The sequence below is a fragment of the Moschus berezovskii genome, chromosome 1 (genome assembly GCF_049115385.1).
Source record: "Moschus berezovskii isolate FMDL1 chromosome 1, NW_MosBer_1.0, whole genome shotgun sequence".
NCBI classification, from domain to species: Eukaryota; Metazoa; Chordata; class Mammalia; order Artiodactyla; family Moschidae; genus Moschus; species Moschus berezovskii.
In genome coordinates, this window is record NC_142460.1 from 151,490,085 (window position 1) to 151,562,173 (window position 72,089).

General features: G+C 43.2%; 1 pseudogene; it reads right to left on the minus strand.

The window, feature by feature from the left end:
• Positions 1 to 19,307: 19,307 nt before the first annotated feature.
• LOC148778873 (CDGSH iron-sulfur domain-containing protein 1 pseudogene) lies at positions 19,308 to 31,350 on the minus strand (annotated as a pseudogene).
• Between the last annotated feature and the right edge of the window lie 40,739 nt (positions 31,351 to 72,089).

Consider the following 72,089-nt stretch of genomic DNA (forward strand, 5'->3'; position numbering starts at 1 on the left):
TTAAAAAAAAATTTTTTAAATGTCGGAAAAAAAAATTGGATGGCTAAAGATGAATCGACCTAAACATAAAAAAAAAAAAAAGTTCTGTTTTTTAGATCCAAATGCATATGACAATTTGGTACAAAAGTGGCATTTCAAATTAGTGGAGGAAAATGAATTATTTGATAAAACATATTGTGATTACTGGGTTATCCCATTTGCAACAAACAAAACTTGGACTTCTAAGCTCACTCCTTAGATCAAGATAAATTCCAGATGGATCAGAGATTTAAATACAAAAATGTAAACCAAGTTAAAAGAATGAGAAGACAAACCACATACTGAGAGAAAATATTTGCAAAACACATATAATAATAAAGCCATGAAAAGACATGGAGGAGGAACCTTAAACAAATAATTACTAAGAGTAATAAAAGCTAATCTAAAAAGGATCTGTACTGTATTATTCCAAGTACAAGACATTCTGGAATAGGCAAAACTATGGAGACAGTAAAAAGATCAGTGTTTGCCAGGGGTTGAAGGAAGGAGAGATGAATAAGCAAAGCACAGAGGGTTTTTAGGGCAATCGAGCTATTCTGCATGATATTATAGTGGTGGATACAGGTCATCACACATTTGTCAAAACACATAGAATGTACACCACCACAGGTGAAACCTAAGGTAAACTATGAACTTCGGGTGACAAAGATGTGTCAGTGTAGCTTCATCACAGTTAACAAATGTCTCCCTTTGCTTGGGGATGTTGATATTAAGGAGACTGTACATGTGTGGAGTCAGGGAGTGAGTGGAAATTCTATACTTTCAATTCAATTTTATTGTGAACCTAAAACTGCTCTAAAAAATAAAGACTATTAAAAAATGAAGCTAATAGAAACAAAACAAAAAAGTGGAGTCAAGCATATTATGCATAATAACCAAAAACTGTAAAATATCCAGTGAGTGAAATACTACTCAACAATAAAAAAGAAAGAAGGTACACACAATAACATGGGTAAATCACACAGACATTGGGAGAGAAGCCAGATACAATTCCAATATTACATTTCTGAGTAGGCAAGACTAATCTAGAAAGAGGGAAAGCAGATGCCTGGTTGCTGGGGTGGGGGCTGGAGGTGGGATTGACTGCAAAGGGGATGGAAACACAATGGAGGGAATTCAGTGACTGGAACTCAATCAATGAGGTGATGGAAGTGCTCTTAACTGTATTGTTGGTTACTTGGCTGTATGTATTAGCCAAAACTCGATTGAACTGTATACTTGAAATGGGTGCATCTTTCTGTATATAAATTATACCTCAGTATAAGTGATTTAAAAAACGAAACCCTGAAAATGTTGAAATATATGAGAGACTTCCAGAAAGAGAAAGAAAAATACCATATGATTTCACTTATACATGGAATCTAAAATATGGCACAAATAAACCTATCTACAAAACAGAAATAGACTTACATAGAGAACAGACTTGTGGTTGCCAAGGGGAGGTGGGGAGGTTGGAGTTTACAGATGTAAGCTATTATATATAGATAAACAGCAAGGGCCTACTATATAGCACAGGGAACTATACCCAATCTCCTGGGATAAATCATAAGGATAAATCATTTAAAAAAGCATATATATATAATGTGTATTATATTATATATGTATAACTGAGTCACTCTGCTGTATAGCAGAGATTGGCACAAAATTATAAATCAATTACTGTTGTTTTTGTTTAGTCACTAAGTTTTGTCCGACTCTGCAACCCCATGGATTGTAGCCTGCCAGGCTTCTCTGTCCATGGAGTTTTCCAGGCAATAATACTGAAACAGGTTGTCATTTCCTACTCTAGGGCATATTCCCTATCCAGGGATTGAACCCATGTCTCTTATTCTCTTCATTGGCAGGTGGATGCTTTATCACTGCACCACCTGGGACGGCCAATGTTGTTTCCAAACTGAGCCTGGTAAGGGATATAAGGGCATACATCTTTCGAAAACCATGGCTGGTGATTGGAGTTGTGTTAGGTTAATTGTGAAGGGCTTGGCTTCCTGGAGGAAATGACATATATATATATATATATATATATATATATATACATATACATATTTTAAAATTATTGAAATATACTTGGTTTGCAATGTTGTGTTAGTTTCAGGTATACAGCAAAGTGAATCAGTTATACATATACATACCTTCATTCTTTTTCAGATTTTTTTCCCCATATAGGCTGAATCGCTGATCCTGTGCGTGACACCGATTGTCTTGTGGTATCTCACTGTGTACACCGTTTGTGAACCGATGGTAGACAAGGTGCAAGCAGGGAAGCAGGAAGAAAACTCGAGGAGCTGTAGGAACTGCAGACTAGTTTATTCTCTCCTGGATGGGACAGCAGCCATAGCAGCAGACATGCTGTATTCTTTCCACTTGTGGTTGACCCAGCGGACACAGCTGTGACCCAGCAGAAAAGCTGCCGCTTTTTAGGTGAATCCCTGGGTTGGAAAGATCCCCTGGAGAAGGAAATGGCAACCCACTCCAGTACTCTTGCCTGGAAAATCCCATGGACGGAGGGGTCCATGGGATCGCAGAGAGTTGGACACGACTGAGTGACTTCACTTTTACTTTGCACTTTTTCATGTAACAAAGGGCTTCCCTGTTGGCTCGGAAGGTAAAGAACCCGCCTGCAGTGTGGGAGACCTGGATTGGGAAGATCCCCTGGAGGAGGGCATGGCAATCCACTCCAGTACTCTTGTCTGGAGAGTCCTCATGGACTGAGGAGCCAGGCTCCATGGGGTTGCAAAGAGTCGGACAAGACTGAGTGATCAAGCACATATAACAAAAGTAGTCCATATCCAAATGAGTACCTCATGATTCACATGTGCAATGCTTGAAATGATCTCAGCTGTTACATAGTCATTATTTACAAAACATGAACACCTGAACATGCCATCTTGGCTAATTTGCTCTCTCCCCACATAGGGCGTTACAGAGTATTGAGTAGAGTTCCCTGTGGAAAATGATTTATAATAACAGGGCTTGTCCCATCTGGGAAGTTCCTACTTGAAACTGAGCTACGACCATAATGTCACCATCAAACTGGTCTCAGACTACTAGTGGGCTACTGATGTTGCAACTGCCGCTGCTGGTGATAAATGATCTCACATGCTTGCATTTAGCATATTTATGCAGATCAAGATTGGGTAGGGGGGCACTGGGATCTAGGAAGATTTTTATTCCCAGGGTAGTCTTTTCCCCTACTCCTGTATCTTGATCAAGATGTAGGAAAAATCCCTTTCTTATGTGTTTGGACTATTTTCACAAATGAAATCTTAAAAAGGAAACAAATGGAAAACTTCTCCTGGGCACTATTCCCCTCCTCTACTGCCTTGCATCTAAGTTTTGTTTAGAAACCTGGTTTCTGATTAACCAAAGTCTGGTCCCAGATTAGACTGGCTGACCCTGCTGATCTCACACTTGGCCCCAGGCTCCTTTTCCTGATGGCAGCTTTGTTTGAAGCCTAAATAAAGATAGCCTGGCCTCTAGGCCAAGGTCAACTGGTTGGCATAAAATCCAAGCCTGGTTGGATACTATGTGTTGCCCAGAGCTGGCTTCCTGGTCTCAGGCCTTGGGTTTCAAGTCACCCCCTCGGCCCACTCTGGTATTTCCACTCTAAGGCATGCTGCATGGTTGCCTTCATCCCAGCACTGGCCCCTGGCTTCTCTAAGAGGAAGTCCCTTTTCTGTGTGTCCCAAAGATCCTCCCCTTGTTCTTCAAGCCATTCACCATTGACTTTGAAGTTGCTTGTTTTACTTCTCCAGGAGCTATGGATCTGAAACTGTGTAGCTCATTGAAACCATGCAATTCAGATTGGGGCTTGAACCCATAGTCTTTTTATTGAGATCATATACCTGGTCTCAGGACTTAATGAAGCTCAGGTTCTTGATGTCTCGATGCAGAAAGAATTAAGTGAGAGACAAGTGGTAAGCAAGAAGTGGATTTATTCAGAGAAGCACACTCCACAGGCAGAGTGTGGGACATTTCAGAAGGCAAGAGGCCCTGAAATATGGCATGGTTAGTATTTATGGGCTGGGTAATTTCATAGGCTAGTGAGTGGTAGGATTATTTCAACTATTTCAGGGAACGGATGGGGATTTCCAGGAGTTGGGCCATTGCTCACGTTTTAGCCTTTTATGGCTAGCTTGGAACTATCCTGGCACTGATGGGTGTGTCATTTAACACGCTAATATATTACCAATGAACATATAATGAGGTTCGTGGTCTACTGGAAGTTGAATCTTTTGCATCTTGGAGCTACTTAGTTCTAACCAGTCTTTTGTTATGTCCTATAGCTATGTCATTATTTTAAAGTTGTTCCCTGCCTTCTTCCCTCCTGTTTCGGATCTGAGCTCCCAGAAATCCTTCTCAACCTTTCTGGGTACCTGCTATGTACTTAGCTACCACACTGAGCTAGATGCTGAGGTCAGCCCTGCCCTAAAGTTTCTCACAGTTTAGTGGGGGTAGTCAGACAAGTAAACAGGCTGTAACAAATCATGGCTGTGATAAAGGGAAGTGCAGGGTGGGGAGGAACAGTGAGATCCTAGAAGACAACATGATTTACCCAGCTGAGGAGATCAGAGGAGATTCCTGCGGGAGGTGATGTTTGAGCCCAGATCTGAAAGGTGGACAGAAAGCCTTGTCAGGAAGATGCCCCGGGCAGAAGGTATAGCCTGTGTGGAGGCATGAAACAGGGGAGCGAGCTTTGGAATGTGGAGGTGATGCTGAAAACTTGGCCTCTGTGCACTGGTACTGAATTGAATTTTGGAGACAGAGCTCTGGGTGAAGCAGAAAAGAGTAGCTTTATTGCTATGCCTCGCAAAGGGGGATGTAGCTGGCTCCTGCCCGTGAAAATTGTGTGTCCCAACCAAGGAGGATTTGGTGAGGAACTTTATAGCAATACTTCAAGGGTGCGGATGCTGATAAGATTAGGGTTTGTGCAGGGCCTGCTCTTCTTTAATCTGGTCTCAGGTAGTCTTTTTTTTTTTTTTGTCCTCACAGCTTGTGGGATCCCAGTTCCCTGACTAGGGTTCGAATTCATGCCTCCTGCAGTGGAAGCACTGTGTCCTAATCATTGGACTACCAGGGAATTCCCTGGTTTCAGGTTGGTTTGTTTGCTTTTGGCTGCAAGGCTTTCAGGACCTTAGTTCCCTGACCAGGGATTGAACCCAGGCTGTTTTCAGTGAGAGCATGGAGGCCCAACTACTGGACCACCAGGGAATCCCCCTTAGGTAATCTTTTGATGAGCTTCTTTGGTTCCTTTAGTCTGGCCTTAGGTGGTCTTCTCTGGAATTAAGAAGACTGACAGCTTTCATTTGTTGGGTGTTTTAATTCTATTTTAATTCAGACTTCCCTGGTGGCTCAGATGGTAAACATCTTGCTTACAATGCGGGAGACCTGGGTTCAATCCCTGGGTCAGGAAGATTCTCTGGAGAAGGAAATGGCAACCCACTCCAGTATTCTTGCCTGGAGAATCCCATGGATGGAGGAGCCTGGTGGACTATAGTCCACAGGGTCACAAAGAGTCAGACACGACTGAGCGACTTCACTCACTCACTCACTCACCCTTTGGGACCCAGCAGAGGTCCTGGAGCCTCGAGTCTGTTCCCTACAAACAAGAAACGGGAGACACTGAAAGGCTTCTGTGTCTAGAAGCCCCATAGGTTCCTGCTTGGTTTCAGAGGCAGGAGCTTGTTTTTTCTCTGTGGGGCTATATTTGTCAGGAGCCTCTCTTCCATCCATTTGCAAGGCCCATTTTACCCTGGATTAGCTATCTAAGATGTAATAAAAAATTTAGTTTGAAACAGCAAATGTTTATTATCACATACAGTTTCTGAGGTCAGGAATTGGTAGCAGCTTGAGCTCAGTGGTTCTGACTCAGGATCTCTCACGCAGTCGCAGTGAAGCTATCCCAGACCAGAGTCATCTGAAGATTTGACTCAGGTTGGAGAATCTGCTTCCAAGATCATTCACATGCTTGGTGTCAAACTTTAGTTTCTCACTATGTGGTCTCTCCATAGGGATGCTTATAACATGGGCAATACAGTGGTGAGCTTCAGTAAGAAAGCAGTAGAGAAAGAAGTCACAGTCTTTTGTAATCTAATCTCAGAAGACACATCCTGTCACTTTTATCACATGCTTTTGATCACACAGAACAACCTTGGTGTAATATGGGAGGGGACTGTACAAGAGTGTGCATTTAGGAGATAGGATAAATGGGGCCATCTTGGAGGCTGGGTATCACGTATCCTATGGTTAAACTGGATTGCATCATCTGTGATCTTAAGTGTAGTAGCATGTAAACTTAATTTCTCAGACATCCATGTGACTTCATTGAGGCCCCTCATTTTCACTTGGAGTCTCTTAGAAAACTAGACATTTCCTTGCCTCTTCCTACTTGGGGTGCGGAAGCTTTCCTTTTAGCCTCTCATTTTTGTTTCTAGTTTGTAGAAATCCCTACTTCTTGCTCCACTCTTTAGGGGGTTTAGGACACGCTGAGTCAGATGCATGACCAGATCTTCTCTGACTACTTTTTGAGAGTCTAGGGGATGGCTTGCATTCAGAGGATGGCTCTTATTGAATCTGATTGCTTTGATTTTACTATTTCAAAATATCAAAACACAACTTTCCTCAAGAGAAAAGGAAGGTTGCTGTTGCCCACATCTTGGAGAAGTGGTGTATGTAGTGTAGTGAAAAGAACAGAGGATTAGATTGCAGACAAGCCTGATTCCCTCACTGGTCAAGGTCCTTAACCTCTCTGGCCCTGTTTTCTCACCTGTAAAATGGCTTACTCTGAAGATCAACTGAGATAATTCATACAAAGCGTTTGTTGGCAGTAGATTGTAAAACTTGGCACTATATTTTTTCTATTAATGGTACTGGTTTTAGTACTATCACTACCATCTTCTCTCAAGGTCCAACTCAAATTTTTATCTCTACTTCAAATCTATCAGTTCAGTTCAGTTCAGTTGCTTAGTCGTGTCCGACTCTTTGCGACCCCATGAATCACAGCACGCCAGGCCTCCCTGTCCATCACCAACTACCGGAGTTCACTCAAACTCATGTCCATCGAGTCGGTGATGCCATCCAGCCATCTCATCCTCTGTTGTCTTCTTCTCCTTCTGCTCCCAATCCCTCCCAGCATCAGGGTCTTTTCCATTGAGTCAACTCTTCGCATGAGGTGGCCAAAGTATTGGAGTTTCAGCTTTAGCATCAGTCCTTCCAGTGAACACCCAGAACTGGTCTCCTTTAGGATGGACTGGTTGGATCTCCTTGCAGTCCAAGGGACTCAAATCTATCACCATAATCAAACCAGTGTTGCCTTCTCTGTTCTCTAAACTCAGATAACATCTGAGTCAACACTTCATAATGCTTAATTACCTATCATTTGACATTACTTTCTATTTATTTTGTGTCAGTCCTGTCTTCACAGATTGTCTTTTCTTAATTACTTGACATTTGTTCAAGATACTGAGTGTTCAAAGGAAGCTGGCTACAGAGTGAATTCCCTGCTTTGAGTTCAGAAGATTTTCAGATGGTGAAGAAAAGAGGAGGAAGGAGTAGCTAAGTATAGATGCTATCAGAAATTTCTGCATGTGAAGTGTTGTATTTTATTTCACTTGCTATGATTTTGTTGGGTTTCCAAATTAACTGCTAAAACTCTCAGTGCAGCTAGCCACTAGCAGGGTAGCTATCAAACCAGTTTGTATTCATTTCTTTAAAACAGTGTGAAATAATTTGACTTCTACAAAGGAAAACAGGTTCTCATCCTTTAAAACTTAGCTTAGATAAACCAGCGTAATATTAATCTGAAAACATAAACATGGCTCCCTGCAAGACAGAAGTGCTACTATTAAACAAAGCAAAATAAAACCCAAAACTAGATTTCTTTGTCACAGTTGACAACATGTTTATCAACATAGAGCCTGTTTTTCAATAAGGGAAGAATGGTTCCATTAAGGCATCAGCTTTATGGAAATCTAGCGGCTGGCTTCAAGTGCTATTTTAGGGCCTTTGTGACATGTATAAATGTCTGTGTTGACAGCTCTAGCTTCCTGTTACCAAATGTGAATCAGATCTGTCCTCATTTAAAGAAGGAACTTACTACATAAAGTTGAATTACAGGGCTTGTTCATTAGGGTGCCCATTCCTTGTATAGAAGCAGCTCTTGTGGATGGGAAGGATCTCCAACACACTGTGCATTGTTAGAAATTTCCACAGAAAAATAACATTGCAGCACTGCTCAGGTCATAACCTGAGCTGTGAGTCATTCTGTGGGTATCTGATGAAGCCAAAGAAGGGACTGTTCCCCAGAAAAATTCATAGTCATAAATAAAAAATACACAAGGTTTCCACTAATTGCTTCTAAGAATCAATGGAGCCTAGATTAAGAAAATCTAGGTCAAGTTGACCAGGGAGTTTGGGGTTTTTGGAAGAAGCTGAAAAGTCGGTGGTGACCTGGAGAGTATGGCCATGTCTTGCTGGCTCTCTAGAAGCCAGCAGGGAGTGCTTAGGCAGTGGTGTTTAAATGAATGAATGGATGGATGGCTGGCTGGAAGCATGGCGAATACTTATATATCTTTAAAATCATCACAGAGTCAAGTCAGTGAGTTTAGGGAAGAGAAGCAGCGTCGGTGATGACCTCATAGAATATCTTCTGTCCTTTCTCATGTTCACTTGGGATGGCAGGTTGATGAGCACAGTCAGAGGAGTTGTGCTTGCCTCTGACCTCTGACCTTATTTGGAGAGGGGAGAATCCAGACGTAGCCAGAAGGCACTCTCAGCATCCCTTTGCAGGTCCAGGTTCTCCCCACGGAATCCCCACCTCCTAAGGAGTTCAGTCTCCCAGGAGGGCCCACTTTGCAAGTCTCCCCTTTCCACATAGCACTTGGGGCCTGTCTGTACCTTCTTTTCCTTCCTGGAAGGCGCCCACATCCTTGGTGCTGTGATCTTAGGAGGTGATATGGTAAATGAATTCACAGCAGTCAATGTACAACAATCTAGCTCTGTTACTCAAAGTGGGTGACTCTCTAGGTGTGCTAATGTGACTACTGGGGACAGGCCAGTGGGGAAGGCATTTGTGAGTGGCCTAGTCCTACCCAGGGTGGTGACAGCGTTCCCTGCCGATGAGCATCATGTGAGACCTTGGAGCACAGGTCCCCGTTTGGGTCCTGGCTCCTCTAGTCACCAGTGGTGAGATCTTAGCCAAGTCATGCTAATATCCTCGAACTTTAGTTTTCTCTTCTCTATAGTGGGAATACCAGACCACCTGACCTACCTCTTGAGAAACCTGTATGCAGGTTAGGAAGCAGCAGTTAGAACTGGACATGGAACAATGGATTGGTTCCAAATAGGAAAAGAAGTACGTCTAGGTTTTATATTGTCACTCTGCTTATTTAACTTATTTTCAGAGTACATCACGAGGAACGCTGGGCTGGAAGAAGCACAAGCTGGAATCAAGATTGCTGGGAGAAATATCAATAACCTCTGATATGCAGATGACACTACCCTTACGGCAGAAAGTAAAGAGTAACTAAAAAGACTCTTGATGAAAGTGAAAGAGGAGAGTGAAAAGGTTGGCTTGAAGCTCAACATTCAGAAAACAAAGATCATGGCATCTGGTCTCATCACTTCATGGGAAATTGATGGAAAAACAGTGGAAACAGTGTCACACTTTACTTTTTGGGCTCCAAAATCACTGCAGATGCTGATGGCAGTCATGAAATTAAAAGACGCTTACTCCTTGGAAGGAAAGTTATGACCAACCTAGACAGCATATTAAAAAGCAGAGACATTACTTTGAAAACCAAGGTCCGTCTAGTCAAGGCTATGGTTTTTCCCGTGGTCATGTGTGGATGTGAGAGTTGGACTGTGAAGAAAGCTGATCGCCGAAGAATTGATGCTTTTGAACTGTGGTGTTAGAGAAGACTCTTAAGAGTCCCTTGGACTGCAAGGAGATCCAACCAGTCCATTCTAAAGGAGATGAGTCCTGGGTGTTCATTGGAAGGACTGATGCTAAAAGCTGAAGCTCCAAAACGTTGGCCACCTCATGCGACGAGTTGACTCACTGGAAAAGACTCTGATGCTGGGAGGGATTGGGGGCAGGAGGAGAAGGGGATGACAGAGAATGAAATGGCTGGATGGCATCATCGACTCGATGGACATGAGTTTGAGTGAACTCTGGGAATTGAACAGGGAGGCCTGGCGTGCTGTGATTCATGGGGTCGCAAAGAGTCGGACACGACTGAGTGACTGAACTGAACTGAACTGAACAGTGGGACAATAACTCTTCTAGCCCTCACAGGGTGGTTGGGAAGAACAGATGAGTGTATAAATGTAAAAGACACCATTGGGCACTTGGTAAATATTTTAATGAATGTCATATAGAAACTAGCCTTATTGGGGAGTAATGAGTAGAGTTTGGGGTGTTGTGGAAATGAATCCAAATAATCCCATTGAGATTTTGTTTCTAGCGGTCAATTTGGAGAGAAATTTCAGGAGGGATTGAGCTCTGTGGGATGCTCCTACCCCCAAGTCCTGCCTCCATTGCTCTCAGTGGGTCCCAGGAAACACTGAAGGCCCCTCCAATTACTTATTTATTTGTGGCTGCACTGGGTCTTTGCTGCCACACCCAGACCCTCTCTAGTTGCAGTGAGTAGAGGCTTCTCTCTAGTTACGGTGTGTGGGCTTCTCATTGTGGTAGCTTCTCTTATTGCAGGGCTGCAGTTCTAGAGCGTAGGCTCAATGGTTGTGGCGCACAGGCTTAGTTGCCCTGTGGCCTGTGGGGTCTTCCTGGATCGGGGATCAAACCCATGCCCCCTGCATTGGCAGGTGCATTCTTAACCTGGACCACCTTCTTGAAGGCCTCTCCAGGCCTTCTTGATGAGTCTTTCAGGCCTGGACACCACACAAGTAGGAGCCCCCATGGGAACTTGACTTGAGTTTTGTTCTCTTTCTTGTCTGGGAAGTTGGCAGGGAAAGCAGAGACTCAGTGTGTCTTGGACTTCTGTGAAGATTTGTGAATAAACAATTTGTGTCAATGTCAGGCCACATTTGGTCAGCCCCTTAGGATGTCCAGCACAGAGTCTTGTCACCAAGAGGCCCTCCGAAAGGGGTAGTGTGAGGGAGGCCATTGCTGACTCACCTGCAAGATTAGGGATGTGTCTCATGCATTCCTGGTAGCTTCCTTAAGCTCTTGTAGAGATGCATTTTCTGAGGTCAGAGCACAGGGGAAGAAGCCAGGTGGAGTTCAGTATCAGAGTGGGCTGTTGAGGTGGAAATGCTCTGTAGGCAGCTGATGATGCTGCTGGGGGAGAGAGAGGTCTGGGAGCCACTGGCCAGGAGGTGGCAGGTGAAGCTGTGGGAGCTGATAAGCTCTTTGGGCAGGCGTGCTGAGTGACAGGGGGGACTCCTACATCTCGTGATGTACCAAAGGCAGGGTGGTGGGGACCTTTGGCCTGGGTGCAAGAATTAAGTGGAACATTGTCTGTAGATAATTTTAAAAAGTGATAAAAACTGATTGTGTGTGTGTGCTAAGTTGCTTCAGTTGTGTATGACTCTTTGTAACCCTATGGACTGTATAGCCTGCCAAGCCCCTCTGTCCATGGGGTTCTCCAGGCAAGAATACTGGAGTGGATTGTCGTGCCTCCTCCAAGGATCTTTCCAACCCAGGGATTGAACCCACATCTCTTATGTTTCCTGCAATGGCAGGCAGGTTCCTTACCACTAGCGCCACCTGGGAAGGCCAAAACTAATTAACAGCTTTTTATTATTGTGTGTGCAAGTGATTCTAAGCAACGTCATTGATAAAATTCCTTTTTCAGCTGGGGCAGATGGCTCCTAGCACCCCATACTTGGTATGTCACCACTGTGCTCTTTCATTTATTCATTCCCAAAGGGCACACCACTCTCCATGTATGCTCTGACCAAGAACTGGGCTGGTATTTGCCTGAGATGCTTGAATAGAATTACAACATGGTGATGTCTGGAAAAACGAAGGCAAGAACTTCCAGAGATGAGAGAGATTCCAGCATTGAGATCCAATCGTGGCTGAAGATTTTCCTAAGATGTTCATTTACAGGGTCTTCCTGGTGGTCCAGCGATTGAGAATCTGCCTTCCAATGCAGTGGACATAGGTTAGATCCCTGGTCAGGTAACTAAGATCCCACATGTCTTGTGGCGACTAAGTCTGAGCTCCTCAACTAGACAAGCCTGAGAGCCACAACTAGTGAGCCTGCACTCTGTAGAGCCCATATGCTCTAGAGTCCGCACTTGGCAACTGGAGAAGACTGTGCACCTCAACAGAGAGCCCACATGCCATAGTGAAGACCTGGTGCAGCCAAAAAAAAAGTTCATTTACAGAAGCCAACAAATTCACGTGTGTGCCTAGTTTGAATTGGTTTTTTGTCACCTGCAACAGAAAGAATTTCAACTATATAAATATCATCTTAGTGACACGACTGAAGCGACTTAGCGTGCGTGTACACATATTAGTGACTATAAGCACAGGAAACTCCAAAAGCATTTGCTACATAAGGTGTTCTGATAGTCGCCTAGTGACTGAGGTAGAGGCTGTGGTTTCTAGGTTTTTCCTGGCTTTAGTGACCTCTCTCATCACCAAGCAAACAAACACAGTTGGCAGGTCATAGAGACACCTTAAGTACACACCAGAATCCAGTAGAAAGCTGCTTGGACCTCACCCAAGGCAATTATTTACAGAAGTTCCCAAAGCATATAATTATAGGGCTACAGTGCAAGGCCCTGCACCATGAGGGCAACTCCTGAGTGTAACTTAGGTGCTAGACAAAGAAATCACTGAACTTGCTGAAGCTGCATTTAGGGTTAAAAAACAATCAAACAATAAAATAAATACTCCACTGCATAAGCTTAAAATGAAGAGACCTGAACCAATAACATTTCACATGAGAAAGCTTTGAAGATAAAATTGTTGAAAGAGGCAGAAGAAGCTGTCTTTGGGTTTTGAATTTATCCCTCTTCCAATGTGATCCAATGGTTGATACTGGCCAGAAAAAAGAAAAAGAAGCTGATGTTATATTCCCAAGCAGCCGTTTCTCCTTGGTAGGAAGATGGTTCCAGCACCTTCAGGTTTGTAGGGTCATTATAGCTCATCATGATGCTTCCTTGATGCTAAAGCTGAAGCACCAATACTTGGGCCACTTGATGTGAAGAGCTGACTCATTGGAAAAGATCTGATGCTGGGAAAGATTGAAGGCAAGAGGAAAAGAGGGTGACAGAGGATGAGATGGTTAGATAGCATCACGAACTCAGTGGATATGAGTTTAAGCAAACTTCAGGAGATGGTGAAGGACAGGGAAGCCTGGCGTGCTGCAGTCCATGGAGTTGCAAAGAGTTGGACATGACTGTGCATGACTTAGCAACTGAACGACAACAAAATAGCTCATTATCTCTTAAAGCAAGAGATCTTTTGTTTTGCCTAGCAATTCCCTAAAATGGTTGTGAATACACCTGCTTGGATTACAAGCCTATCCTTGAATTAATCACTGTTCGAGGGGATGGGGGGGAGAGAACTGACTTGTTTGGGTTCTTTGCTCACGCCTGTGGAGTGGGAGGGGACGTCCTCCCTGACTGACAGCCCCACATACCCCCAGGGATTAGTAAAGGGCAGTTCCACAAAACCTGGAGTTGCGGCTGATGGAAGGTAACATTGTCCACAGGAATCCTGTGAGTTTCAAAACCTCATTTCCTTTCCCACTGCTGCTCCCTTCTTTCCAATCACTTTGTTTAAAAATTTATGAGTTGGGTAGAGTCTGTCATCAACCAGTTTTCCCCTCCATAGTTTTCTAGTCTGGAAGCCTGCAAACTACATTTCCCAGAATCTCTTTTCTGCTTGCTTCTGTTAGGATCTTCTAATAGGAGCCACTGGCCAGAGACTGAAAGGTGAAAGAAAGGGAGAAGCCGTCCCCCAATTCCACCCCGAATTCTGGTGGGCCTCTGGGCACAGTTAGGGGCAGGAGCTGTGGAGCAAGGGTAGGCTCTGGGCATGCCAAACAGAGCAAACAAACTTGTGCTGTTCCTGGGCTCTGGGTGATGACATCATTTTCTCTTTATTTTTTTCATCAGTTTAGTTGCTTGGTCATGTCCGACTCTTTGCAACCCCATGGATGGCAGCACTCCAGGCCTCCCTGTCCATCGCCAACTCCTGGAGCTTGCTCAAACTCATGTCCATCGAGTTGGTGATGCCATCCAACCATCTCCTCCTCTGTCGTCCCCGTCTCCTCCTGCCTTCAATCTTTAAAAAAATCAGGGGTCTTTTCTATTGAATCAGTTCTTCGCATCAAGTGGCCGAATTATTGGAGCTTCAGCTTCAGCATCAGTCCTTCCAATGAGTATTCAGGACTGATTTCCTGTAGGATTGACTGGTTTGACTGGTTTATCATTACTTTCTATTTAAGAAATGTTTTTTGTTCTTGCCACCTGGCTTGTAGGATCAACTAGGGATTGAACCTGGGCCACAGCAGTGAAAGCATTGAATGCTAACCCTTAGACAACAGGTGAACTCCCTTATCATTGCATTTTTTAAAAGGGTACAGTGTAGTGACATTAAGTACATTGATATTGTTGTGCAGTCTTTACCACTATCTATCTCTGGAACTTTTCTGTCATCCCAAACGGAACCTCTATATCTACTCCCCATTTTCCTCTTCACCCAGCCTCTAACAACCACCATTCTGTTTCCTGTCTCTCTGAGTTTGACTCCTCTGGGTACTTCATTTAAGTAGAATCATATAATATTTTGAGACTGTCCTTATTTACCACAGAATAGTGTCTTCAAGTGGAGAAGGCAATGGCAAGCCACTCCAGTACTATTGCCTAGAAAAATCCCATGGAGGAGGAGCCTGGTGGGCTGCAGTCCGTGGGGTTGCTGGGGGTCGGACACGACTGAGCGACTTCACTTTCACTTTTCACTTTCACACATTGGAGAAGGAAATGGCAACCCACTCCAGTGTTCTTGCCTGGAGAATCCCAGGGACAGGGGAGCCTGGTGGGCTTCCGTCTATGGGGTCACACAGAGTCGGACACGACTGAAGTGACTTAGCAGCAGCAGCAGTGTCTTCAAGGGTCATCTATTTGGTAACCTGTGTCAGAACTGCCTTCCTTTTTAAGGCTCAGTAATATTGTGTTGTATATATGTGTGTGTGCTTAGTTGCTTGGTTGCTCACCAATGACCTTATTTAAACATAATTACCTTTTAAAAGGTCCTCTCTCCAAATACAATCCCTTTCTGAGGTACTGGGTGTTAGGACTTCAATACAAGAATTTGGGGCGGGGACAGAATTAACCCCATGACAGGTTACTTCCACTATTTGACTATTCTGAATAATATTGCCATGAACATGTACAGATATTTATTCAAATCTCTGCTTTCAGTTCTTTTGAGTATACACCAAGAAATGGAGTTGCTAGTGTGTATGCATGCAGGCTAAGTTGCTTCAGTCATATCTGACTCTTTTGTGACCCCATGGACTGTAGCCCACCAGGCTTCTCTGTCCATGGGATTCTGCAGGCAGGAATACTGGAGTGGGTTGCCATGACCTCCTCCAGGGGATCTCTCCCAAACCAGGAATGGAACCCACATCTCTTGTGTCTCCTGCAGTGGCGGGTGGGTTCTTTACCACCAGTGCCACCTGAGAAGCCCATATGTTAATTCTCTGATTAGTTTTTGAGGAACTGTCAAATCATTTTCACCGCATCTTCACCATGATACATTCCCACCAGGAATGCCCCGGGTTCTAACTTTTCTACATTCTTGCCAACACTTGCTATTTTCTGTTATTTTATTTTTTATAGTAGCCATTCTTTTGGATGTGAAGTAGGAGCTCATTGTAGTTTTGATTTTGCATTTCCCTGATGATTACTGATTTGAACATCTTTTCATGCCCTTACTGGCCATTTGTAAATTTTCTTTGGAGAGACTGTCTCTCAAATCCTTTGCCCACCTTTAGATATTTTCATTTTTAAGAGAAACCATCCACACACTATACTGTAGCAACAATAAATGAATTTCAAACAAAATGGGGAAATCTATTTAATAATAATACTTAGATATGAGATGACCACATTATGGGGCAAAATATTGGCATAATTTTGCAGAGTCAGCTATAGCAGGATGGTAAAGCAGGTGGACTTCAGAGCCAGCCTTGCCTAGGGTTTGATCCCTGGTTTCTCCATTTATTAGCTATGCAATCTCAGCAACTTTTTAATCCCTTGTGTCTTGTTTCCCTACTTAAGAAATGGCAATAATAATACTGCCCATTTCATAGGGTTGTTACAAGGATTAAATCAGTGCAGTGCCAGGTACAAAGCAAACAAACACTTCATATACATTAGCTATCAGCATTATTATTCTCTGGATCCCAACTTTCTGTGCTGCCTCCACAGTTGGGCATCATCTGGTGTCCCCTCCCCATACTGCTGGTATTTCTCATTACCCAGTTATCCACCAATCAAATAGATCTATGCAGCAAATTTTTTGTTGTTTAGTCACTAATTTGTGTCTGACTCTTTTTTGATGCCATGGACTGTAGCCCACCAGGCTCCTCTGTCCATGGGGATTTGTCCAGGATTCCAGGTAAGAATCCTGGAGTGGGTTGCCAATTCCCTCTCCAAGGGATCTTCCCAAGCCAGGGATCTAATCCACGTTGCGTAGCAGATACTACATGCTTTTTACACGTTAACTTTAGTTTTTCAATTACTTTCAACTGTAGTCTGGTGACAGCTTCCCAGGTGGCCTGAGGAGTAAAGAACCCACCTGCCAATGCAGGAGACATAGAGATGCAGGTTTAATCCCTGGATCGGGAAGACCCCCTGAAGGAGGGCATGGAAACTCACTCCAGTATTCTTGCCTGGATAATCCCCATGGACAGAGGAGCCTGGCAGGCTACGGTCCATAGGGTCACAAAGAGTCAGACATGACTGAGCAACTTATCACTGCACAGCACAGCTTGTGATCTAGTGATAGTCTAGTGAGCCTGAGTTCTGGCTTGGTGGTCAGCTGGGAATCGGGGTTCAGATTACATATCTCTTCTGAAGTGACCTTGGGCAAGTCACTTCACATATCTGGGCTTCAGTTTATTTATTTGGGAAATAATGATGAGAGTCATTCCTATTTCACAGGGTCACTGAGTGATTAAATAAAGTAAGGCCTGTAAAGTACTTAGTATATACAGTACTTACACATAGAAAATACTTAAAAGATATTTATTACTATTATGTTATATTCCTTTTAGTTGAGGAAACTGAGTCTTGGCGAGCTGAAGTTCTTGCCCAAAGTCATAAACCTGCGTATGTGAATTTTGTGCAGTTCATACAGTACTTGGCACATAGAAAATACTTTAAAGATATTCATTATTATTATGTTATATTCCTTTCAGTTGAGGAAACTGAGTTTTGGAGAGCTGAAGTTCTTGCCCAAAGTTATAAACCTGTATATGTGAATTTTGTGCAGTTCCTGCTGTATGATAAGAGTATAGACATAATTTTATGTTTTAAAAAATTTACATTAAAGCATAAGTTATTTTCATATTGCTATGGAGATATGAAGACATGACAACAGTGGGCTTCTCACATGGCGCTAGTGGTAAAATAACACGCCTGCCAATTCAAGAGAAGTAAGAAACGTGGGTTGGATTTCTGGACTGGGAAGATCCCCTGGAGAAGGAAATGGCAACTCACTCCAGTATTCTTGCCTGGAGAATCCCATGGACAGAGGAGCCTGGTGGGCTATTGTCCTTGGGGTCGTAAAAGAGTTGGATACAACTTAGCAACTAAACAACAACACCACCCATGAATAACCTTGATATAGGTAAATAATCACCAGGGTGAAAGGAGTGAATAAGTTGGGGCTAGATGATAATCCTGTTTGGAAACATGTGACTAAGTAACTCCAGTTACTGGATGGGGTATATTGTTCTTGTCTATTCAAAGAGGTGCTTACATCATCTGGTTAAGGAGTGTGTATGTTATCTATAAATGACCAGTTCAGTCTCTGGGTATATGCTGCTGCTGCTGCTAAGTCGCTTCAGTCGTGTCTGACTCTGTGTGACTCCATAGACGGCAGCCCACCAGGCTCCCCCGTCCCTGGGATTCTCCAGGCAAGAACCCTGGAGTGGGTTGCCATTTCCTTCTCCAATGAATGAAAGTGAAAAGTGAAAGGGAAGTCCCTCAGTTGTGTCCAACTGTTAGAGACCCCATGGACTGCAGCACACCAGGCTCCTCCGTCCATGTGATTTTCCAGGCAAGAGTACTGGAGTAGGGTGCCATTGCTTTCTCCGCTGGGTATATGAGGGACCAGGGATCACCAGAAGGGTATCTAGGTCCTGCTGACCACTTGGCTCACCTCCCAAAGAGGCCTCTTGCTCTTAAAGGAACCTGGATCTGAGGGCTGGGTGTCTGAGTGGGGGTCATTCCTCAAGTTCTTAACTCAGGGTGTGGAGTCCAGGAGAACGGGGCTGACATACTTTCTCCTTGACTATTAGTCTTGGAACCTACAGAAAACCCTGAGAGCCTGTGTCTTTATCTGCACGAGGGGAAGGGTGACAAGGTAGACAGTAAATATTTAACAAATCTTCACATAGCTTCACATATACTAAATCACACCATTCTCAAACAACCCTATGATGTATTATCACTATTCTTATTTTATAGATGAGGAAACTGAGGTACAGACTGGTTAAATCAGTAACCTTTACTGATAACCTTTACTGGTTACAGTCAGTAAAGGAGGAGTCAGGTTTGAACCCAGGTCACTGGGCTTCAGACTTCAACGTCACACTCATTGGTGAATAATGTAGAAAGTTAACAAACAGCTTTAAGGGCTATTGTGAGAATTGGGGATAAAGCCACATGTGGTATGTGGCTTCTGGTCTTGCTATTCTATAGAAATTGTCCCTCTTGCTAAATTTGTCAGTGACCTCCATATTGCCAAACCCAATAAACGCTTTTATGTTTTCATTTCCCCTGACCTCTCAATAGCATTAAATCCAGTTGACCATTTCCTCATACTTCTTTTTGTTTTTTTTAAACTCACAGGGTATGAGGTCAGTTTTTCCATTGTTTAAACAAATATGCACCACAGTGATTCAACAAATAAGGCAAATGCCAGGAATATGAAAGTTGCAGTCTGCAATTACCATATCTAGAACTCAGGGAAGGTGAATTAGACAGAAGTGGTAGTCACTCTAATTAAACGAACAGGTGACATCATGACAAGTTTGTTTTTAGCATTGAAGCTATCAAAACTATCCCATTTTCTTAATGATCAGAGGTCCCACGTTGGTTCTAGTCTCTTCATTGTGATGATCCATCACAGAATGTGAACTTTTTGGCCTCTACCAATAGTATTAGGGGCTTACCTTGTGGTTCAGCTGGTAAAGAATCCACCTGCAATGTGGGGGACTTAAGAGATATGGGTTTCATTCCTGGGTGGGGAAGATCCCTCATGGCAACTCACTCCATGCCTGGAGAACCCAATGGACAGAGGAACCTGGTGGGCTACAGTCCGTAGGGTCACAAAGAGTCAGACACGACTATAGCAAGTTAGCACAGCACAATAGCTGTCGACAACTTAATCTCACAAATCCTTCATGTCAAAAGCAAACACAATCTTGGAGTTTTCTTTCTGATTGTGAGGGTTTACAATAGATTTGCTGCAACGATTTTTAACATGAAATCTTTTGTAAGATAACCAACTGCAGTCATCCCAGCAGTAATGGTAATGGCTGTGATCCATTCAACTTGTAAGCTGGAAGTCACATTCAAGGCAATGTCACTTGCAACGTGTGTACACACAGGACACTGGGCACAGTTGGCTTGAGCGGCCAGCTGCAGGCAAGATGTGAAAGGCGTCCTACAGGACCAACTCCAGGATGCTTACTCCTTTTTGAAACATTTACTTCTTCTGACTTTAGTGACAACTCACTCAAAACGGTTTGCTCCGACTCTACCAGCTGTTCCTTCCTAGTCCCTTTTTCTCTCTTTTCCTCTTTTTTTTTTTTTTAATTTGTTTATTTATTTGGCTGCACCAGGTCTTAACTGTGGCACGTGGATTCTTTAGTGGTAGAATGCAGGATCTGGTTCCCTGACCAGGGATCAAACCTGGGGCCCCTGCATTGGGAATGTGGAGTCTTAGCCATTGGACCATCAGGGAAGTCCCTCTCTTTTCCTCTTTTAACTGTAGAGACATGTTGGAGTGCCCTGGGCTGATGTCTCCTTAGTCCTCTTTTCTTTCCCTGGGAGATCTCACACAGTCCTGTGGCATGAGGCACCATCTATATCATATATTTGTTGATGACCCCGCTATCAGTCAAGGTTTGACCTGAGAACTGGAACCAACAGGAAAATATATCAAGAGATTTATTGAGAGGAATTTCTTGTGTGATTTTAAAGGCTTGCTAGGTAAGCCCCAGATATATAGGTCAGGCTGTCAGAAGAGCAGACTGGACCTCTTCCATTGCCCCCACCCTGGCTAGACTCCTTCATCTCCAGCCTGGACGACTGCCAATGCCACTTAACCAGTTTCTCTGCTTACATTCCTGCCTCACCCTCCTTGCTTACATTCTTGCCTTACACCGCCCACTTACAAGAAGTGATCCTTTCTCTTTCCTTCTCTTTTCTTTTTGTGCCAGTTTTATTGAGGCATGATTGATATCTGACATTGTTTAAGGCATACAGCATAATGATTTGACTTACATACATCATGAAAGGATTGTCACAGTAAATGCAGTGAATATCCATCATCTCATACAGATACAAAATTAAAGAACTAGAAATAAATATTCTTCCCTGTGATGAGATTGCTTAAGATTTCCTTTCTTAAGAGAGGAAACGTGTGTGTGCTCAGTTGCTTCAGTCATGTCTGACTCTTTGTGACCCTATGGACTGTAGCCCACCGGGCTCCTCTGTCCATGGGGATTCTCCAGGCCAGAATAATTCTATTTATCATGTTGGACATTATATCCCTATTACTTGTTTATCTTATAACTGGAAGTGTTTACCTTTTGACTGCCTTCATCCAATTCTCTCTCCTCCCACCCCAGCCTCCTGTAACCATAAATCTCACCTCTTTTTCTATGAGTTTGTCTGTCACAGTGACCCTTTTAAAGCATAAATCAAATTTACTCGATTCTCATATATGAAACTCATCAGTGACTTCTCACTGCTCTTAAATGAAAATGTAAACCTCTTCGCTTGGTAGAGTATATTGCAGAATTGGTCACAAATTTTTTCCATCACTATGCTATGTGACTTTGCCACTCCTCCCATAAAGAGGAGTAGTTCATTTTCCTACCCCTTGGATCTAGACTGGCTTTGTGACTTGGTTGGCCAATAAAATGCAGTGTAAGTAACATTGTTGGACTTTTAAGTCTAAGCCTCATAAGGCCTTGAAGCTTCTACTTTTGTTCTCTTGGAATGTTCCCCTGAGACTAACATGTAAAGAAGGCTGGTCTAGCCTCCTGGAGGATGAGATATCATATTGATAGAGAAGAGCTCTTCCATCTGAGGCCCCCTAGACTGATTAATCAATAGTCGGCACTAACCACCAGATGTGTATGGGAAACCATCATAGATCATCTAGTCTCAGATGAGCAGCCAAATGATGGCAGCCACATAAGTGAAACCAGGTGAGACCCTGCCCAAATGACTGCCTCCCACAACTGTGAGCAAATACATGGCTGTTGTTTTAAGCCACTGAGTTTTGGGTTGGTTTGTTACACAGCAGTAGATAACTGTTACACTTTACCTGCAAGGCGCTCCCTTGATCTCTGATATCTCCCTTGATCATTCTATTCCAGCTATACTGGTCTCAACCTGTTCCTGGAATATTTCAAACTCTTTTCTTTCTCCAGGTCTTTGCTTCCTTTGGCAATGGTGTGCCAGGTTCATTTTCATCTTTCAGTGTGCATTAAAACACCGTTCTTTAAATTCAAACACCATGGAGCAGTCTCCCATGACCACCCCTCTACTCAAAGTTGTCTCAGGGGCTTCCCTGGTGGTTCAGTGGCAAAGAATCCACTTGCCAATGCAGGGGACCGGCTTGATCCCCGGTCCGGGAAGATCCCACATGCCTTGGAACAACTAAGCCTGTGTACCACACTATTAAGCCAGCACTCTGGAGACCATGAGCTGTAAGAACTGAGACCATGTACTGCGACTACTGAAATTTGTGGGCCTGGACCTCACGCTCTAAAACAAGAGAAGCCACTGAAATGAGAAGCCTGTGCACCACAACTAGAGACGAGCCCCATCACTGCAGCTAGAGAAAGCCCACATGCAGCAATGCAGACCCAGTGTAGCCAGAAAGAAAGAGGGAAAGAGAGGAAGGAGGAGGAAAGAAAATAAAATTGACTCTACCGGATACTCCCATGTTAGAATTTCTTTCTTTACCACAATTTAAAATTATCTTGTTCCTTCATTTGTTGACTTATTTTGCTAGAAGATGAAAGTGAAAGTTGCTCAGTCATGTCCGACTCTGCGACCCCATGGACTATACAGTGCATGGAATTCTCCAGGCCAGAATACTGGAGTGGGTAGCCTTTCCCTTATCCAGTGGATTTTCCCAATCCAGGGATCCAACCCAGGTCTTCCACATTGCAGGTGGATTCTTTACCAGCTGAACCACAAGGGAAGTCCAAGAATACTGGTGTGGGTAGCCTATACTTTCTCCAGATCTTCCCAACCCAGGAGCCAAACTGGGGTCTTCTGCATTGCAGGCAGATTCTTTACAAACTGAGCTATCAGGGAAGCCCTACTGGAAGGTAAGCACCACAATTATCCACACAGTACTATCAGTTCAGTTCAGTTCAGTCGCTCAGTCGTGTCCGACTCTCCACGACCCCATGAATCACAGCACGCCAGGCCTCCCTGTCCATCACCAACTCCCAGAGTTCACTCAAACTCATGTCCTTCGAGTCGGTGATGCCATCCAGCCATCTCATTCTCCGTCGTCCCCTTCTCCTCCCACCCCCAACCTTTCCCAGCATCAGAGTCTTTTCCAGTGAGTCAACTTGTCACATGAGGTGGCCAAAGTATCGGAGTTTCAGCTTTAGCATCAGTCCTTCCAATGAATACCCAGGACTGATCTCCTTTATAATGGACTGGTTGGATCTCCTTGCAGTCCAAGGGACTCTCAAGAGTCTTCTCTAACACCACAGTTCAAAAGCATCAATTCTTCGGCGATCAGCTTTCTTCACAGTCCAACTCTCACATCCATACATGACCAGGGAAAAACCATAGCCTTGACTAGACGGACCTTGGTTGGCAAAGTAATGTCTCTGCTTTTTAATATACTATCTAGGTTGGTCATAACTTTCCTTCCAAAGAGTAAGCGTCTTTTAATTTCCTGGCTGCAATCAGCATCCGCAGTGATTTTGGAGCCCCCAAAAAATAAGGTCTGACACTGTTTCCACTGTTTTTCCATCTATTTCCCATGAAGTGATGGGACCAGATGCCATGATCTTTGTTTTCTGAATGTTGAGCTTCAAGCCAACCTTTTCACTCTCCTCTTTCACTTTCATCAAGAGGCCTTTTAGTTCCTCTTCACTTTCTGCCTTAAGGGTGGTGTCATCTGCATATCTGAGGTTATTGATATTTCTCCTGGCAATCTTGATTCCAGCTCGTGCTTCTTCCAGCCCAGCATTCCTCATGATGTACTCTGCATATAAGTTAAATAAGAAGGTGACAATATACAGCCTTGACGTACTCCTTTTCCTATTTGGAACAAGTCTTTTGTTCCATGTACAGTTCTGACTGTTGCTTCCTGACTGCATACAGGTTTCTCAAGAGGCAGATCAGGTGGTCTGGTATTCCCATCTCTTTCAGAATGTTCCACAGTTTATTGTGATCCACACAGTCAAAGGCTTTGGCATAGCCAATGAAGCAGAAATAGATGTTTTTCTGGAACTCTCTTGCTTTCTCCATGATCCAGTGGATGTTGGTAATTTGATCTCTGGTGCCTCTGCCTTTTCTAAAACCAGCTTGAACATCTGGGAGTTCACGGTTCACATATTGCTGAAGCCTGGCTTGGAGAATTTTGAGCATGACTTTACTAGCGTGTGAGATGAGTACAATTGTGCGGTAGTTTGAGCATTCTTTGGCATTGCCTTTCTTTGGGATTGGAATGAAGACTGACCTTTTTCAGTCCTGTGGCCACTGCTGAGTTTTCCAAATTTGCTGGCGTATTGAGTGCAGCACTTTCACAGCATCATCTTTCAAGACTTGAAATAGCTCAACTGGAATTCCATCACCTCCACTAGCTTTCTTCATAGTGATAGGCCACCGCTATCAATGGATCAAGTTGGTACAAAAGATAAACTTGTTCCACTTTGTAGGCAAAGAACACAGTTACTCAGTGAGGAAGGAAGGCAGAACTGTGGGGAACTCTGATGGGTAGCTGAGGGGCAGAATTTGGTGGGGGAGAAAGTCTTCAGGGAATCAGAATATATCTGAGTATATATTACAGAATATCTCTGCCAGAGATATGCTGCCTTTGAGTCACACTGTGGCAAATTTCAACTCTCCCAGGCTCCTGGCCCAGACCACTGATCAACCTGATTTCTCTTCTTCTTTTTAAAAACTTAAAAAAAATTTTTTTTTTTTCCTATTCTTTGGCTGTGCTGAGTGGCATGTGGGATCTTAGTTCCCCGACCAGGGATTGAACCCATGCTCCCAGCAGTGCAAGCTTGAAGTCAACCACTGGACCACCAAGAAAGTTCTCTGATTTCTCATCTTATCAATCCTACTTGCATTATGGGAGTTGCTATGTATAAATGATCTCAGTCTCAGGGATAGCTCAGGAGTTGGTGTTTTTATAGAACTGCTAACAATGGTTAGTGTTTTCATCCACAAACATTAAGTGCACTTTAACTAAACAGATTTTCTTCCTCCTGAACTCTTCATACAAATCTTGAGGTTCAGGCTTACTGCTAAAAAAGTGTTTTTACTCTTTGAAGTTGGGAGCAGGGGATATAAGAAGAGACATTGTGAGAAAGTTCAAGAAATACTGTTTTATTATCATTTTCTTAGGTAATAAAAGAAATCCTTAAATTCTAAGAAAAAAAATGTATTAATCAGAAAACAGGCCTCCTAGAAACAGCTGTGGAAAGCTGAAATAAAACGGGTGGAGAATGACAGCTTTACTCCAGATATGAATCTCAACACTTCTCAGCCCAGGAAATGCACAAAATTACTGCAGGGAAATAAGACATGACAGATCATTTATTTAATTGAGTTGAGAGAATCATATTTTCTTTACGCCTCTGAGGAAAATGTACTGTATTCTAGCACTCAGAAATGATGGTCAGAGAAGCCATAGGGTAGAAAACTGTTTGAATAAGAATGGGGTCCTCTGATTAATGGGCTGGTGGAAGTGAAGGAGCAGGGGGAGGAGTGGGGAATTTATGATTATTCTTTGTCCTTTGCCTCTCAGATCCATTCTCCTTCCTGTTCTGTGTCCTAGCAGCGGATTATCTCCAGCCTGTACCCTCTGGCATTGGGTTGGGTCCAGCCAATGAAAAGCACCAGCCAGGGACTGGAAGAAGGAAGAGAGAAGTCGGGGTATTCATACCTCCTCACTGTGGTTCCGTTCCTCTGAGGCAGTGGGTCTCAGAAAGTGGGCAGCATACCAGCAGCATCTTCATCACCCAGGACTTGTTAGAAATGCAGGTTCTTAGTCCAACTTCAAACTCCTGGGGGACAAAGCAATCCGTTTTTTTTTTTTTTAATTTTTATTTATTTGGCTGCACCCGGTCTTAGCTGGGGCCCTCAGGATCTTTTAGTTGTGTCATTAGAAGTCTAAGTTGCAGCATGTGAGATCTAATTCCCTGACCAGGGGTCGAACCCGGGTCTGCTGCATTGGGATCGCAGAGTCCTAGCCACTGAATCACCAGGGAAGTCTAATCTGTATTTAAACAAGCCCTCCGAAGTGGTTTTGATGCTCTGTAAAGTTCGGGTACCAGTGATGTACAGGTGCAGTTCCTGGTGGGCAGACCTTTCTCTGTAGTCCCAGCTTTTACTAGACTCCAGTAATTCTGTCCCTTTCTTTTGTCCTTCAGGTCTGAGGGTGGAAAGGGCTTCTCAGCATGGCTGGTACTTCAGTAGCTCATAACCTCTTGATGATTGCCTTATCTCTGCCTATTAGTGCGTTTGCAAATTCTCTTTGGTTAAAAGGTTTGAGTGCTCTGTCTGTCTCCTGCTGGGTGCATGACTGATTCTCAGAGGCACCAACTGTGGGCAGAGGCTGGCAAACACCTGTCTGTGGACAACAGAGCACAGTTACATCAGGACTGCAGAGCAGGGAAGCCATGGGAACGAGCCTCCACTGTGTGCCGAATGTTCATTCTTTTAGGCTCACAGACCTCCTGGAGGAAGGTATCGTCTGTGTTTCACTGACGGGCACCTGAGCCAGACCCCAGACTGCACTTCTGTCCTAGACTGGCTGATTCATCTTCCCGGTCAAGGAGACTCCTGCCCTCAAAGTCCTCCCGCAGGTCACACCTTCACCCCTCAAGCCATCGTGAAGTTGTTATGGGTTATGTAGTCTACTTGCGGGTAGGCTGGTAGGCGACTTAAGAGTTGTGTGATACTGGGCAAGTTGCCTGGCCTTTCTGGGCCTCAGGTGCCCCATCTTTGAACAGCGACCTTAATGCCTGCTGTGTATGGTGTACTGGGAGGACTGCATGAGGTGACCTGTGTTGAGCACCTGTGACAATGTCTGGCACAGAGTAGGCTGTCTATAAAGCTGAATGCTTTTGCCTTCCCTGCACAGGTTCACTGGGGAGACAATATGACTGTTCAAGTGAATCAGGTCACACTTTTATAAAAAAAAATTTTATTAGAGTATAGTTGATTTACAATGTTGTGTTATTGTCAGGGGTACAGCATAGTGCTTCAGTTAAACACATACATATGTTTATTCTTTTTTCACATTTATTTCCCATATAGGTTATTACAGAATATTGAGTAGAATTCCCTGTGCGATACAGTAGATCCTTGTTGATTGTCTATTTTACGTATAGTAGTGTGTGTATTCGGAGACGGCAATGGCAAGCCACTCCAATACTATTGCCTAGAAAATCCCATGGATGGAGGAGCCTGGTAGGCTGCAGTCGGTGGGGTCGCTAAGGGTTGGACGCGACTGAGCGACTTCACTTTCACACATTGGAGAAGGAAATGGCAACTCACTCCAGTGTTCTTGCCTGGAGAATCCCAGGGATGGGGGAGCCTGGTGGGCTTCCGTCTATGGGGTCACACAGAGTTGGACACGACTGAAGTGACTTAGCAGCAGCAGCAGTGTGTGTATTTTAATCCCAACCTCTTAACTTGTCCCTTCCTGCCACTTTCCTCTTTGTCAAGTTTGTTTTCAAAATCTGTGACTCTGTTTTGTGAATAAGTTTATTTATATTACTTAAAATGTTAGATTTCACATATGAGTGATATCATGTGATATTTGTCTTTCTCTGACTTTCTTCACTTAGTGTGATAATCTCTAGTTCCATCTATGTTCCTGCAAATGGCATTATTTCTTTTTTTTTCCCATGGCTGATTTTAGTATTCCATTGTATGTATGTACCACGTCTTCTTTATCCATTCATCTGTTAATGGACAGTTAGGTTGCTTCCAAGTCTTGGCTATAGTACATAGTGCCGCTATGAATGTTGGGGTGCATGGATCCTTTAAAATTATGGTTTTCTCCAGATATATGCCCAGGAGTGGATCATATGGTAGCTCTATTTTTAGTTTTTTAAGGAACTTCGTACCAATTTACATTCCCACCAAAAGTGTAGGAAGGTCAGGTCACACTTTTTAAATAGATATTAGGCAGGGAGCATCCTGTCCCTAAGGAAAGACACTTTCAACTGGTGGAATCCTCAGGAAGCCAAGAGCACTTTTCTAATCTCTGAAGAACTTGCTTAGGTCTTAGGGCTTGGTGACAGAGAGATGGGGCTGACCACTGGATATGCAGCTTGTTTGTCTGTTAAAGTATGTTGTGTTCTGGAACTTGTCTCCAGTCTGTCTCCTGTGCTCTTCCTGCCTCCTTGCAAGGTGGTGACAAACGAGGGCAGTGCCTGAGGGGTACCTGGAGGAGGTGTTTCCCTAATATGACTTCACAAGCATGGCTCCCTCTGCTTGGGCAGACATTTGTCTTGCTCACCTGTATCCTGGGAACAGGTCTGCAGAATGGAGTCGAGCTGAGAGAGTGGGAGATAGCAGAGGGAGTCATGGGTGCTCTGTTTCATTCCTGATAACAGAATGCCTTCCCAGCAGTTAGAGCCCGTTTCTAATATTGCAGTAGTTGTTATGGTGAGGTGGGGTGCCTACACACAAAAGGTCCTATCCCATGGTCTCTTTGCATACCCTACCTGTGGGTCTCAGTCTTATGTCATGGCTTCTTAGGAAACAATGCCCCTCACCAGCCCAGGAAATGTTCTGGAAATCTAAAATGAATGGGTTTTAGAAATTGAAATGCTTTGGGAATCTCAATCAAATGCATTGACACAGTGATTGGGGAATCTTCTGGCAAGGTCAGCATTAGGTCAGGGATGCTAAACATACTGCCAAGCTCAGTGAAAAACTATTGCTGAAGGCATGTGACTCTCAAGTGCCCCACCTGACCTTCAAGTAGGTGAAAAACTTGTTTATAATGCTCTGAGCCTAAAACCTATTCCTGTTTTATATGTAAATGCAAAAGTATTTTCTGTTCAATTTTAGCAAACACTAAATTTTCCAGGGGTGCAACTAATATGTAAATCAAAGAACAAAGGACTCAGTTTTGTTTGGAACTTTGCGAGGGTTGTTTAAGGGTTGGAAAGCATGTCATCAGTGGCAACTCTGTCAGTTCTGATGCCCAATTCAACTTTCCTTAGTCAGTCTGCATTTATAATTGCTGCATTTGTATTGATTTAAATCTTATTTAAAATGCCAAAAATAAAAAGAATTGACCATATGTTAATACATGCTTTAAAACAAACATAACAGAGATGACACCAAGTACTGAGGTGAAGTGGGCCAGTGGTGACAAGAGAAGTAACTTTAGGACAGGAAGCTCTTTGAGGTACAAAGTTCAAAGAATCCTTTCTGCGGAGGTGACATGACGTGAAAGATGAAGGATGACAGAGCTAGCCATGCAAAGGCCCTGAGGTTGAAATAATTGGGCATGTCCTAGAAACTGTCACAACTCCATGTAACTAGATTACAGGTGAGCAAGGACGGAGAGCATCAGGGATTGAGGCTTGAGGGAAAAAAAAATGGCCTTGAAACCACAGTAAGGATTTTATTCTCTGAAAGTCACCGAGGGTTGTAAAAGAGGGGATGACCTGGCCAAAATGATCTTTAGCAAGATGAGGCTGCAGGGAAAATTCGAGACGAGCCTGGAATATTTTGCAGCGCCAGAAGAGCAAAGAAGGCAGTCAACACAGAGAAATTACCCGTGTAAATTTCCTGTCATCCAGAAAGCTTAAAGGGAGAGAATAAGTGCTCTGTAAATATTTAATGTTGCCCAGAGTTGATAGAAACCAATCACAGAAGATAACATGGCAGTTCAGTGTTAGGGATTTGTGTAGAGTTACACTATTCAGTACAGTGTTACTAGCCATCTGTGACTATTAAGCACTTAAAAAGAGACTAGTGCACCTGAGGACCTGAGTTTTAATTTTATTCAATTTCAGTGCACCTTGAAAAGCTGAAACTTGACTCAGTTATTAGAAAGTACTTCAGTGTGTTGAGAATATTTGAAAATTCATTAATAATTTTACATGATTATATGTTGAATTGATAATATGGTAGATATATTTCATCAAGTAGGCAGTTTATTAATGTTACCAGTTCTTTTTACTTTTTAAAATGAGGCTACTAGAAAATTAAAGATTATATTCCGGCTTATATTATTATTATTATTTTAAAGTTTGTCTACCCTTCTTATTTGTTTGTTTTTAATTGAAGTATAACTGATTTGTGATATTGTGTTAGTACAGCAAAGTGATTCAATTATACACATATATATCTATTTTTTTCAGATTCTTTTCCCCATAGATTATAACCTGGCTTCCATTTATTTCTAGGAGACAGAGCTTCTCTAGATGTTTTAATGATGAGCCCCAGTGCCATTTTCAACCACAAAGACTATCACACAGACGAGGAACTGCCGTTAAGATTTAATGTTCCAGTTAAGCAAAGCTTATAAATGAGATTAATGGGAAAAAACAAGGCAAAGTCTAGCCTCAGTGTTGATGAAGTTAGAGGGTAACATGCCCACTTCTCCTTCCTCTTTGTTCTTAAGTGTCCCCTCTGCAGGCCCTTACTGCCTTTGTATAACTTCTCTTTTCTACAGAAGGAGGGCACGTTTCTGCAGTTTGCCCAGTCCAAACTTCTGGTCTTCCTTTTGCTTGTCCCCTTCTTGCCCTTCCTTCTCAGGGGTTCATATCCCTTAACTCTCTATATTACCCATCTTCTCTGGAGAAATGTAGTATAGAAACTTAGCTCTGAAGCAGGGGTTCACAGGACTTCTGTGGTGGTCCAGTGGTAAAGACTCCAGCCTTCCAACGTAGGGGGCATGGGTTCGATCCCTGGGCAGGGTGGTTCTGCATGGTGTGTGGTGAGGCACAAACAAACAAATAAAACAGGGGTTGGCAACCTTTCTGTAAAAGGTCAAAGTAAACAACTTGGGTCATGTGGTCATAATCTCTGATGCAGGTCTTCAATTCTGCTGTTGTAGAGTGAAAATAGCCAGAGACAACATGTAAACAAAAGGGCAGGGCTGTGTTCCCATAAAGGTTTATTTATGGACACAAATTAGAGTATCATATTTTCCCCATGTCATGAAATATTCTTCTTTGGATTTTTTCTTAACTCTTTCAGAATGTAAAATCCATTCTAAACTCAAGGGCCATACAAAAACAGTCAGGCAGGATAGGCCCTTGGGTCCTGGTTTGCTGTCCTTGCCCTAAACCGTTAAGTGAAGACTCAATGTAATGAACTATTCTTTGGGGAGTATTGGGTCAGAAAGATCTTTTCATTCCTTTACCACACAGCTCAGTCCCAGCCAATTGTAAGTACTCAAGCGCTCTACCTGAGTGACTGAAATTTCAAGAGCCCTGCCAAGGTCGGGAGATTAAATACTGAAGATCATCAGAAGACCTGGGTGGCTGGAGGGACTTCTCTGCAGTAATACTCTCAGAGATGGCTCCCTGCTCTGAGTCTCCTACTGGAAAGGGCCTGCTTTGGCCCTGATCTGGCCTTGCCCTCCTCATAGGATGAAGAATCTACATGGCCGTGGAGACTCACCTCCATGCTTCAGGTACTTGGGGCCCTGTAACTTCCTGTCTGAGTGACCGCAAGACCACTTTACCCTGGGCCCATTCCCCTGTACAGAGACCACACTGCCAATGTGCTCATACTTGGGCCAAGGGATGGCTTAGGGTCTGCTGTTTGCCCAGGGTGCAGTGGAGCTTGGACGCATGGACTAGGGCTGTGTGTGCTGAGGGTGAGCAGGAGCAAGGGCTGGGCCTTAGACAAAGGGCCAGGCATGGCTTCTTCTTCTTTATAAAATATTTATTTACTTGGCTGCACCAGGTGTTAGTTGCGGAATGCTGGGTCTTCAATATTTCCTGTGGCATGTGAACTCTTAGTTACAGCATGTGGAATCTGGTTCCCTGACCAGGGATCAAACCTGGGCCGCCTGCAATGGGAGCATGGAGTCTTGGCCATTGGACCACCAGGGAAGTCCCCAAATGGCTTCTTCTCTCTGCCTGTTTTAGGCATAGAATCCTAAATTTAAACCCGATTCGGTAATTATGAAGGCATATTTGTCATGGCAGCAGGATAGGTAATATTTTAACGAACAGTTTATTAGTTTGACATTTGTAATTGATAAATATTTATAACTTAAATATTTAGACATACAATCTGAGGGCCTCCATTTGTATCCTCGCCCTAAACCCTCCAAATATTAGGATGGGCTTGCTTCTGCAGTTGATTTAACTTTGAAATGGTGGTGAAGGGTGGGTGGGAATCAGTGGTGTGGTAAAGCTGGCTTCTGGCAGCTCAGAGCCCATTGCAGTATCTGTCTCCAACTCCGCGTTCGGTGTCACAATGTTGGTAGCTTGAAGTTGGCTATGGTAGGAATATTTACATCATGGAAATGGCCAATGCCATGAAACAGTTTGGAGCTTATTATTATTTTGTTTTAATACCTATTTATTTGTCTGTACTGGGTCTTAGTTGTCATGTGTGGCATCTTTAATCTTCATTGTGACATGCAGTTTCTTCTAGTTTCAGCACTGGCACTCTTAGTTGCAGCTAAGACTGGGATCTAGTTCTCTGAGCAGGGGTCGAACCCAAGCCCCCTGCATTGGGAGCACAGAAGCTTAGCCACTGGACTATAGGGAAGTCCCCCCTTTTTGTTTTCCTTTATTTTTAATTGGAGGATAATTGCTTTACAATATTGTGTTGGTTTCTGCCATACACCAGCGTGAATCAGCCATGCTTTGAGAACTGGTTGCTAAGCATTTACCAGCACACCGTACACCGTGTACTTTCTCACTGTGACAGAGGGTGGCTTGTCCCCTCCCTGCCCTGTATAGAGTCATTCCTCCTTTCCTATCTGAGGAGAGAAGATCTGGAGAGGTTTTCAAGAGAAGTGTTCAGCAGAAAAGTGTGATAGAAGCTTACTGAAACATTCACTCATTTGTAGTGGAAACAGTGTCAGACTTTATTTTTTGGGCTCCAAAATCACTGCAGATGCTGACTGCAGCCAGGAAATTAAAAGACGTTTACTCCTTGGAAGGAAAGTTATGACCAACCTAGAAGGCATATTAAAAAGCAGAGACATTACTTTGCCAACCAAGATCCGTCTAGTCAAGGCTATGGTTTTTCCCGTGGTCATGTATGGATGTGAGAGTTGGACTGTGAAGAAAGCTGAGCGGCGAAGAATTAATGCTTTTGAACTGTGGTGCTGGAGAAGACTCTTGAGAGTCCCTTGTACTGCAAGGAGATCCAACCAGTCCATTCTAAAGGAGATCAATCCTGGGTGTTCATTGGAAGGACTGATGCTGAGGCTGAAACTCCAATACTTTGGCCACCTCATGCGACCAGTTGACTCACTGGGAAAGAGTCTGATGCTGGAAGGGATTGGGGGTGGGAGGAGACGGGGACGACAGAGAATGAGATGGCTGGATGGCATCACCGACTCGATGGACATGAGTTTGAGTGAACTCCGGGAGTTGGTGATGGACAGGGAGGCCTGGCGTGCTGTGATTCATGGGGTCGCACAGAGTCGGACACGACTAAAGTGACTTAGCAGCAGCAGCAGCAAAAGCTATGGATTTCGCCTCTTATTTTCTATGCCTGCCCTCTGGCGGTGAATTCAGAGAAATACAGGTAGATTCCCACAGATGCCTGTATTTCTGGAAGTCGGGTTTGCAAACTCAGCTACCCAGTGGGCCAGGCAGGGAAGTGTAGAAGATGTCAGAATGTGAGAAGAGTGGGGAGCACTGGAGAACTCAGGCCCCATCAAAAAGGGAATGACCCTACTTGTTCAAGGCTACATCCAAGACTATGTGTCTAGACAGAGGCCATCGCAGCCTACAGATGAATGTTTTCTATGGTTCTTCACAGTATTGATCCGTGCAGTGTTTCAAAATAGTTGTGTACATCCAAACTTTTTTTTTTATTTCCAGAATTTTGGTACATATTTTCGGTTAAAATCAGACGAAAACGGAGACCAGTCTTGAAGTTACCCTGAGGAGACAAAACCAGTTTAGTCATTAATTTAGCCTAATTACCAGTTATTGCAGAGACACTGCCTTCTGACTTTATGAGCTGTTTTTTGACAGTGTATTCCCAGAGCCTCATTCCAGGTTGGGTTTGAGTGCTCCCCGTTCACAAACAGTCTTTTTGATGGTGTACATAATTTTAAAAAACTAACTACTACTTTTGTGTTCTTTGGCTTTATTTTGGCTATTTCTGAACCGTTGGCATGGGCAACCCCAAGTTTACAGTGCCACATGGCATTAATCGAGTGATATAATGACTATTAGAGAAAATTTGAAAATGGCAACAGACATTCAAGAGCAAGTTACTTTCCTCATGGTTCGGTGGCTAAGGCTCCACACTCCCGATTCAGGGGCTCTGGTTTTGATTCCTGGTCAGAACTAGATCCCACATGTTGCCACTAAAGATCAAAATGCTGCAATGAAGACTGTAGATCCTGCATGCTGCCAACTGGCACAAGACTGGCACAGCCAGGCAAACAAATAGAAAGAGCAAGTTACTGTAATTTTCCTAAAGCAAGAATTATCTCTACAACACCCTGACAGACATGGCCATATGTTTAATGCTTTATGAATTCCAGCAATAGTGAAGACATTATTTTTTATTTACCTGTGATTTTTATTATAATTTTTTTCATACAAACAAAACTACAGGCACACGATAAGTTATGTAGAATAATAAAATAAGTAGCCTTGTCTCTGCCATTTATCTTAAGAACATTACCAATGATTCTGAAAGTCACCTGTGTTCTATCCTGTTGAAACCTGTCTCTTCCCACTGAGGGTAAACAGCATTTGTTTTCTTTACCATTCCCTTGCTAAACTTAGATAGTCTGAGAATTAGTCTAATAATTTGTTTATTATCATTTTGGGTTTTTCTAGGTAGAGAATTGTGGCATTTAGCTGTTATTTGTTCCTTTCCATTTCTTATATCTCAATTTCTTTTTTGTGAGTTACTGTATTGATCAGGTTCTCTGATTTGATGTTACTGAAATATGGTAATAGTAAGAGTATCCTTATTTTATTTCTGATTTTTAAAAAAATGTTTCATTATTTTTCACAAAATATTTATTTAATTAGTCATGCTGGGTCTTAGTTTCAGCATCCAGGCTCTTTTTTAGTTGTGGCATTCAAACTCCTAGTTGTGGCATGTGGGATCTAGTTCCATGAACAGATATCAAACCTGAGACCCCTGCATTGCAAGCACAGAGTCTTAGCCACTGGACTCCCAGGGAAGTCCCAAAATGTTTGTTTCATTATTAACTACAGTGTTTGTTGTAGGTTTTGATAGGAAGGCTTAAAGAAATTCCTTTCTATTCCTAGTTTGCTAAGAAACCAATTATGAATGGGTGATGAATGTATCAAATGAGTTTTTTCTGCAACTATTAAGGTGATAATATGTTTAACTCTTTATTACAGAACATACACAAAAATAGAGTGAATGTTATAATGGATCCTATGACTCATCACCCAAATTCAACAATGATCAGTTTCCTACCAGTCTTGTACCATCTCTTTTACTTTTTAAATTTTTTTTGCGTATTTGAAAATAATCCCCAGGCATCATATCATTTAACCTGTAAATACAATAGTGTGTTCTTCTAACAGAAAAAGACTTTTAAGAAGCACAGCCATAAGACCCATGATTAGCCTGCACCCTCATAATAATAGTGTGTGTGTGTGTTAGTCCCTCAGTCATGTCCGACTCCTTGCAACCCCATGGACTGAAGCCTTCCAGGTTACTCTATCTATGGAATTTTCCAGGCAAGAATACTGGAGTGGGTTGCCATTACTTGCTCCAGGGAATCTTCCTGACCCAGGGATTGAACCTGGTCTCTTGCATTGCAGACAGATTCTTTACTGTCTGGTAATGAAAGTGAAAGTGAAAGTGAAATTCACTCAAAGTCTGACTCTTTGCGATCCCATGGACTATCAAGATGGTGGCAGAGAAGGACGTGCACTCTTGTTCTCCTGTGAGAACTCCAAAATTACAACTCACTGCTGAACAACCATCAACAGGAAAATGTTGGATCCCACTGAAAAAGGATACCCCACATCCAAGGGCAAAGGAGAAGCCCCAGCAAGATGGTAGAAGGGGCGAAATTGTGTTTAGAATAAACCCCATATCTTCCAGAGATGCTCAGTGGGCTCAAACGAAACCTTGTGCACACCAGGCGACCCCACAGAGACTGAGTCAGACCTGCCTTTGAGTGTTTGAGTGTTTCCTGTGGAGCTATGGGTCAGCAGTGCCCTGCTGCAGGGGCAGGGGCTTTGGGTGCAGCAGACCTGGGTGTGGCATAAGCCCTCTTGAAGGAGGTCACCATTAACTCCACCATAGAGCTGCCAGAGCTCACACAGGACTGGGGAAACAGACTCTTGGCAGGCACAAACAAAACGTGGTGCGTGCCAGGACCCAGGAGAAAGGAGCAGTGAGGCCAAAAGAAACTGACGCAGACTTGCCTGTGAGTGTCCAGCAATTTCCCTCTGGCAGAGGTGTGGGTCAGCAGTGGCCTGCAGCAGGGGCAGGAGCACTGCATGTGGCAGTGCGTGAATGGGGCCTTTTGGTGGAGGTCGCCATTATCTTCATTACCTCCACCTAGTGTGGTCTCAGGTAAAACAGCAGGGAGGGAACACAGCCCCGGCCACCAACAGAAAACTGATAAAAGATTTGCTGAGCATGGCCCCGCCCATCAGAACAAGACCAGAACAAGTCTGTCCCATCAGGAAGCTTCTGTAAGCCTCTTATCCGCATCCATCACAGGGCAGACAGAATGAAAACCATAATCAGAGAAAACTAATCAAACTGATCACATGGACCACACAGCCTTGTCTAACTCAATGAAATTATGAGCCATGCCACCCAAAACAGACAGGTCATGGTGGGGAATTCTGACAAAACATAGTCCACTGGAGAAGGGAATGGCAAACCACTTCAGCATTCTTGCCTTGAGAACCCCATGAACAGTATGAAAAGGCAAAAAGATATGACACTGAAAGATGAACTCCCCAGCTCTGTAGGTGCCCAGTATGCTACTGGAGAAGAGTGGAGAAAAAACTCCAAAAAGAATGAAGAGATGGAGCCAAAGCAAAAACAACGCCCAGGTGTGGATGTGAATGGTGATGGAAGCAAAGTCCGATGCTGCGAAGAACAGTATTGAGTAGGAACCTGGTCCATGGACCCAGGTAAATTGGAAGTGGTCAAACAGGAGATGGCAAGAGTGATCGTCAACCATTTAGGAATCAGTAAACTAAAATGGACTGGAATGGATGAATTTAACTCAGATGACCATTATATCTACTATTGTGGGCAAGAATCCCTTAGAAGAAATGGAATAGCCCTCGTAGTCAACAAAAGTCTGAAATGCAGTACTTGGGTGGAATCTCAAAAATGACAGAATGATCTCTGTTCATTTCCAAAGCAAACCATTCAATATCACAGTAATCCAAGTCTATGCACAACCATTAAGGCTGAAGAAGCTGAATTTGAACGGTTCTATGAAGACCTACAAGACCTTCTAGAACTAACACCCCCAAAAGATGTCCTTTACATTATAGGGGACTGGAATGCAAAAGTAAGAGGTCAAGAAACACCTGGAGAAACAAGAAAATTTGCCCTTGGAGTACAGAATGAAGCAGGGCAAAGGCTAACAGAGTTTTGCCAAGAGAATGCACTAGTCATAGCAAACACCCTCTTCCAACAACATAAGAGGCGACTCTACACATGGACATCACCAGATGGTCAATACTAAAATCAGATTGATTATATTCTCTGCAGCCGAAGATATAGAAGCTATGTACAGTCAGCAAAAGTAAGACTGGGAGCTGACTGCGGCTCAGATCATGAACTCCTTATTGCCAAATTCAGACTTAAATTGAAGAAAGTAGGGAAAACCACTAGACCATTCAGGTATGACCTAAATCAAATCCCTTACTATTATACAATAGAAGTGACAATTAGATTCAAGGGATTAGATCTGATAGACAAAGTGCTTGAAAACTATGGCTGAGGTTCGTGATGTGTACAGGAGGCAGTGATCAAAACCACCTCCAAGAAAAAGGCATGCAAAAAGGCAGAATGGTTGTCTGAGGAGGCCTTACAAATAGCTGAGAAAAGAGAAGCTAAAGGCAAAGGAGAAAAGGAATGATATATCCATCTGAATGCAGAGTTTCAAAGAACAGCAAGGAGAAATAAGAAAGCCTTCCTAAGTGATCAGTTCAGAGTAACAGAGGAAAACAATAGAATGGGAAAGACCAGAGATCTCTTCAAGAAAATTAGAGATACCAAGGGAACATTTCATGCAAAGATGGGCTCGATAAAGGACAGAAATGATATGGACCTAACAGAAGCAGAAGATATTAAGAAGAGGTGGCAAGCATACACAGAAGAATTGTACAAAAAAGATCCTCATGACCCAGATAACCATGATGGTGTGATCACTCACCCAAAGCCAGGCATCCTGGGATGGGAAGTCAAGTGGGCCTTAGGAAGCATCACTATGAACAAAGTTAGTGAAGGTGATGGAGTTACAGCTGAGCTATTTCAAAGTCTAAAAGATGATGCTGTGAAAGTGCTGAACTCAGTATGCCAGCAAATTTGGAAAACTCAGCAGTGGCCACAGCACTGGAAAAGGTCAGTTTTCATTCCAATCCCAAAGAAAGGCAAAGCCAAAGGATGCTCAAACTAACACACAATTGCACTCATCTCACACACTAGCAAAGTAATGCTCCTCATGGTTAGATTCAAGTAATGCATTTCTTTGAAGGAGCACTACAAAATACTGTTTGCTTGTCAGTGCATAGTATTAAAAGTCATCAACTTTTGAGTACTTGGTTAAGGTGATGTCCAATAGTTTTCTCCTCTGTCAAGTTACTATTTTACTTTCTGTATTAAGTAAGTAATTTGTGGGAGGTATTTTGAAATGGTGGAACTATTCTATTTCTCATCAAACTTTCACACGTGAGTTGCAGCATTCATTGTTGACACTTGCCTGCATCAATCATTACAATGATGGTTGCAAAGTAGTAATTTCTCTAGCACCTTCATTTCTTCTTCATTTATTAGTTGGCATTCTCTTTAAGGAAGAGTTCTTCTTTCTTCTACTGTTATTTATCTTAGTCCTTTCAAATCTCATCAGCTTCCATAGTTGTTTTCTTTTAATTTTTAGTTATCACTTATTTGTTCTTCCTCCTTTACTGGTCCAATCTTGCCAGAACTTTCTGAATTTTATTAGAATTTTCAGAGACCAACTTCTTAATTTGTTGACTGCCTTAAATTTGGTTCCTGCAGAAGCAGACCATCTATAGCTTGCAAATAATGGTGCTGGCCAATTTAAAGGCAAACCCATAATCAGAATATGTATCATTTATAGTAAAGATGAATTGTAATCTCCTCCAGGGTAGAAGAGATCTAAGGTAATGAACTTGACAACCAATGGCTATTGTATGTCTTTGAGGGGTTGTACCGTATCAGGGGCTCAGCATTGCTCTGTACTGCTGATGGTCAGGCATTTAGCAGAAGTGGTAGCTAGTCCAGCCTTGGGGAGAGGCAGCTCATCATGTCAGGCCACCATGACTAATTTATTCCTTCATGAAACCCTTTGCAGAGGTTGAGGTCATTGAGGACAGAGTGCACTGGCATTCACTGGACAAGTCATCATATCCATCTGCTTATTCAGTGTTTCTTCTTCTGCCACTCATATTTTCTGGAGAGTGTTGATGTGGGGCAGAAAGATCCATACTCTATGTGCCCATTTACAGACTCCATCCACACAGCTTATCCTCATACATCTTTGTTTCCAGTCTTCTAGTCTTGATCAAGTCCTTGACCAAGCAGCCAAACCATTTGTCATTATCTGGAAGTCTGTGTGTATGCTTAGTTCAGGCTATCTCTTCTCCCACACGAAGTAGATGATTGATTGTACTTAATTTTTTAAAAATAATTTTATTCATGTATTTATTGGCTGTGCTGGATCTTTACCACTGTGCCAGCTTTTTTCTAGTTGTGGTGAGCGAGGGCTACTCTCTAGTGGCAGTGGCTTCTCATTGCAGTGGCTTCTCTTGTGAGGCACAGGCTCTAGGGCGAGGCTTCAGTAGTTGTAGCTTGTGGGTTCTACAGCACAGGCTCAATAGTTGTGGCACTTGGGCTTAGTTGCTCTGTGGCGTGTGAGATCTTCCTGGATCAGGGAAGGCAGGCAGGTTCTTTACCACTGAGCCACCAGGGAAGCCCCCTGATTGTACTTTAAACACTGCCCACTAGGAGGCTTTTCCCTTACCACTCTATTTCAGGGCCATTCTGTGTAGCAGCAGTCCGTTTTTAGTTTATACCAATGTGTTGTGCTGACCTATAATCGGGCTTTTATTTTTTTCCTCCTGTTAACTGGTTGTAGAGAAATCCCTAAGGGGCCACTGATTTGGGCTGAGGGTAAGGCATCTGTGCAAGAGAGGTAGGGTATGGGACCTGGACCACCTGTTCGTACAATTTTCTTGTTTCCTCCATACCTGCTTTAGCCTGATTCCAAATGTATTATTTTCACTGGATGACAGATTGCAATTGTGCCTGTTTCAGTTTATGTTTGGTGGGTCTGACAATTGCCCCCGTTTATGATGCTCTGTGGTCAGACATTCAGTTTCCCGCAGGGACTGGTACTGAGCCAGAGTTGTTTTTTGAATGGCACATAGTTATCTGCTGTAGACAGCATGGCTTGGCTCCAGAACCTTAGGGGTCTGGGCTGCAACTCTTATTCATGGTCTTGTCATAGACTCCATGGGGCGTCCTTAACTACTGCAGATGCTCTAGCATCATTGGATCTGCCAAACCATATGCCCAAGCTTGTACCGCGGTCTGAATCCCCTGCAAAGTTCCTTCTTGCTCTTGACCCTCTCAAAACTGGCAGCCTTCCATGTTAACTGCAAGGGGTTCAGGCAGCATTCCCAGTACAATATATGCTATCTCCAAAACCTGAAAGAAGTGTTGTGTTTCTTTCTTGGTAACAGGTGGCACAAATTACAGTAACTTGTCCTTTATTTTGGAGAGGATGTTTGGCGTATTCCAGACTCTGGACCCCTAAAAACTTCACTGGCTAAGCAGGTTTCCCAACCTTTGTTACGGTTTATCCCCCACTCCCTGGTATGAATGCTTATATCCGGGATATTTAGAGTGCTTGTCACTTCCTAGTCTCTATGTCCAATTAATGTGATGTCATCAATATAATGGACCAATCTTGATCCAGATCCAGATCTCTTTAGTTATATTGTGACAGAGCGGGAGAGTTAATACAGCTGAGCAATAAGACTGTAAATGCTCACTGCTGTCCATTCCAGGTGAGTGGGAGGAAATTTGATCATCCTGATGAGGCCAGATCAGTAGATGCAGAGGCTGTGTTCATCTGTTCTAATAAAGATACTGTATCTGGCATTGAAGCTGCAAATGTGGCTGCCTGTAGCTACGTTTATATTAGTCTACGCTCACCCTCTATCATCCATCTGGTTTTGCAGGGTTTATATCAGTGAATTAAAAGGGGATGTGTGTACCTCTCAGTCTTAGAGTATGGCAGTAATCTTTGCCATTCTGCCTGGCATTTGGAGGCCCTGGTCTCAGTACCACCTCACAACTTGCCTACTTGTATACCTCACAACTTATATTGCACAGTAAAGTTCTGAGTATTTCCCTTGCTCCAGTGTACAGCTACTCTGATAAATGCCTGGAAGTCCCTTTGGGGGAAGAATTGGGAGATATGCTACTATACTTTGTGAAAATTAATAAAAGGAAACCTCAACTAAACTTGGAGTTGGGAAGGTCTGTAGAGAGAGCTCTCATACCCCATCACTGACTCATTGTCAGTTATTCCAAACAGGAAGATTTCACTTACCCCAACAGGAAGATGTCACTTACTGACCTCAATGGGAAGAGTGGTATCTTGCATTCCCAAGCAGGAAGTTCAACTACTTTACTTGTCCAATAGGAGAAGGAAGACTTCTTTCTTGCCCAGCATCAAGCGCAGCCAATGGAAAACACTGCAGCTCAGTCAATGAGAAGCTGTTTTCACCTGAACTTTCATTTTTCTTTTCTTCTGATGACTTCCTTGTTCCAAAAGCCTGTTATATGTATCTCCTTGGAGCACCAATTTGTTTGCCAGATGAGACACTGACTGATTCATGAGTCATTTAGTAAACCCAATTAGATCTTCAAATTTACTCAGTTAAATTTTGTGTTTTAACAAAACTGTTGTGCAGACTTCTATAGGATCTGGCTCCCTTTTATAGACAGGCTCTGGTTTGAGCAACATCTGCCTTCTGCTAACAGTTCTTGATCAGTTTTGGTTATACAGTCATCCCTTGGTATCTGCAAAGGATTGGTTTCAGGACACGTATCCTGGAACAAAATCCATGAATCCCAAGTCCCTTAAGTCAGCCTTTATATTTGTGGATTTTGCATCCATGGAAAGGGAGGGTTGACTGTGTAACTGAAGCATGGATGCTCACTTGGTTCAGTCGTGTCTGACTCTTTGTGACCCTATGGACTGTAGACTGCCAGGTTCCTCTGTCCATGGGATTCTCCAAGGCAAGAATATTGGAGTGGGTTGTCATACCCTCCTTCAGGGGATCTTCTTGACCCAGGGATTGAACCCGAGTCTCCTGCGTCTCCTGCATCAGCAGGCGTATTCTGTACTGCTGAACCACTGGGGAAGCCCAAGAGAAGCACAGATCCTTGTTATTAGTGGTTTACTTACTTTATTACTTAATATAGCAAAATCAAAAATTACTTATTTTTCCTTCTAAATCTTAGTTTATTCTAACATTAATCACGTTAATTCCTCTTACTTCTAATTTTGTTTGGTATTTTAAATCCATTTTGTATTATTATGTTAACCCCACAAATTATACAGTACTTATTATTCTTTTATATAATTGACACTTGTTTGGATTTACCCATATATTTCCTAATGTCTTGACTCACCATCTCTTCCAGCATATCAGACCTTCCTTCTAGAATCACTTTCCTTTTTCCTAAAGTACATTGTTTGGAAATATTTTTGTGAGGCTCTGTTGGGAAGGAATTATCACATTTTTACTTGTCTGACAACACCTTTATCACCTTCTCTATTTTTTTCATGAACTTTTATATTGAATGATAACATACAGTAAAGTGAGCAATATTAAGTATATAGCTCAATGAATTAAAAAAAATAAATTTATTCATTTTAATTGGAGGCTAATTACTTTACAATATTGTAGTGGTTTTGCCATACATTGACGTGAATCCACCATGGTGTACATGTGTTCCCAATCCCGAACCCCCCTCCCACCTCCCTTCCCATCCCATACCTCTGGGTCATCCCAGTGCACCAGCCCTGAGCACCCCATCCCATGCATTGAACCTGGACTGGCGATTCTTTACACATAAGATAATATGCATGCTTCAGTTCCATTTTCCCAAATCATCCCACCCTTGCCCTCTCCCACAGAGTCCAAAAGACTGTTCTATATGTCTGTGTCTCTTCTGCTGTCTCGCATACAGGGTTATCGTTACCATCTTTCTAAATTCCATATATATGCGTTAGTATACTGTATTGGTGTTTTTCTTTCTGGCTTACTTCACTCTGTATAATAGGCTCCAGTTTCATCCACCTCATTAAAATTGATTCAAATGTATTCGATGAGTTGTTTTCAAGGGTCATCCAGCTCCCTGAAGCTTCTCTCCCATACTCTTCCACCATTACCCACCCCAAAGGCTGCCACCACTTTTCTCACTTTTATTGCCATCCGTTCTTAAATTTTATATGATTGGGATCATATGTTAGGTCCTGGTTTGTTTCTGGTCTCTTTCATTAATCATGATGTCTGTGAGATTCATCTGTGTTGTGTATAGCAGTGGTTCATTATCTTTTTGTATTTTTCATTGTCCCCTGAATATTCAGCTGTTTCTCTTGGGTCACTATTTTCCTGTAGTTGGTCAGTGCCCATCTTAAGACATGGCTTGGGGCTCCACGTGTGGTCTGACTAACCCGGAGATGAGGGAGGTATTTTTCGTCTGAAGTCAGACTGTGTACCTTCCTCCACGTGGTATCCATCCTCCTCATGCTCTTCTTCACTTTCAGTTAGTGGACAGTCAACTCCTTTCCAGACAGACATTTTTCCTTCAGAACTCTTGGCTGCCTTATTTTATTTCTGTAGACCTGAGTATATGTCTTTATATTTACTCTTGCTGAAATTCATTATTTATTTTCTTTTTGAACCACCTTTTCCTCCCGGAGAGAAGCACTGAGTCTTGATTTGAGTTTGGGCCTGGGAGGAAGGAGGAGCCAAGAAGCGGTGGAGTCGGGTAGCCTGGGTTCCACCTTCAGTGATGTGACAGTGAGTTACTTAACTTCACTGAGCCTCAGCCCCCTTGTTTATAAAATTTAAACTCAAAGAGGTCTGTGTTGTTAATCCCAATGTCCTTAGTGCCTGGTGTGGTGTCTGACATATAGTACTAAGTGAATGCTTGTTGACTATATGAAAGAATATGGTAATAGTACCTACTTTGCAGGGGTTGTGAGGTTTAGATAGGATATGTATCAAGTGCCTAACACAGGGGCTAGGGCTGACAGTGGAAGAGTAGAGAGGGGAGGCAGCCAACCTCCTGGGGTTTGTAGGAAAGAGGAAAAGAGAGCAAGGTGTAGTCCTGCCTGGGATGCAGTAGAGGGACTGTGTGCATTCCCTCATGTTTTGATGCCAGTCTTTCCAGCAGAGGCAACGGAGCTAGTGGAGGTGATAGCTGTAGGTCACATGCTGTTTTTCTACCATCACCCTAACTCTAACTCCCATTATAGTTCTCTTGATACAATTGATCTTTTATTCCCCTCACAATTTCAGGTAGTATTTCCATTTTATGAATGTTAAAAACAAAGCTCAGAGAAGTGAAATGATTTTGCACGTAGTAAGTGGTGGACCTGGGATTTGAACTCATGACTCATATGAATGCTTTCTTCTCCCCTTTTCAAATGAAATTCTAGCAATGTTCTTTCTATAGTAAGTGCTGCTCTAATTTAGTCTTATATAACTTCAAGGGGGACTTCCCAGGTGGTACTAGTGGTAAAGAAACTGCCTGCCAATGCAGGAGACATAAGAGACCTGGGTTTGATCCCTGGGTCGAGAAGATCCCCTGGAGGACAGTATGGCAACCCACTCCAGTATTCTTTTTTTTCCTAAATTTATTTAAATTGGGGGCTAATTACTTTACAATATTGTAGAGGTTTTTGCCATACATTGACATGAATCTGCCCCAGGTGTACATGTGTTCCCCATCCTGAAACCCCCTCCCACCTCTTTCCCCATACCATCCCTCAGGGTCATCCCAGTGCACCAGCCCTGAGCACCCTGTCTCATGCATCAAATCTGGACTGGCGATCTGTTTCACATATGATAATATACATGTTTCAATGCTGTTCTCTCAAATCATCCCACCCTCGCCTTCTCCCACAGAGTCCAAAAATCTGTTCTTTAAATCTATGTCTCTTTTGCTATCTCGTATATAGGGTCATCATTACCATCTTTCTAAATTATATATATATGCGTTAATATACTGTATTGGTGTTTCTCTTTATTACTTACTTCACTATATAATAGGCTCCAGTTTCATCCACCTCATTAGAACTGATTCAAATAAATTCTTTTTAATAGCTGAGTAGTACTGCATTGTGTATATGTACCACAGCTTTCTTATCCATTCATCTGCCGATGGACATCTAGGTTGCTTCCATGTCCTGGCTATTATTCCTTTCATTGCAATGGTAAATGGAATTTTTTCCTTAATTTCTCTTGTCTTGTTCCTGACTTTAGGGGAAATGCTTTCAATTTTTTACTATTGAGGATAATGTTTGCTGTGGGTTTATCGTGTATAGCTTTTATTATGTTGAGGTATGTTCCTTCTATGCCTGCTTTCTGGAGAGTTTTTATCATAAATGGATGTTGAATTTTGTTAAAGGCTTTCTCTGCATCTATTGAGATAATCATATGGTTTTTATCTTTCAATTTGTTAATGTGGTGTATCACATTGATTGATTTGCAAATGTTGAAGAATCCTTGCATCCCTGGGATAAAGCACACTTGGTCATGATGTATGATCTTTTTAATATGTTGTTGGATTCTGTTTGCTAGAATTTTGTTAAGGAATTTGGCATCTATGTTCATCAGTGATATTGGCCTGTAGTTTTCTTTTTTTGTGGCATCTTTGTCTGGTTTTGGTATTAGGGTGATGGTGGCCTCATAGAACAGAGAAGACAATGGAAAGCCACTCTAGTACTCTTGCCTAGAAAATTCCATGGATGGAGGAGCCTGGTAGGCTGCAGTCCATGGGGTCGCTAAGGGTTGGACACGACTGAGCGACTTCACTTTCACTTTTTACTTTCACACATCAGAGAAGGAAATGGCAACCCACTCCAGTGTTCTTGCCTGGAGAATCCCAGGGACGGGGGAGCCGGGTGGGCTTCTGTCTATGGGGTCACACAGAGTCGGACACGACTGAAGTGACTTAGCAGCAGCAGCGGCAGGCCTCATAGAATGAGTTTGGAAGCTTACCATCCTCTGCAATTTTCTGGAAGGATATGTTAGCTCTTTTCTAGGTGTTAGCTCTTCTCTAAATTTTTGGTAGAATTCAGCTGTGAAGCCGTCTGGTCCTGGGCTTTTGTTTGTTGGAAGATTTCTGATTACAGTTTTGACTTCCATGCTTGTGATGGGTCTGTTAAGATTTTCTATTTCTTCCTGGTTCAGGTTTGGAAAGTTATACTTTTCTAAGAATTTGTCCATTTCTTCCAAGTTGTGCATTTGATTGGCATATAGTTGCTGATAGTAGTCTCTTATGGTCCTTTGTATTTTTGTGTTGTCTGTTGTGATTTCTCCATTTTCATTTCTAATTTTGTTGATTTGATTCTTCTCCCTTTTTTTTTTCTTGATGAGTCTGGCTAATGGTTTCTCTATTTTATTTATCTTCTCAAAGAACCAGCTTTTAGCTTTGTTGATTTTTGCTATGGTCTCCTTTGTTTCTTTTACATTTATTTCTGCCCTAATTTTTATGATTTCTTTCCTTCTACTAACCCTGGGGTTCTTAATTTCTTCTTTTTCTAGTTGCTTTAGGTGTACAGTTAGGTTATTTATTTGACTTTTCTCTTGTTTCTTGAGGTAAGCTTGTATTGCTATGAACCTTCCCCTTAGCACTGGTTTTACTGAATCCCATAGGTTTTGGTTTGTTGTGTTTTCATTCGTTTCTATGTATATTTTTATTTCTTTTTTAATTTCTTTTGTGATTTGTTGGTTATTCAGAAGCATGTTGTTTAGCCTCCATATGTTTGTGTTTTTAATAGTTTTTTTTTCCTGTAGTTGACATCTAATCTTACTGCGTTGTGATCAGAAAAGATGCTTGGAAAGATTTCATTTTTTTTTTTAAAATTTACCAAGGCTAGATTTATGGCCCAGGATGAGATCTATCCTGGAGAAGTTTCCGTGTACAGTTGAGAAAAAGGTAAAATTCATTGTTTTGGGCTGAAATGTCCTATAGATATCAATTAGGTCTAACTGGTCCATTCTATCATTTAAAGTTTGTGTTTCCTTGCTAATTTTCTGTTTAGTTGATCTATCCATAGGTGTGAGTGGGGTATTAAAGTCTCCCACTATTATTGTGTTACTTTTAATTTCTCCTTTCATACTTGTTAGCATTTGCCTTACATATTGAGATGCTCCTATGTTGGGTTCATATATATTTATAATTGTTATGTCTTCTTCTTGGATTGATGCTTTGATCATTATGTAGTGTCCTTCTTTGTCTCTTTTCACAGCCTTTGTTTTAAAGTCTATTTTACCTGATATGAGTATTGATACTCCTGCTTTCTTTTGGTCTTCATTTGCGTGGAATATCTTTTTCCAGCCCTTCACTTTCAGTCTGTATGTGTCCCTCGTTTTGAGGTGGGTCTCTTGTAGACAGCATATATGGGGGTCTTGTTTTTATATCAGTTCAGCCAGTCTTTGTCTTTTGGTTGGGGCATTCAACCCATTTACTTTTAAGGTAGTTATTGATTAATATGATCCCATTTCCATTTACTTTGTTGTTTTGGTTTGAATTTATAAGCCTTTTCTGTATTTCCTGTCTAGAGAAGATCCTTTACCTTTGTTGGAGAGCTGGTTTGGTGGTGCTGAATTCTCTCAGCTTTTGCTTGTCTGTAAACCTTTTGATTTGTCCTTCATATTTGAATGAGATCCTTGCTGGGTACTGTAATCTGGGTTGTAGGTTTTTCTCTTTCATCAGTTTAAGTATGCCCTGCCATTCCCTTCTGGCCTGAAGAGTTTCTATTGAAAGATCAGCTGTTATCCTTATGGGAATCCCTTTTTGTGTTATTTGTTGCTTTTCCCTTGATGCTTTTAACATTTGCTCTTTGTGTTTGATCTTCATTAATTTGATTAATATTTGTCTTGGGGTGTTTTGCCTTGGGTTTATCCTGTTTGGGACTCTCTGGGTTTCTTAGACTTGGGTGGCTATTTCCTTCCCAATTTTAGGGAAGTTTTCAACTATTATCTCCTCAAGTATTTTCTCATGGTCTTTCTTTTTGTCTCTTCTTCTGGAACTGCTATGATTCAAATGTTGGGGCATTTGACATTATCTCAGAGGTCTCTGAGGTTGTCCTCATTTCTTTTAATTCTTTCTTCTTTTTCCTCTCTGCTTCATTTATTTCCACCATTCTATCTTCCACCTCAATTATCCTATCTTCTGCCTCTGTTATTCTACTGTTGATTTCCTCCAGAGTGTTTTTGAGCCCAGTTATTGCATTATTCATTATTGATTGACTCTTTTTTACTTCTTATAGGTCCTTGTTAAACATTTCTTGCATCTTCTCAGTCCTTGTCTCCAGACTATTTGTCTGTAACTCCATTTTGTTTTCAAGATTTTGGATCATTTTTACTATCATTATTCTGAATTCTTTTTCAGGTAGACTCCCTATCTCCTCCTCATTTGTTTGGTTTGGTGGGCATTTATCATGTTCCTTTACTTGATGAATATGTCTCTGCCTTTTCATCTTGTTTAGATTGCTGTGTTTGGGGTGCCCTTTCTGTATGCTGGTAGTTTGTGGTTCCTCTTTATTGTGGAGGTTCCTCCCTGTGGGTGAAGCTGGATAAGTGGCTTGTCAAAGTTTCCTGGTTAGGGAAGCTTGTGTCGGTATTCTGGTGGGTGGAGCTGGATCTCCTCTCTCTGGAGTGCAATGAAGTGTCCAGTAGTGAGTTTTGAGGTGTCTATGGGTTTGGTGTGACTTTTAGCCACCTGTATTTTAATACTTAGAGTTATGTTCCTGCGTTGTTGGAGAATTAGCTTGGTATGTCTTGCTCTGAAACTTGTTGGCTCTTGGGTGGAGCTTGGTTTCAATGTCGGTATGGAGGCTTTTGGATGAACTCTTGTCAATTAATGTTCCCTGGAGTCAGGAGTTTTCTGGAGTTCTGAAGTTTTGGATTTAAGCCTCCTGACTCTGGCTTTCAGTCTTATTCTTACAGTAGCCACAAGACTTCTCCATCCATACTGCACTGATGATAAAACACCTAGGTTAATGGTGAAAAGCTTCTCCACAGTGAGGGACACCCAGAGAGGTTCACAGAGTTACATGGAGAAGAGAAGAGGGAGGGAGATAGAGGTGACCAGGAGGGAAGGGGGGAATCAAAAGGGGAAAGAGTAATCTATCCAGCAATCAGTTCCCTGTGTGCTCTCCACAGTCTGGAACACTCAGAGAGGTTCACAGGGTTACACAGAGAAGAGAAGAGGGAGGAAGGAGATAGAGGTGACCAGGAGGAGAGGAGGGGGAGTCAAAAGGAGAGACATAGATCTAGCCAGTAATCAGTTCCCTAAGTGTTCTGCATAACCCAGACACCTAGAGAGATTCACAGAGTTGGGTAGAGAAGAGAATGGGGAGGGAGGAGATAGAGGTGACCTGGGGGAGAAATAGGAGAGTCAAAAGGGGGAGAGGGCAATCAAGCCAGTAATCACACTCTTAAGTAAAAATGGGTACTGAAGATTAGATTCTTAAAGGTACAAAATTGATAACAAAATCCAAAAAGCAAAAATTAAAAATCTAGAGTAGAGGTTAGACTCTCAAAAATATAATATTAAAAAAGCAAAACAAAATCACAAATTATAAAATGTATATATATGAAATTTGCTTTAAAAATAGGGTCTTTTTTTCGCAAGGTAATAGTAAGTTAGTAAAATGAAAATTAAAGGAGTAATAAAGAACTTAAAAATAAAAAAATTACAAAATGATAACGGTAAAATATATCTAGGAATTTCTCTGGAGCTGTTGAGGGCAGTGTGGGGTCAGTTCCATTTCAGATAGTTCCTTGTTCCAGCTTATACTTCTTCTCAAGGTCTATATGCCTCTTCCAGTGTAGTTAGTGCTAACTACAGGGTTTTAATCTGTTGCACCCGTCACTTCCAGAGCAGTTCCCTCTTCTTTGTTTATTTTGTCTTCCTCTGTTTGCAAGTCTCTTCGGTGTCTAATTTCCACCCTGGCACAGGGGGCGAAGGTGGTCACTTATTTAGGTTCACTTGTTCAGCTGTGCTGTGGGAGGGAGGGACACTGCAAACAAATATCACTGGTGTGTGTGGGGAGTGCGGTTCGCCCCTGCTCACAGCGTGTGTGCTTTCCCAGTCTATACTGCTCAGGCTCCAGGTTGCTCGGCAGGGGAACTGTCTACAGTGGGCCCTGGGTTGTGTGCACTTCCCAGGTCTAAGCTGCTCAGGTTCAGGTACTCGGTACTCCACAAAGTCACAGACTCGGTTGGCCATGCGTTTTGTGCCCTTCCCAGGTCCGAGTGCCTGGTGAGCACACTCTTTCAGCTGGGTGGTGTGTCCTATCACCTCCCCAGTCCCAGCCCCTCAGTTTCCAGGGTGTGCTGCAAGAGCACCATCTCAGGTGGCTCTGTGTCTCCTCTGGGGAACTGATCTCTGACTGTGACCCTCCTGGCAGATGTCAACCGTCCAGGATCCCTGGAAGACTTGGTTAGCAACTGCTCACAGTTTGGAGGAGAATGCCGTCTCTGGGTCTGAGATTGCCCCTCGCCTTCCACCTTCAGGCAGGCTCTGGCTGTCACCCGCCTGCCTCTCTGCCTCTGGCAGGGGGAGGGGCCGGTCCGCAGCCAGCTAGCTCTCCTCTGGTATTTGCTCTATCCTTTGTTCTGTGAGCGGGCCAGGCTGTGCCTCAGAGCTTTCTGTGGGAAAGTTCTCTCTCTCTTTTTTTTTTTCCTCTCTCTGGCTATCCCGCAGTTTGGGTTGCTATCTCACGTTAGCTCCCTCAGATTGTCCTCAGGGCATTCAGGCCTGGTCCTTACCCTAAGCAGTGTAGCCCGCACCTCCCTGTTCAGCCCCCTCTCACTGCTGGCAGATGCGAGCATCTGGGCTACCTCTCCACTGGGAGTTGCGGCTATGCACATAATCTGTGGGTTCTTTTTTTTTTTTCCTCCTAGTTATGTTGCCCTCTGAGATTCCAAAACTCCCCACAGACCCACCAGTGAGAGAGTTTCCTGGTGTTTGGAAACTTCACGACTCCTTTCCCGGGACGGGTCTCCATCCCTAACTCTTTTGTCTTTCTTTTTATGTTTTATATTTTGCCCTACCTCATTTCCAAGAGAATAGGCTGCCTTGCTGGGTGCCTGGTGTCCTCTGCCAGCGTTCAGAAGTTATTTTGTGGAATTTGCTCAGCATTCAAATGATCTTTCGATGAATTTGTGAGGGAGAAAGTGGTCTCCCCGACCTATTCCTCTGCTATCTTAGGACTGCACCCCCAGTATTCTTGCTTATAGAATTCCATGGACAGAGGAGCCTTGCAGTCTACCGTCTATAGGGTTGCACAGAGTTGGACATGACTGAAGCAAATTAGCATACAACTTCAAGGATGTTCCATGTGCCTATTAACACTTTCTTTTCTTTAAATTGTAGTATAATTGCTTTACAATGTTGTGTTGCTTTCTGCTGTACAAAGAAGTGAAACATCTATATGTATACATACATCCCTCCCTCTTGGACCTTCCTCCCACCCTACCCCACATCTCACTATGCCAGTTTATCTCAGAGCACCAAGCTGAGCTCTCTGTGCTATACAACAGCTTCACACTAGCTATCTATTTGACACATGGTATATATGTCAGTCCTAATCTCCCAGTTCCTCCCACCCTCCGCTCCCCACCCCCGTATCCATCTGTCCATCCTCTACTTCTGTATCTCTATTCCTGCCCTGCAAATAGGTTCATCTGTACAATTTTCTAGATTCCACATATATGCGTTAATATATAGTATTTTTTTTTTCTCTTTCTGACTTACTTCACTCTGTATGAGAGTCTCTAGGTCCATCCACATCTTTACAAATGACCCAATATCAATATCGTTCCTTGTTAAAATGGTTTTGAAAGATTTTGTTTGAACATCTGGATTGAGTCAGTTGCACTGAAGAAATCTTGCCAGCAGGTGGTGCACAAAACCAATAATTCAGAATCCGAAAGTTGTGCTTTCCTGAGGAGGGACTGGAACTCGCTGCTGTGTCCTCAGTCAAGTGGGGGTCAGGCTTCCTTTTGTGGTTTCTGGGCTGCTGGATGCTCCACTCCTGCTACCTGGAGGGCTTACCTAGGTTTCCTAAGGCCGTCAGGATAAGGTCCCCGCACCTCTCAGACCCTTATGGTCTGGTGAGTCCCTGTTTCTCTTGTCCTCTTCTGAGTCCTGCCTTCTGGCTTAATGCTTCTCACCCTCCTTGCTCTTCCACATTCCTGGCCTTTGTTCTTGCTGGTCACTGTGTCTGGAGGACCCTTTTTTCCTCCCACATCTAGTTAATTCCTTCTCATCCTTGGGGGCTCAGGGCAAGGCTCTCCCTCCGAGGGGCCATGCTGCCCACCTGTGGGGCCCCTTCACCTTCCATCTGCTTGTTAAGCAGTGGTGACTCCTGGTCCTACTCTTCTCTGCTTGGTTGCTTTCTTCCTAGACAGTGCCCTTGAGGGTAGGTACTGTGTCCTGGCCATCTCAGGTTATTCCAAGTGCCAGGCATGGAAGAGGTGCAGGAAAAAGGAGATGTAAAAAAACAACAACAACAAACTGTTGATGAACGAATGAACAAACAGGTGTTTATGGAGAGGGCCAGTGATGTGCCAGGACATTCCGTCCGAGGACTTTTACAGAGCCCTAGAGGGCCAAAGTCTCTTGTAGTCACAGATGGTCATCACCAGGGGGATGTCTCTTCCAGGTCTGCAGGGTAGGCTATTCGTGTGTTTTCCATATGGGGCATTTCTTGCTCATCTCGACAGCCTCCTTGATTCTCCTTAAATATCTCCGAGGAAGGATGCATTTTCTCAAGACACAAAGCAGAGTAATTTAAATAAGTGGAAAGAACATGCATTTTAATTGTATTATTATACTAACTTATGTCTCCTGCCCACCTCCAAAAAGTGCTTTTTCACAGTGTGGAAGCCCATTAAGGCTGAGAATTGAAACTAATTGTTTCAGATGACTGCTGAGAGACGATGGGCTTTGTTTTTATCGCTCTCCAAACAGGTGGGTAAACAGGCCTGTTTCCTTCCTCTACCAGGCCAGGTCGGGTTTCAGGACTCAGGGACCCCAGCTGCACTGTCTGCACTTGCAGCATCGAGTCTGGCATACACTAGGTCCTCAGGAAGAATTTGCTTCGTGGATAGGGGAATGAATAATAGAGAGGGGTGGGGCTGGGTGCTAGAGAGAGTAGGACGCAGGATGGTTGGGTCTCTTCCTGATGAAGTCTCAAGATACATGCTTGTTGGGAGAGGAAGTGAAAGTGAAAGTGTTAGTTCCTCAGTGGTGTCTGACTCTTTCAGACCCCACGGACTGTAGTCCAATGCCAGGCTCCCCTGTCCATGGAATTCTCCAGATAAGAATACTGGAGTGGGTTGCATGTCCTTCTTTAGGGGATCATCCCAAATCAGGGACTGAACCTGGGTTTCTTGAATTGCAGGCAGATTCTTTACCTTCTGAGCCATGAGGAGGCAATAATCAAATGGCTACTGGACTCCTGTGTGCCCCTAGGTGTCCTGGGGGTGAGCCTAGTTTTATTGTTATTGTTTTCAGTCGCTAAGTCATGTTTGACTCTTTGGGACCCCGTGGACTATAGCCCACCAGGTTCCTCTGTCCATGGGATTTTCCAGGCAAGGATACTGGAGTGGGTTACCATTTCCTTCTCCAGGGAATTTTCCCAGACGCAGGATCAAACCTGTGTCTTTTGCATTGGCAGGCAAATTCTTTTTTTTTCCATAGTGAGTTGCTTTATGGAGAAGGAAATGGCAACCCACTCCAGTACTCTTGCCTGGAGAATCCCAGGGATGGGGTAACCTGGTGGGCTGCCGTCTATGGGGTCGCACAGATTCGGACATAAGTGACTTAGCAGCAGCAGCAGCAGAGTTGCTTTTGGGGGTTCTTACAGCTTTTTCTCTGTCCCTGTCACCCTGCAAACCCTGGTACTGAGGTTTGAGGATTGTGAGGTTATCACTCAGACAAATAAGTTAAGAACATCTGGGAGGCTGGCTGCTGGATCCAGTTCTTGGCTCTGCCATTTTCTAGCTATGACCCTGGACAGTTGACCCCACCTCCTGAAGCCTTAGTTTCCTCATTTGTACAATGTAATAATCACAGCCTCAGGGGACTATTATGAAGATGCAGTGAGAGAATCTGCAGAAAGCACTTAGCACAGTACCTGGCTCAGAGTACTCAGCAAACATTTTCTGGTACATCTGACCAATGATCATGATGACGCTTCAGTGCTGTTCGTCACTGAACGCAGCTCTGGCTGTTCTCCCTCAAATAATCTGGTAACAATCCTCAAATGAAAATCAACCATAAGTTTGCCCTCCAAATACAATAGAACCAGCCACAGATTTACAGAATTAAACAGCAGTAAGGGACGATGCCCCACCTTCTTCAGCTCACCCTTTCTCACCAACCCCCAAACTCCACACTTCACCCTTGAGGACAAAGGCTGAAGAGAACAAAGGATTTGGGTGTGGGATCCTTGCACTTAGAAGAGTTGCAGGTCAAACTCAGGTGTCCTGACTGTTCCTCTGTGTTCTCCCCAGCGTTCCACATGCATGACTACGTGCTCAGTCATGTCTGACTCATTGCGACCCCATGGACTGTAGCCCACCAGGCTCCTCTGTCATCGGATTTCCCAGGCAAGAATACTGGAGTGGGTTGCCATTCCCTTCTCCATAGGCAAATTCTTTGAGCCCAGTTTATAGATCAGCAAATTGAGGCACAGATGAGTTAAGTAACTTGCCTAGGTCTCAGTGTCAGAGACAGGCAGAGTCAGGATGAGGGTCTGGTGTGTGTGTGATTCTGCGTTCAGGCCATTTCCTCCTCCCAAGTCAGGCTCTTTTAAAGGATAGCTACCTGACCTGGAGTGCCTGCTGTGTGCAGGCACCACACAAGGCATCTCTCTATATGACCCCAGTATCTGGTACACAGAGAGTGTCAGGTGACTGGTTCCATCACCAGTCCTGTTAATAAGTGTTCCATCACCATCACTGTTAATAAGTGAATGTAAAAGTGTTTGTCACTCAGTTGTGTCTGACTCTGAGACACCATGGACTCTAGCCCCCCAGGCTCCTCTGTCCATGGAATTCTCTAGGCAAAAATACTGGAGTGGGTTGCCGTTCCCTTCTCCAGGGGATCTTCTCAACCCAGGGATTGAGCACGGTCTCTTGCGTTGCACACAGGTTCTTTACCATCTGAGCCACCAGTGAAGACCCTGTTACTGAAATCCCCCACAAAATCCTCCTTTTGAAGGAGGCATTGTGATTTCCATGGTGTGATAAAAATCAGGTCCCGGTTCGGTAGTTCTGGGGTGGTCTGAGATTCTGCATGTCTGACCAGCTGGATTGTGTGGGTCCAGGTTGCACCCTGAGTGGAAGAATGTAGAGAACAGAACTGAGGTAGGGATTCCTGCTGTCTAGTGCTCATCTGCCTTCTCTCACAATCTGTGGCCTCTTGGTTTCCAAGTCAAGTTCTCTAACTGTGTGGGTAGACCTCCAAGACGGTGCTCTCATGGTGGTCAGGACACTCTGCATGGGGGCCAGCTGGGACCAGCTCAGGGTGCTTGGCCAAGCCACCTTCCCCAGAATGGACTCCAAGGCCGCTCAGTGTGAGAACCATTGCTCCAGGCCAGGTCGGACCTGGCCCAACCTGCCCAACCTGCTTCTCTGTATTTGCCTGGTGCTTCTATTATGTCATGTTGTTTGTTTTCAGCAACTGCTTTATTGAGTTGTAATTCTCCTATCATATAATTTGCCTAATTAAAGAGTACAAGTCAATTAAAAACATTTTTTTAATTTTATTTATTTTTGTCTGCACTGGGCTTTCTCCAGTTGCAGGAGCTACTTTCTCTAGAGCAGGGGCTACTCTCTAGTTGCAGTGCTAGGGCTTGTCACTGTAGTGTCTTCTCTTGTAGTGGAGTACAGGCTCTAGATCACATGGGCTCAGTAGTTTTGGCACACGGGCTTAGTTGCCCCATGGCATGTGGAATCCTCCTGACCAGGGATTGAACCATGTCCCCTGCATTGGCAGGCAGAATTTTAACCACCAGACCATCAGGGAAGTCCACAAGTCAATTGTTGTTCAGTCGCTCAGGCATGCCTGGCTCTTTGCAACTCCATGGACTACAGCATGCCAAGCTTCCCTTTCCATCACCAACTCCTGGGGATTGCTCAAACTCGATGCCATCCAACCATCTAATGTTCTATTATCCCCTTCTTCTCCTGCCTTCAATCTTTCAAAAAATAAGGGTCTTTTCTAATGAGTCAGTTCTTTGTATCAGGTAGCTAAAGTATTGGAGCTTCAGCTTCAGCATCAATCCTTGCAAAGAATATTCATGACTGATTTCCTAAAATTGACTGGTTTGATCTTGCAGGTCAAGGGACTCTCAAGAGTCTTCTCCAACACCACAGTTCAAAAGCATCGATTTTTGGCATTCAGATTTCTTTATGGTTCAACTCTCACATCCATACGTGACTATGGAAAAACCATAGCTTTGACTATAAGGACCTTCATTGGCAGAGTAATGTCTCTGCATTTTAATATGCTGTTTAGATTTGTCATAGGTTTTCTTCCAAGGAGCAGATGTCTTTTAATTTCATGGCTGCAGTGTCGCCACCTGCATGATTTTGGAGCCCAAGAAAATAAAGTATGTCACTGTTTCCATTGTTTCCCCGTCTGTTTGCCATGAAGTTATGAGACCAGATGCCATGATCTCCTTTCTTTGAATGTTGAGTTTTAAGCCACCTTTTCCACTCTCCTCTTTCACCTTCATCAAGAGGTTCTTTAGTTCCTCTTTGCTTTTTGCCATAAGGGTGGTGTCATCTGCATATCTGAGGTTATTGATTTTCTCCTGGCAATCTTGATTCCAGCTTGTGCTTCATCCAGTCTGGCATTTTTCATGATGTTCTCTGCATATATATTAAATAAGCAGGGTGACCATGTACAGCCTTGATGTACTACTTTCCCAATTTGCAACCTATCTGTTGTTCCCTGCCCAGTTCTAACTGTTGCTCCTTGACCTGCATACAGATTTCTCAGGAGGCAGGTAAGGTGGTCTGGTATTCCCATCTCTTTAAGAATTTTCCACAGTTTGTTGTGATCTACAGTCAAAGGCTTTGGTGTAGTCAATGAAGAAAACAGATGTTTTTCTGAAATTCTCTTGCTTTTTCTATGATGTTGGATGTTGGCAATTTGATCTCTGGTTCCTCTGCCTTTACTAAATCCAGCTTGAACATCTGGAAGTTCTCTGTTCATGTACTGCTGAAGCCTAGGTTGGAGAATTTTGAGCATTAATTTGCTAGTGTGTGAGATGAGTGAAATTGTGTGGTAGTTTGAACATTCTTTGGCATTGCCCTTCTTTGGGTTTGGAACAAAAATTGACATTTTCCAGTCCTGTGACCACTGCTGAGTTTTGCAAATTTGCTGGCATACTGAGTGCAGCATTTTAATAACATCACCTTTTAGGATTTGAAACAGCTCAGCTGGGATTCCATCACCTCCACTAACTTTGTTCATAGTGGTGCTTCCTAAATCCTGATTTCACTCTCCAGGATGTATGGCTCTTAGGTGAGTAATCACACCATCGTGGTTATCTGGGTCATGAAGACCTTTTTTGTGTAGTTCTTCTGTGTATTCTTGCCACCTCTTTTTAATATCTTCTGTTTCTGTTAGGAAGCAGAAGACCTGTTCTGGCTGAGCAGACCTGGGAGGCATGGCGTGTGGTATAAGTCCTCTCGGAGGAGGTCGCCGTTAGCCCCACTATAGAGCCACTGAGCTGACAGCTCACAAACTGGAGAACAGTTATACCAAAGAAGTTCTCGCACTGTTATAAAAGTTCTAGGCCCCACAACAGATTTCACAACCTGCGGATCTGGCAAAGGGACTGAGAACCCCCAGGGAATTTGACTTTGAAAGTCAGTGGGATTTGATTACAGAACTTCCATAGGACTGGGGAAACAGACTCTTGGAGGACACAAACAAAACTGCGTGTGTGCCAGGACCCAGAATGAAGGAGCAGTGACCCCACAAGAGACTGAGGCAGACTTACCTGTCAGTGTCCAGGAGGCTTTGGTGGAGGCGTGGGTCAACAGTGGCCTGCCACAAGGTCAGGGGCACTGAATACAACAGTCCTGGGAGCTGTTGCTTGCTTGCATAACTCCTTTTGAAGGAGATCACCATTACCCCTACCATAGTTTGACCTAAGGTCAAACTACAGAGAGAGAACACAGTCCCACCCATCAACAGAAAATTGAATTAAAGATTTACGGAGCATGGCCCCGCTCAGAGCAAGACCAAGATTCCCTCACAGCCAGTCCCTCCCATCAGGAAGCTTCCACAAGCCTCTTATCCTTATCCATCAGAGGGCAGACAGAATGAAAACCACAATCACGGCCCAACTCTTTGAAGCCCCATTAATTACAGCATGCCAGGCTTCCCTATCCTTCACTGTCTCCTAGAGTTTGCTCAAACCCATTGAGTCATGGTGCCATCGAACCATCTCATCCTCTGTTGCTCCCTTTTCCTCCTTTCCCATCATAAGAGTCTTTTCCAATGAGTCAGCTCTTTGCATCAGGTGGTCAAAGTATTGAGGCTTCAACTTTAGCATCAGTCCTTCCGGTGAATATTCAGTGTTGGTTTCCTTTAGGATTGACTGGTTTGATCTTGCAGTTCAAGGGACTCTGAAGAGTCTTCTCCAGCACCACAGTTTGAAAGCATCAACCTGGGACTCCTGCATCACAGGCAGATTCTTTACTGTCTGAGCCACCAGAGAAGCCCTCACAAGTCAATGGTTTTTAATATATTCACAGAATTGTGCACCCATCATTACCATTAATTTTAGAACATTTTCATCACCCCCAAAGGAAACCCTGCACCCTGTAGTCATTACCTTCCAACCTTCTCAGCCCTATGGTACCTCTTTTCTACTTTCTATTCCTATGGATTTACCTATTCTGGACATTCCATGTAAATGAAATTGTATGTGATCTTTTGTGACTGGCTTCTTTCACTTGGTTATCGAGGTTCACCCATGTTGTAGCATCTGTATTTCATCCCATTTAAGGCTGAATAATATATCCATCATATGGATATATTACATATATCAGTTAAATCAGTTTGATTTTGTTTCCACCTTTTAGTTTTCATGAATAATGCTGCTGTGAACATTTGCATTCAAGTTTTGGTGTGGACATGTTTTTCATTCTCTCAGATATAATATACCAAGGAGTGGAATTTCTGGGCTAAATGATAACCCCGTTTGACAAACTGCCATGCTATTTTCCAAAATGGTGCCACAATTTACATTCTCTCCAGCAATGAATGAAGGTTCTGATTGCTCTGAATCCTTGCCAATACTTGCTATGACCTGATTTTTTTTTTATTCTAATCATCTTAGTGCAGTAGATGTCACAGCATTTTGACTATTGTGAATAACCTTTTCTAGTACTTGCCCTCCAGCTATGCTTTGTTGACCTCCCCTTCTTTCCAGATGATAGTAGCTGTCCCTTCATCAATCTCTAGACAAGAGTATACAACTTTTCAATTACTTCTGGTTATTAAACGTGTCTCATTCCAGTATTAAAGACTATCCTGTTTGCTCACAAAAATGCAACCTCATGCCTGATTCAAAGCTCTCTCCTTCCAGAACTGTGTCTCTGAGTGGTATTTTGGGGGTGTGAGATGGCTATGTCATCAGTCGTCACACCCCTTTCTTCTTCCATTCTGTGTTCTGGCTTCTCTGGTGGGAAAATGAGAGGGTCCCTGTCTCCCCATCTGGCATGGAAACTGCTGGTCTCTGGTGGTCAGTGCTGCTACTCCAGTCAACACATTTGGCTATTTGTGCCCTCTGTGTGGAGAACACCCAAAGGCAGCCTGTCCTGGGGGTGTGTTGCTGAGTTCTTTGTGGGACTCCTCACTGCACAGTTCTCTGACATTGGAGACCTGGCTCTGTCTTCCCCCACCAACCCTGCTGGGATCACCCACCTCACAACTCCTCCTGTCCAGGTCTCCAGCTTGGGATCTCCACTCCTAATGGCAGCTCCTCCTTGGTCTCACAGGGGATACAAACTGGGGCAGGAATAGCCTCTCTCTGTGGCCACTCTATGTCTCCACAAAGGCTGAGGACCCCACACCTCTCAGTCATTTATCTTCCACTGCTGGGGACTTTCTGAACTGAGAATGTGGGGCATTTATCACTGTTTCCCTGCAGCTTTGGACGTAAACAGTGATACCAAGAAGAATCCCAGGGTACCTCTTATTTCCTGTTTTGTGGGGCAGGGAGGAGGAGGCCTTTTGGTGCACCTGGCCAGGGGTAGGAAGAGCTGCTGCTCAGGAAACTCAGGCAAGGCAAACAACCCTTGGCCTCCACAGTTGTAAATTTGAATGACATTCAAATAACAATGTATGGGAAGGCATTTCTGAGACCCAGATGTGGGTCCAGGGGATTGAGAAAGGCCTCCAGATGAGCTCCAGAACACTTATCCTGCACTTCACACCCAGTCTGGATGGGATCAGTTTGCATTTGCTGTTTCCTATGCTTCCTTGGTGGCTCATTTGGTAAAGAATCTGCCTACAATGCAGGAGGCCCAGGTTGGATTGCTGGGTTGGGAAGATGCCCTGGAGAAGGAAATGGCAACCCATTAAAGTATTCTTTCCTGAAGAATTCCATGGACAGAGGAGCCTGGGGGGCTCCAGTCCATGGGGTCGAAAAGAGTTTGATTTCTCTTCACTTCATGCCATTTCTCAGGGTTCCAGTGAGAACGGCAACCTGATCCACACTGCCTGGCTTCAGATCTCGTCTCTTATTTTACCAGCTATGGACCTGGGGAGAGTGGCTGAGTATTTCTAAGCTTTGTGGTCCTTGTCTGTAAAATGGGAATATTAATCCCATCCATCTCATAGGCTTGTGGGAACTGAAAAAAGGCAATGCATGTGTGTCTTAGTCTTTTAGGCTGTTATAACAGAATAACTTAGTCTGGGTGGCTTATATACAACAGAAATGTATTTCTCAGGGTTCTGGAGTCTTGAAGTCTGGGATCAAAGTGATGGCAGATTAGGTTTTTGGTGAAAGCTTTCTTACTGGTCCATAGATGGCCATTTCTTGCTGTCATCACATGGTGGAAGGGGTGAGGGGGGGTCTCTATCTCCCTCTTCATTTTTTTATTTTATTTTTTTTAGGTAATTATTTTTTATTGGAGGCAAATTATTTTACAATATTATATTGGTTGGTTTTGCCATACATTGATATGAATTTGCCCCGGGTTTACATAAGTTCCCCCTCCTGAACCCCCCTCCCACCTCCCTCCTCCCTTTATCCTCCCTCTGGGTCATCCCCGCATGCCAGCCCCGAGCATCCTATAACATGCATTGACCCTGAATTAGTGTTTCGTTTCACATATGACAACATACGTGTTTCAATGCCATTCTCCCAAATCATCCCACCCTCACCCTCTCCCATAGAGTCCCAAAGACTGTTCTATACATCTGTGTCTCTTTTGCTGTCTCGTATACTATTGCCTAGAAAATCCCATGGATGGAGGAGCCTGGTAGGCTGCAGTCCGTGGGGTCGCTAAGGGTCGGACACGACTGAGCGACTTCACTTTCACTTTTCACTTTCCACTTTCACACATTGGAGAAGGAAATGGCAACCCACTCCAGTGTTCTTGCCTGGAGAATCCCAGGGACGGGGGAGCCTGGTGGGCTTCCGTCTATGGGGTCACACAGAGTCGGACACGACTGAAGTGACTTAGCAGCAGCAGCATACAGGGTTATCATTTGCATCTTTCTAAATTCCATATATATGTGTTAGTATACTGTATTGGTGTTTTTCTTTCTGGCTTACTTCACTCTGTATAATAGGCTCCAGTTTCATCCACCTCATTAGAACTGATTCAAATGTATTCTTTTTAATGGCTGAATAATACTCCATTGTGTATATGTACCAAAGCTTTCTTATCCATTCGTCTGCAGATGGGCATCTAGGTTGCTTCCATGTCCTGGCTATTATAAACAGTGCTGCAATGAACATTGGAGTACACGTGTCTCTTTCAATTCTGGTTTCCTCGGTGTGTATGCCCAGGAGTGCGATTGCTGGATCATATGGCAGTTCTATTTCCAATTTTTTGAGGAGTCTCCACACTGTTCTTCATAGTGGCTGTACTAGTTTGCATTCCCACCAACAGTGTAAGAGGGTTCCTTTCTCTCCACATCCTCTCCAGCATTTATTGCATGTAGACTTTTGGATAGCAGCCATTCTGACTGGTGTGAAATGGTATCTCCTTGTGGTTTTGATTTGCATCTCTCTGATTATGAGGGATGTTGAGCATTTTTTCATGTGTTTGTTAGCCATCTTTATGTCTTCTTTGGAGAAATGTCTGTTTAGTTCTTTGGCCCATTTTTTGATTGGGTCATTTATTTTTCTGGAATTGAGCTGCAGGAGCTGCTTGTATAATTTGGAGATTAATCCTTTATCAGTTGCTTCATTTGCTATTATTTTCTCCCATTCTGAAAGCTGTCTTTTCACCTTACTTATAGTTTCCTTTGCTGTGCAGAAGCTTTTGATTTTAATTAGGTCCCATTTGTTTATTTTTGCTTTTATTTCCAATATTCTGGGAGGTGGGTCATGGAGGATCCTGCTGTGACTTATGTCGGAGAGTGTTTTGCCTACGTTCTCCTCTAGGAGTTTTATAGTTTCTGGTCTTACATTTAGCTCTCTAATCCATTTTGAGTTTATTTTGGTGTATGGTGTTAGGAAGTGTTCTAGTTTCATTCTTTTACAAGTGGCTGACCAGTTTTCCCAGCACCACTTGTTAAAGAGACTGTCTTTTCTCCATTTGATATTCTTGCCTCCTTTGTCAAAGATGAGGTGTCCATAGATGCGTGGATTTATCTCTGGGCTTTCTATTTTGTTCCATTGATCTATATTTCTGTCTTTATGCCAGTACCATACTGTCTTGATGACTGTGGCTTTGTAGTAGAGCCTGAAGTCCGGCAGGTTAATTCCCCCAGTTCCATTTTTCTTCCTCAAGATTGCTTTGGCTATTCGAGGTTTTTTGTATTTCCATACAAATTGTGAGATTATTTGTTCTAGTTCTGTGAAAAATATCTTTGGTAGCTTGATAGGGATTGCATTGAATGTATAAATTACTTTGGGTAGTATACTCATTTTTACAATATTTATTCTTCCAATCCATGAACATGGTATATTTCTCCATCTATTAGTGTCCTCTTTGATTGCTTTCAGTAGTGTTTTATAGTTTTCTATGTACAAGTCTTTTGTTTCCTTAGGTAGATATATTCCTAAGTATTTAATTCTTTTCGTTGCAACAGTGAATGGAATAGTTTCCTTAATTTCTCTTTCTATTTTCTCATTATTAGTGTATAGGAATGCAAGGGATTTCTGTGTGTTGATTTTATATCCTGCAACGTTACTGTAATCATTGATTAGCTCTAGTAGTTTTCTGGTAGAGTCTCTAGGGTTTTCTGTGTAGAGGATCATGTCATCAGCGAACAGTGAAAGTTTTACTTCTTCTTTTCCAATTTGTATTCCTTTTATGTCTTTTTCTGCTCTGATTGCTGTAGCTAAAACTTCCAGAACTATGTTGAATAGTAGTGGTGAGAGTGGGCACCCTTGTCTTGTTCCTGACTTTAGGGGAAATGCTTTCAGTTTTTCACCATTGAGGATAATGTTTGCTGTGGGTTTGTCATATATAGCTTTTATTATATTGAGGTATGTCCCTTCTATTCCCACTTTCTGGAGGGTTTTTATCATAAATGGATGTTGAATTTTGTCGAAGGCTTTCTCTGCATCTATTGAGATAATCATATAATTTTTATTTTTCAGTTTGTTAATGTGGTGTATTACGTTGACTGATTTGCGGATATTGAAGAATCCTTGCATTCCTGGGATAAAGCCCACTTGGTCATGATGTATGATCTTCTTAATATGCTGTTGGATTCTGATTGCTAGAATTTTGTTCAGGATTTTTGCATCTATGTTCATCAGTGATATTGGCCTGTAGTTTTCTTTTTTTGTGGGGTCTTTACCAGGTTTTGGGATTAGGGTGATGGTGGCCTCATAGAATGAGTTTGGAAGTTTCCCTTCCTCAGCAATTTTCTGGAAGAGTTTGAGTAGAATAGGTGTTAGCTCTTCTCTAAATTTTTGGTAGAATTCAGCTGTGAAGCCGTCTGGACCTGGGCTTTTGTTTGCTGGGAGATTTTTTATTACAGTTTCAATTTCCGTGCTTGTGATGGGTCTGTTCAGATTTTCTATTTCTTCCTGGTTCAGTTTTGGAAAGTTGTATTTTTCTAGGAATTTGTCCATTTCTTCCAGGTTATTCATTTTATTGCCATATAATTCCTGATAGTATTCTCTAATAATCCTTTGTATTTCTGTGTTGTCAGTTGTGATCTCTCCATTTTCATTTCTAATTTTATTGATTTGGTTTTTCTCCCTTTGTTTCTTGATAAGTCTGGCTAGTGGTTTGTCAATTTTATTTACCTTCTCAAAGAACCAGCTTTTGGCTTTGTTGATTTTTGCTATAGTCTCTCTTGTTTCTTTTGCATTTATCTCTGCCCTAATTTTTACAATTTCTTTCCTTCTACTGACCCTGGGGTTCTTCATTTCTTCCTTTTCTAGTTGCTTTAGATGTAGAGTTAGGTTATTTAGTTGACTTTTTTCTTGTTTCTTGAGGTGTGCCTGTATTGCTATGAACTTCCCCTTAGCACTGCTTTTACAGTGTCCCAGAGGTTTTGGGTTGTTGTGTTTTCATTTTCATTCATTTCTATGCATATTTTGATTTCTCTTTTGATTTCTTCTATGATTTGTTCGTTGTTCAGCAGCGTGTTGTTCAGCCTCCATATGTTGGCATGTTTAATAGTTTTTCTCCCATAATTGAGATCTAATTTTACTGCATTGTGGTCAGAAAAGATGCATGGAATGATTTCAACTTTTTTGAATTTACCAAGGCTAGATTTATGGCCCAGGATGTGATCTATCCTGGAAAAGGTTCCATGTGCACTTGAGAAAAAGGTGAAATTCATTGTTTGAGGGTGAAATGTCCTATAGATATCAATTAGGTCTAACTGGTCTATTGTATCATTTAAAGATTGTGTTTCCTTGTTAATTTTCTGTTTAGTTGATCTATCCATAGATGTAAGTGGGGTATTAAAATCTCCCACTATTATTGCATTATTGTTAATTTCCCCTTTCATGCTAACTGCTACTGCTGCTAAGTCACTTCAGTCGTGTCCGACTCTGTGTGACCCCACAGACAGAAGCCCACCAGGCTCCCGTCCCTGGGATTCTCCAGGCAAGAACACCGGAGTGGGTTGCCATTTCCTTCTCCAATGTGTGAAAGTGAAAAGTGAAAGTGAAGTCGCTCAGTCGTGTCCGACCCTTAGCGACCCCACGGACTGCAGCCTACTAGGCTCCTCCATCCATGGGCTTTTCTAGGCGAGAGTACTGGAGTGGCTTGCCATTGCCTTCTCCTTCCCCTTTCATACTTGTTAGTAATTGTCTTACATATTGCGGTGCTCCTATGTTGGGTGCATAAATATTTATAATTGTTATATCTTCATCTTGGATTGATCCTTTGATCATTATGTAGTTTCCTTCTTTGTCTCTTTTCACAGCCTTTGTTTTAAAGTCTATTTTATCTGATATGAGTATTGCTACTCCTGCTTTCTTTTGGTCTCTATTTGCATGGAATATCTTTTTCCAGCCCTTCACTTTCAGTCTGTATGTGTCCCTCGTTTTGAGGTGGGTCTCTTGCAGACAACATATATGGGGGTCTTGTTTTTGTATCCATTCAGCCAGCCTTTGTCTTTTGGTTGGGGCATTCAACCCATTTACGTTTAAGGTAATTATTGATAAGTACGATCCCGTAGCCATTTTCTTTATTGCTTTGGGTTCGAGTTTATACACCCTTTCTGTGTTTCCTGTCTAGAAAATATCCTTTAGCATTTGTTGGAGAGCTGGTTTGGTAATGCTGAATTCTCTCAGCTTTTGCTTGTCTGTAAAGCTTTTGATTTCTCCTTCATATTTGAATGAGATCCTTGCTGGGTACAGTAGTCTGGGCTGTAGGTTATTTTCTTTCATCACTTTAAGTATGTCTTGCCATTCCCTCCTGGCCTGAAGAGTTTCTGTTGAAAGATCAGCTGTTATCCTTATGGGAATCCCCTTGTGTGTTATTTGCTGTTTTTCCCTTGCTGCTTTTAATATTTGTTCTTTGTGTTTGATCTTTGTTAATTTGATTAATATGTGTCTAGGAGTATTTCGCCTTGGGTTTATCCTGTTGGGGACTCTCTGGGTTTCTTGGACTTGGGTGATTATTTCTTTCCCTATTTTAGGGAAGTTTTCAACTATTATCTCCTCAAGTATTCTTTCATGGTCTTTCTTTTTGTCTTCTTTTCTGGGATTCCTATGATTCGAATGTTGGAGCGTTTAACATTGTCCCAGAGGTCTCTAATATTGTTCTCATTTCTTTTAATTTGTTTTTCTTTTTTCCTCTCTGTTTCATTTATTTCTACAATTCTATCTTCTAGCTCGCTTATCCTGTCTTCTGCCTCTGTTATTCTACTGTTTGTTCCCTCCAGAGTGTTTCTGATCTCATCTATTGTATTATTCATTGTATACTGACTCTTTTTTATTTCCTCTAAGTCCTTATTAAACCTTTCTTCCATCTTCTCAATCCTTTTCTCCAGGTTATTTATCTGTAACTCCATTTTGCTTTCAAGATTTTGAATCATTTTCACCACCAAAATTCGAAATTCTTTTTCATGTAGATTCCCTATATCTTCCTCTTTTGTTTGTGTTGGTGGGCATTTATCTTGTTCCTTTACTTGCTGGGTATTTCTCTGCCTCTTCATCTTGCTTATATTGCTTTGCTTGGGGTGGCCTTTCCCTCTTCTGGCCGTTTGTGGAGTTCTCTTTATTATGTAGTTTCCTTGCTGTGTGTGGGGTTGGACAGGTGACTTGTCAAGGTTCCCTGGTTATGGAAGCCTGTGTCGGTGTTCTGGTGGGTGGAGCTGGATATCTTCTCTCTGGAGTGCAATGAAGTGTCCAGTAATGAGTTATGAGATGTCAGTGGGTTTGGAGTGACTTTGGGCAGCCTGTATATTGAAGCTCAGGGCTAGTTTCCTGTGTTACTGGAGAATTTGCGTGGTATGTCTTGCTCTGGAACTTGTTGACCCTTGGGTTTAGTGTAGGTATGGAGACGTTTGATGAGCTCCTATCGATTAATGTTCCCTGGAGTCAGGAGTTCTCTGGTGTTCTCAGGATTCGGGCTTAAGCCTCTTGCCTCTGGTTTTTGGTCTTATTCTTGGAGTAGTCTCTAGATGTCTCTATCTGTCCTTTCCAAGGTGGTTCCCTCTGTTTTAGCTTCTGTCTGCTGGTCTCTTCAGTGTCTAATTTCCGCCCTGATACTAGGGGGTGGTTGGACACTTTTTAAGGCTCAGTTGTTCAGTCCTGTTCTGGGAAGGGAGGAACGCTGCAGTCGATTATCTCTGGCGTCTGTGGGGAGTGCTCGCAGCGTCTCGGCCACACTGGGTTTGCCCCCGCCCACAGCACGTATGCTGTCCCAGTCTATACTGCACAGGCTCTAGGTTGCTCTGCCGGGAATGATCTGAGGGCGGCCCCGGGTTGTATGCACTTCCCAGGTCTGAGCGGCTCAAGTTCAGGTTCTCAGGTACTCCACAAAGGCGCAGACTTGGTTGGGCCTGCGTTTTGTGCCTTCCCCGGTCCGAGCAGCTCAGGGGACCAGGTGTTTGGCGAGCGCTGTCTCTGCGACTTATCGCCTCCCCAGTCCCCGCCACTCAGTTTTCTGGGTGTACAACCGGCGCACCTTCTCAGGGGGATATCGACCGGCCCGAGCCCAAGAAGTCCTGATTAGCAACAAGCCTGTCTGCAGTTTGTATCAGATGCCTTTCTGGGGCCGCGGTTGCCCGCTCCGGCTCTGGCTGCGCTCCCTGCCTGTCTCGGCGGGGGATGGGGGATGGGCCAGCCGCAGCCAGCTCACTCTGCTCAGTCCTTTATTCTGTGAGCGGGGCTGGCCGAGTCATAGGTTAGAGCTTTCCGCCTTTTCGTGGGGAAGCTATCCCACAGTCTGCTTTGCTCTCCCCAGTTCTCTCAGATTGTTCTCGCGTCATTCAAGCCCAGTCCTCTCTCTAAGCAGTTCAGCCGGCTCCTCCCTGCCCAGCCCCTGCTGCTAATGGCGTATGCAGGCGTCTGCGCTGCTTCTCCGCTGGGAGTTACCGTTTGGCGGGTAGTCTGTGGGTTTTAAAAAATCTTAAAAAAAAAGAGGGTTATGTGGCCCTCTGAGCTTCCAAGGCTCGCCACAGATTCGCCAGTGAGAATGTTTCCTGGTGTTTGGAAACTTCTCTCTTTTTAAAGCCTCCCTTCCCGGGACGGAGCTCCGTCCTTCTTTTGTTTCGCTTTTTATCTTTTATGTTTTTTCCTACCTCCTTTCGAAGACAATGGGCTGCTTTTCTGGGTGCCTGACGTCCTCTGCCAGCATTCAGAAGTTGTTTTGTGGACTTTACTCCGTGTTCAAATGTTCTTTTGATGAATTTGTGGAGGAGAGAGTGGTCTCGCCGTCCTATTCCTCCGCCATCTTATTCCTCCCCCCCCTCTTCATTTTTTTAGAAGAGGTTTTTAATTTTATCCTGGAGTATAGCTGATTAACATTGTTGTGATAGTTTCAGGTAGATAGCAAAGGGACTCAGCCATACATACATGTGTATCCATTCTCCCCCAAACTCGAGGGAGTCTGTTTTAAGGGCACTAATCCCATTCACAAGGGCTTCACTAACATGATCTAATCACCTCCCAAGGGCCCTACCTCCTAATACAATAATGTTGGGGGTAGAATGTAATGTTTGAACTTTGGAAGGAAACAAATATTCAGTAGTAATGTGCCTTATTTGGAGTCTGTACAAATTAAGAATTCAATTCTTCCTCCTGCAACTCCAACACAATTTGCTCTCAATGAATAATTTAACATGTGTATTTAAATTACTGCCTTCTCTAACTGCAGGATGAAAACTTATTTATTTCTATGGAGGAAACTGATCAGCAATAGAAGAAAGAAGGTGTAGAAAGGTGTGACAGTTGCCTTCAGAAGCTTCTTACTGCTCAACCTGTCTACTTATCTCTTTAGCACACAAAGTAGGCCCTCTGTCTATGACCTTTATCCAATCACATGGACACAAGGTGTAGTTGGGATATAAAAGGGAATCTGGTGGACTTCCCTGGTGGTCCAGTTGTTAAGAATCCTCCTTTCAATGCAAGGGACATGGGTTCTATCCCTGGTCCGGGAAGGTCCCACATGCCCACGGGCATCTAAGCCCATGTGCCAAAACTACAGAGTCTCTGAGTTGCAGCTACTGAGTCTGCACATCCTGGAGCCTGTGCTCTGCAACAAGAGTAGCCACTGCAATGAGAAACCTGTGCATTGCAACTAGACAGTAGTCCCTGTTCTCTGAAGCTCGAGAAAGCCTTCACACAGCAACAAAGACCCAGAACAGTCAAAATTAAAATAAATAAGTAAAATAGCCTTTAAAGGAAGGGGGATCTGGTGCTTGAAGATGCTTGGTGTAGAGCCATATTACAAAATCCAGATGTAGCCTGATTTGTGTGATATAATAGGGACAAGAAGGACATATTTTAAAAAGCTCTATATTGTGTTAGATGTAGAAAAATAGTGGAAGCACTTTTAACTTTGTTTCAGTTCAGTTCAGTTCAGTCACTCAGTCGTGTCCGACTCTTTCAGACCCCATGAATCACAGCATGCCAGGCCTCCCTGTCCATCACCAACTCCCGGAGTTCACTCAAACCCATGTCCATCGAGTCGGTGATGCCATCCAGCCATCTCATTCTCTGTTGTCCCCTTCTCCTCCTGCCTCCAATCCCTCCCAGCATCAGAGATTTTTCCAGTGAGTCAACTCATCGCATGAGGTGGCCAAAGTATTGGAGTTTCAGCTTTAGCATCAGTCCTTCCAATGAACACCCAGGATTGATCTCCTTTAGAATGGACTGGTTTGATCTCCTTACAGTCCAAGGGACTCTCAAGAGTCTTCTCCAAATGTACAATAAACTTTTTCAGAAGAGAAATCAAATTAAAATTGCCCATTGCAAAAATGAGGACTGCTGGGATTTTATGTTTTGAAAAACCCAAAGAGGGAGGAAAAGAATTTTAAAATGTTCATTTTGAGTTACATCTCAAGTGTATGAGTCATAAATATAATTAATGAACTGAATGTCTCCCACTCTTATTGTTTTATGACATTCCATAATGTTCTTAAACAAGTTAAAGAGTAGACCTCTTACAGGTAGTAAGCTATCATTTAAATGAGTGAAGATTAGCTTTGTAACATGAAAATAACACAAAAAGAGAATCTGGCACCTAAAAACAGAGCAAAGGTGGGTGTGTTTTGTCTTACTTGGCACCTTCGCCTCTGTTAATCAACCAACTAACCAGAAACTCTTTGCTTAGTTCACACTGTGAATATTCAGTTTTCTTAGCATATTACAGATAGCATCTTAGTTTTAAAAGTGCTTCTGGGTACTAGGAAATGGTTCCATTGCTTTCTTTTAGTAAGATCTGATTTTCTAATTAGAGTGAGAGAGAAGTTCTCATTTATTGGAACTGCCTTGTCCTAGTTTCATCCCAGTAAGCTCTCAACAACCAGCATGGGGCCTGACTCTCTTCTGGAATCTGGGAGAGGGCATCGGGTCAAGGGCATCAGGTCAAGGGCATCAGGTCAAGGGCATCAGGTCAGGCTGTCAAGGATTCTGGCTGCTTTTCAACTAAGGGCTGGAGTCTCAGATGCCTCGGTGCCTCCTGCGTCCTCAGTCCTCTGTAGTATATTCAGATGCCTATCTGCCTGCATCCCTTGGAGTACCTGACTTCTTTGCCATATTCTTTCTACCAGAGGGCAGGGAATTAGGAATTATGCTCCAGTCTGTTACCTGGAGCCTGCTTTCCCCATCTCTCCCCTCTCCCCACCCAGGATCTCATCTTACCAGCTTCTTCTTATCAACGCCTAGCTCCATCTCTATTCTTACTTGCTTTTGTTTCTCTGCACCTTGAAATAACTTGGCTGGATCTTGAGTCGCCCCTGCTTCACTCACATGTCTGCTTATTGTCTCTGAAGTCACACCTCTTTACCTTGATATGGTCAGTTATCAGTGTCTGGCCTGGAAGGGGACAAGTTCACCAAATGGATGATATTAATAATCGTCACATAGTTCACATATGGAGCATTCTTGTGCTCTGTTTTTGTCTACATACACACATACATATATTTAATCTTCAATATGACACATTATAAATATATGAAAAAATAATAAGCACAATTGCTTTTTGTATCTTTTGTTCTTATTTAATTTCCTTTAATTTTGGTAGTTTTCTCATTTTTTTCTTTTCCAAGTTGGGTCTGAAGCAGTAAACTCAGTCCTGATTTGTTTGAAATAACTTCACTAGGATGAAGTTGGGGCTTTCCTGGTAGCTCAACTGGTAAAGAATCCGCCTGCATTGTGGGTGACCTGGGTTCAGTCCCTGGATTGGGAAGATCCCCTGGAGGAGGAAATGGCAACCCACTCCAGTATTCTTGCCTGGAGACGCCCATGCACGGAGGAGCCTGGCAGGCTAGTCCATGGGGTTGCAAAGAGTCAGACACGACTGAAAGGCTAAGCATAGCACACGGGGTGAAGT